The following is a 70,185-nucleotide window of genomic DNA, read 5'->3' on the forward strand; positions in this document are numbered from 1 at the left end:
AACCAGGCATAACGCGCTTTGTGCGGTCAACTGTTCTGCTAGAGCACCCACCGAAGAAAACGGGCCGAAACTGGATATATATAGGCCAGGGTCACGTACGACTCGTTAGCCAGCGAAGAAAAAACAAGAGATGGCGCCATTCGTGCGGCGTGTTGTCAAGTTTTGCAAAAAGAACACTGAATACAAACTGATCTAGATCTCATAGGTGATCCCGACCTTGAGCAGCTGGTCCTTGGGGATGGAGAGCGCTTTGTGGCTCTCGCTGAGGTTCTTCCTCAAGAAGGTGTACACGTAGTTGACCACGATCCTCTTCAACACCGACGACCCCGGCGCCGCCGCCACCTCCGCCTCGCCCATCAGGTACACCACCCCACGCTCCACCTCCGCATCGATGAACCGCTTCTCCTCCTCCGCAACCGCCGCCTGCGCTACCCGCCGAGCATCATCGTTGTCGTTGTTGTTGTTATCGCCGCCATCGTCGGTGTGCTGGCAAGAGAAGGCCGCCTCATCATGGACGAACAATTTGAGGCCCTCGATGAGGAACGCCGAGAACTCCTTGGTGCCCTCGATCTGATCGGTGTAACCGTACCGCGCCACGCAGCGGAACATGCGGTGCTCGGCGGGACCGACCCTACGGAAGATGAAGCGCTCGGGCAGCGCCACCCGCGGGATGGGGAGGTTCTTGATGGACATGAAAACGAAGACGGCATGCACCGATGGGATCTTGTCGACCAGGCACGGGAACACAGGAGGGATGCCCTGGACGAGCTCCGAGTAGAGCAGGCCGACGCCGGGCACCCGCCGCACGTTGCGGCAGGCCAAGAGCGCCGTGAGCTCGGCCGCCGGCACCACACGGTCGAGCTCGTACCAGTAGCGCTTGACATAGACGTAGTGCCAGGTGGCCATGAGCGCCATGAGCACCAGGGAAAAGCAGAAGGGCAGGTACCCTCCCTCGACGAACTTGGAGAGGATGGACGAGAGGTAGAGGAACTCGGCGAGCCCGAAGATGACGTAGAAGGCCACGACGAAGGCGATGTTCTTCTTCCAGATGAGCAGCATCACCACCGTCATGAGGTGCGTCGTGATGGAGAAGACCGTCACCACGCATATCCCGTAGGCGTTGCCGATGTTGGTGGTGGTCTGGAAGGCGAGGGTGACCACAATGCTGGCGGCGCCGATGAGGAAGTTCACCTCCGGGATGTACACCTGCCCCGAGTACTTGTTGGACGTGTGCACCACCTTCACCCTTGGGAAGCAGCCCAAGGAGAGCGCCTTGGACAGGATGGCGAACGCGCCAGACAGCATGGCCTGGCTCGCGATGATGGCCGCCATGATGGCCACGATGAACGTCGGCCAAAACATCGCCGCTGAAAATTAGTTACAAAAATTGTTCTTTTCAGTTTCAGTTCGACTTCGATCTTGTTGCAGCTGTAAAGAAAGGTTGTACTGCCTACCTGGGATAGATTTGTAGAACGTGTCGCCGACATCTTGCGGGAATTTGCGAAGGTAGGATGCCTGACCCATGTAGCACAGTGCGACCGAGGGGAAGAGGATGAAGGTGAAGCTCAGCTGCAACAGGCCGGAAAATCAAGAAAAAATCAGTCGTGCTCTGTATGTGAGCGTCTGCGTTTGTATTGTGTTTTTATTTTATTTAGAAAATAGTAACTGCTAGTACGGAACCGAACCTGAATGGCCCTTATGTTGAAATGGCCAAGGTCAGCAAACATGGCCTCCGTGCCTGTGATGCAGAGGACGACGCCTCCAAGCGACACCCACGCCTCCTTGCCGTTCCTCCCGAAGTAGTCCACGATGTACTTTGGGTTGAAGGCCCTGAGGACGGTGACGTCGTGGGCGGCGAGGTTGTACACCCCGATGCCGGCGATGAAGATGAACCACACCGAGATGATGGGCGCGAAGGAGTAGCCGACCTTGTCCGTCCCGAAGCGCTGCACCGAGAAGAGCAGGAAGAGGATGGCCACCGAAATCCACACCACCTCCGCTGTTTTCACAACAAACTTGATTCATTGCAGAACAAAATGACACGCTAAATTCTCTCGACAATGAGACAACATACGTACATTGGGTCAAGTTGGGCGCCTTCTCCCTGATCCCGCTCACCGCCGAGAGCACTGCAAAACATATCCATCAACATCAGATTAGCATTGAAATCAACAATAAATTTAATCATCCTCAATGTATATGTGTACCGGAGATTGCGGGCGTGAGGGTGCCGTCGCCCATGACCATGGAGGTGCCGAGGATGGTGATGGTGAAGAGCGCGATCTTGGCGGCCTTGCTGGACTCGAGCCTCTGCTTCACCCACTGCGCCCTCCTCATCTGCGAGTTGGGCTCCTCGATGCTGTAGTTGGACACGGACGCGTCCTCGGCCTGTTGGTTTGGGATCAAGCGTATCTTGGCGTACCGGGAGATCAGCGAGTAGAGCGCGAACGTGCCTCCTAAAATGCCACGCGGTCATGTCAGATGTCACGCCGGCGGCCGGCCCATGAGCAGACGAACACAAGATATACAGAAGGGTGTCGACTCACCGTCGCCGTTGTCGTTGGCGTAGAGGACGATAAAGACGTACTTCAGCATGGGCAGGAGGACGAGGGTGTAGATAATGAGGGAGAGGACGCCGAGGAGGTCGTCCGGGTGCCGGATGCCGTCCGGGAAGGTGCTCGAGTACACGTAGAGCGGCGACGTCCCCACGTCGCCGTACACCACGCCGATGCTCTGGAACGCCAGCTGCAGCGTCTGCCACCAGCCCGCCTGCATGCGCGCGTCGCCCACATACGTACAGTCAGTCACAGACAGCAGCCGGCCATTAACATCGGCCGTGCGAGCACAAGTAAAGTTATGTTAAGGTGCTGACCCCGGAGCCGTGGTGCTTGTCGTCGGAGACCTTCTCGGCGTCCCCGTAGAGCGAGTCACGGGGCACTCTCGTTTCCGCGCCCGCCGCGCCCTCAGCTTCAACGGACATAATGTCGTCTTGGATTCACAGGTTTTAGACGGATTTACTGATCTTGGATCTCGTCAAAACTATACATAATCGGAAGGGCGGTTTCAGATGAACAACAACGACCACGGGCATGACCGATGAACTCGTAGAAAATCGAGAGACAAGGACGAATAGTAAGGAGATAGTCATATATACCGGGCAAGTAAGGATCTGAAGCAGGCGCGGCGGCGACTCAGATCTTCCTCACGCCGGGCGGCCGGCGAGCAGCAAACGGCGACTCCTTTGCCTGCCGCGCCTCTGCCGGCTTATATACACGCGGCCAAACGCCATGGACTCGACGGCCGACCCTGCGAAAGGCTTGGTCTGAACACGTACGTTGGCAGTGGGGAGAAGAAGCAGAACCAGGCAAGCCCTGCCTCAGCTGCCCGCGTCTGCACGGCTCCAGCGCGCTAGCTCGTCGTTAACGCACACAAAGTTTTCCGGCCGTTTGGCGGGCTTGCCGTGTTGGGCGTTCTCGCGTCCGTTGCTTTCTGTTTTTTCCGTTCCCGCGTTGGTTTTTTCTGTTTTGGACTCGGGAGTTTTGGACGCGGTGGTGGAACTCATCTTGAGCCAGCAGGGAAGGAGCCGGACATGCCCACGGGATCGGGAAGATACCATGCGACTCTTTCTTCGACGGCTCTTACCACGTACGTACGTACGCACGATCATCTTGGCAGCAGTTTTTTTTAACCATCCTGGCGGTAGGTTTGTTTATACAAGGAGCAATTTTAACATGGTCCACTTTTTTTACCTTCTTTTTTCATATGGAAGGTAAAAAGGTAAAAGTTACTTAGACCCACTACTTCGTGAGATTATTGGCTTAGATTTATCATATGTACTCTTACTTCTCATGTGAAAAAAGAAGTAGGAGGGACCATGTTAAAACTGCGCAGGAACTCGTGTTGAGTTTCACTAGGTGAATACTCCTTTCGTTTCAAAAGAACTGTATATAACACGACACTGCTATACACACGACGAAGGCACAGCCGATGCCTGCATTATTATTACGTGGAAGCAGCAACAGTGAGCGTCGACGCAGGAGAACTGTTTGGGAGGAAGCATCGTCCGCAGATCGTGCACAAACTATCGTTTGTGAAGCAATTTCGTATATAACACACTACCAATAATGATCATGTATTGAAGCGGCATGCACGAGATGGCCAATGTCCTCTCTCCGAGGTTGCATAAGACATGAACCACATTTTCTTCTCTTGTATCTCCACTCTTTTTCTTGGAGCTGCGTCAGCAAAGTCTGGGACAATGGTTGATGCCCAGCAGATTTCTCGGACACATATTCTGCAGTTGACGCCTGTTCTGGTCAGAACAGGGGGTTGATGTGTTTCTCCTTTGGGACGCTCGCTTGGACCCTTTGGGGCATTAGAAATAAGCCTGTCATTGAGGATGTTCACCAAGCTCGGGCGACTAACGCTATTTATAAACTATGTGGTTTCATGCAGCTACGAAAAGCTTTGTTAGACTTTGTAACGTAGCCCAACTGTGTAATCTGTATATTTTGTAACCTTATAAATATATGTGATAGGCCACCCTAGAGGGTTGAGCCAGTTCCCACAAATTCTATGTTTAACATGGTATCAGCCTAAACCCTAGGTCCTACTCCACCTTAGCCGCCGCCGCCGCCGTGCCCCCAACCCTAGGGCCACCGTCGCCGCAGCTGCCATGACCGCTTCTGCCTCCGGTTCCGCCAGCTCCGGGGCCCTCCCCGCCACGCTGGCCGCCCTTCTCAATCTCCCCGCCCACGCCGGTGCGTCGCCGAGGCCCCAATTCTTCGGCACGACCACCGTTGGCTCGATGTTCTCGGCTCCGATCCCGCCATCTCCCGCGAGGTCAACGGTGGCGGCCTCCACCGCCGCGATGATGACGCCACTCGCGGCCCTCGCTGGTTCGTCCACGACACTCGCCCTCCTGCCGGCGGCCTCGGGGACCTCCGATGATCCGTTCGCGGATGTGGCACCCGCAGCTCCTGCGGCGTCCGCTCTTGCTACCACCGACGCCGTCATGTTCTCCGGGCCTTTTCACTTCGACAACCTGATCACCACTCGTCTCACGATGAACAACTATCTGTTTTGGCGTGCCAAGGTTCTACCGCTGCTCCGCAGCCGCTCCCTCCTTGGCTATGTCGATGGCTCCCTGCCGTGTCCGCCGCAGGTCATCCCCACTATCCACGGCCCAGCCATCAACCCGGCGCACCGTGTGTGGGTGCAGCAAGATCAAGCGATCCTCTCCGCCATCCAGGGCTCCCTAGGAGACGGAGTCGTTGGCCTTTGCCTCTTTGCTGCCTCCTCCTTGGATGCGTGGACGACTCTGGAACATGCGTTTGCCCAGACCTCCACCGCCCACTCAATGGCTCTTCGCAGCAAGCTCGATGACATCAAGAAACTGGACTCATCTGCCACAACAGACTTCAACAAAATCAAGGTCTTGGCGGACACACTGACCTCTATTGGTTGACCGCTGAGTGATGAGGAGTTCGCCGGCTACGTTATCAAGGGTCTCGATGCCGAGTACGACAACCTTGCCGAGCCCGTCCACAACGCCAAGCCGCCGCTTCCTCCGCATGAGCTCTTCTCCCGTCTGCTCTTCACCGAGAAACGCATCGAAGCTCGCCGGTCCGTCACCACCATCGCCGACCAGCCAGCGGCCTTTTGGGCATCGCGTGGCCAACGCCCACCTGCGCCCTCTTCTCCCGCCCGGACTGCCACCCCCCTGCGCCAACCTCGGGTGGGGGCCCCGTGCGGTGCCAGCTTTGCGGCCGTGAGAGGCACCTCGCCTCCAAGTGCCACAAACGATTTCAGCGGAGCTTCCTCGGCATCGGTAATGATGGCAAAGGCAATGAGCGCCAATTTGCCATGGCAGATTTGGGCCCTCCTGCTGCCCATGTTGCCGCCAAGGGAAAGGACACACGCGTCGACCAAGGTTTTACGCCGTCATACCCGATTGATCCCACATGGTATATGGACACCGGCGCCACGAATCATATGACGAACGAGCTCCCCAAGTTGTCCACTCACCAGCCGTACTACGGTCACGACAAGGTTCACACCGCCAACGGAGGTATGCCCATCTCTCACGTTGGTCAAGCATCTCTCTTCACTAGTCATCCATCTAGGCAGCTTCATCTTCGTAATATTTTACGGGTCCCCTCGGTGACTCTTAATTTGTTATCTGTTCCAAAACTCACTCTTGATAACAATGTCCTATGTGAATTTCGCCCGTTTGATCTTTTTGTCAAGGACCGAGCCACCCGGGAAATTCTGCTTAGCGGCCGCCTGAGCCATGGCTTATACCGCTTGGAGGATCCACCCGCCCCGCGCGTCTTCAGCGGTGTTCGTGTGTCGCCGTCCCAGTGGCACTCTCTCATTGGTCACCCCGCCACTCCCATAGTCCGTCATATACTTCACCGTCATGAGCTGCCTATCGAGTCTAGCAATAAGGAGATGTCCGTGTGTGATGCCTGTCAACAAGGCAAGAGTCATCAGTTACCTTTTGTTTCCTCGACTCGGGAAGTCATGAGTCCTCTTGAGCTCGTGTTTTCCGATGTGTGGGGTCCCGCACAAACATCTGTCAGTGGTCACAACTACTATTTTAGCTTTATTGATGCCTATAGTCGCTTTACCTGGCTTTATCTTCTTAAGCGCAAATCCGATGTGTTTGATATATTCATTCAGTTTCAAGTGCATGTTGAATGTCTTCTCAAGCATAAAATTATTCATGTTCAGTCCGATTGGGGGGGGCGAATATCGCAACCTCAACACTTTATTTAATAAGCTTGGGATCTCTCATCATTTATCATGTCCTCACACACATCAGCAGAATGGCGCTGTTGAGCGCAAACATCGACATGTAGTTGAGACCGGACTCACACTCCTGGCTCACGCCTCCGTACCGTTTCGCTTTTTGAGTGATGCCTTTGCTACCGCGTGTTTTCTTATTAACAGACTACCTACGCGTGTTCTGAATATGAAAACTCCTATTGAGCTTCTTTTACATAAAACTCCTGACTATACCTTCTTTAAGGTGTTCGGGTGTGCCTGTTGGCCTCATCTTCGTCCATATAATCATAGAAAGCTTGAATTTCGGTCGAAAAAATGTGTGTTCCTTGGTTATAGTTCTCTCCATAAAGGCTACAAGTGCCTTCATGTGCCAACAAATCGTGTCTACATATCCCGTGATGTTGTCTTTGATGAGAACGTCTTCCCCTTCTCCGCCATGCCGCAGCAACCCAACACACCTCCATCTATGCATTCATCTCCTATTATGCTTGGCCAATTTGAAGATGTTGCATATTCGCCTGTGTTGTTACCTAATCATGGTGCAGGAATTAGACGCGGTGCTCGCTTGGAACTACTCCCTGATGCATCTCCTGAGACGCACGTCGATCGGCCGATGCACGTGCATGCACCGCCTCCCGCCTTCGACCCTGCCTCTGGAACCACGCCCGCCCATGCAACTGGGCCGGCGCCTGCGATGGCCTCCGCACCTGGGCCGGTGTCCGTCACGGCTGCCTCTGCGCGGCCCGCGTCACCGATGGCCTCACCCGAGAGGCTCGAGCGGTCCTCGTCACCGTCTCCATGCCTGGCTTCGCCTCCGTCATCACCTACGTCACCCGCCCGTACATCTTTGCCGCGCCTCTCACCTGGGTCGGGTGAGACTCTCGTCGCCTCGCCTAGGCCCCCGTCGCCTGATCCTCCTTCACCGACGCCTCAAGGATCGGTGCCGCCTGCTCCTGTCATTGTTGCACCGCAACGTCCGCATACTCGCAGCCGCAGCGGTATTGTTCTTCCCAAACAGCGTCATGATGGAACTGTCACATACCTGGCTGCTTGTCTTGCTCATGTTGTTGCAGATCCCACCGCTGAACCACGCAGTTATGAGGCTGCTATGAGTATTCCTCACTGGAGGGCTGCTATGGAGGAAGAGTACCACGCTCTTATGCATAATGAGACCTGGACACTGGTTCCCCCTCCACCTCGCGTCAACATCATTGATTCGAAGTGGGTTTTCAAAGTCAAGAGGCATGCAGATGGATCTATTGAGGGCTACAAGGCGCGTCTTGTGGCCAAGGGGTTTAAACAGCGTCAGGGTCTAGACTATGAGGACACATTCAGCCCCGTTGTTAAACCTACTACTATTCGGCTTCTCCAGTCTCTTGCAGTCTCTCGTGGTTGGTCTCTTCGACAGCTCAATGTGCAGAATGCTTTTCTTCATGGGCTGCTTGAAGAGGAGGTTTACATGCGGCAGCCACCAGAGTTTGTTGATCACGCTCAGCCTCATCATCTCTGTCGTCTGACGAAGGCTCTCTATGGACTGAAGCAGGCACCCTGTGCCTGGCATGCTCGCCTTGCTTCGGCCCTTCGTACCCATGGCTTCGTTCCGTTGACAGCTGATAGCTCGCTGTTCTTATTTCAGCGCCCCAGTGTGACTGTGTATTTGCTTGTGTACGTGGATGATATCATTCTGGTCAGCTCCTCTGCAACGGCTGCTGACTCTCTTGTGACTGCACTTGGCAGAGATTTCGCGGTTAAGGATTTGGGACGGCTCCACTTCTTCCTAGGTATTGAAGTTGCACATCAGTCTCGCGGCAGCTTAGCTCTCACCCAGAAGAAGTACTCTCTTGACCTCTTGCGCCACGCTGGTATGCTCAAGTGTAAGCCATCCCCCACACCAATGTCCTCCACTGACAAGCTCTCGGCTACTGCTGGTACGATTCTGTCTCCTGCGGATGCAACGGAGTATCGGAGTATTGTTGGTGGCTTGCAATATCTGACGATCACACGCCCTGATCTTTCCTTTGCGGTTAACAGGGTATGCTAGTATCTTCATTCACCTACTGATGTGCACTGGTCTGCTGTGAAGCGCATTCTTCGTTATGTGCGTCTCACTGTTTCCTATGGTCTTCATCTGCGATCCAGTTCCTCTGCCGTTCTATCTGCATTTTCAGATGCTGATTGGGCTGGGTGTCCGGATGACAGGCGATCCACGGGGGGATATGCTGTATTTTTGGGTCCTAATTTGATCGCCTGGAGTGCACGCAAGCAAGCCACTGTTTCTCGCAGCAGCACAGAAGCCGAGTACAAAGCAGTTGCCAATGCGACTGCTGAGCTTATCTGGATCGAGTCTTTACTTCGAGAGCTGGGAATCTCCCAGTCACATTCTCCAGTTCTTTGGTGTGACAACATTGGTGCTACGTTTCTTTCGACAAACCCGGTGTTCCATGCACGAACCAAGCACATTGAAATTGACTATCATTTTGTGAGGGAACGTGTTGCACAGAAGCTACTACAGATCAAGTTTATCTCCTCGAAGGATCAACTTGCCGACATCTTCACCAAGCCTCTACCTTCTCCCATGTTCGAGGTCTGTAGGCGCAATCTCGACCTCCTAGATACATCAGGAGTGAGTTGAGATTGAGGGAGGGTGTTAGACTTTGTAACGTAGCCCAACTGTGTAATCTGTATATTTTGTAACCTTATAAATATATGTGATAGGCCACCCCTAGAGGGTTGAGCCAGTTCCCACAAATCCTATGTTTAACAAGCTTTGAGCAAAAGGTGTGAGTCGCCAGCCATCGACACACTCACAAGGAACTTCAAGGTGTTGGCTTCACAGCTTCTTATTGCTACCCATCCACCTTGAGACTTATCTTTTAAGTGTGCTTCTTGTGTTGTTGCCCCCCAACTTTTAACCTTGCTTGTTTTCCTTTTCGGTCGACCTAGGTGGTTGTGTTTTGTTGTGTTGTGTTCAAATGATGCATCATTGTTGTGGCTTTATCTATAAAGCGGGCCGAAAGTCTTTTTTTGGCAAAATAACACACTGCCCTGAAAAAACAGCACACTGATTGTCTATCTAACGAAAATGTGTAATGCACATGTGGCAGATCAACTTAGAAAATGACTATTTCTAGCATTTTTTAAACTAAAAAAATAATGGCAAATAAAAGATCTCATACATGAGCAAGCACGCGCTGCCCCGATCTTCGATATCAATGGGTTGTTGACATGTCTTCCTTTGGCACTTAGGTCTCCATGAACTGTGTTGGTATATATAACGCAATGATAACAACAGTGTGAGGCATAATGTACACATCGACATGAAAATCATTGGTGGCCGTGGATCTTGGCAACAAAGATCTCCATTCTTGGCAACAAAAATCTTGCCTTTGGATCTATGGTAGAAGGTGTATCCAATTGTTTCTTTAGTGTATTTTATGAAGACGCACTTCTCCGATTTGGGTTCGAACTTATCAGGTTGAACCCTTTTGACATAAGTGTCACAACCCCAAACTTTAAGAAACGACAGCTTAGGTTTCTTGCCAAACCACAGTTCATACGGTGTCGTCTCAACGGATTTAGACGGTGCCATATTTTTGCGAATGCAGTTGTCTCTAATGCATAACCCAAAAACGATAGTGATAAATCAGTAAGAGACATCATAGATCGCACCATATCTAATAAAGTACGGTTAAGACATTCGGACACACCATTACGCTGTGGTGTTCCAGGTGGCGTGAGTTGTGAAACTATTCCACATTATTTTAAATGAAGGTCAAACTCGTAACTCAAATATTCGCCTCCACGATCAGATCATAGAAACTTTATTTTCTTATTACGATGATTCTCCACTTCACTATGAAATTCTTTGAACTTTTCAAATGTTTCATACTTGTGTTTCATTAAATAGATATACTCATATCTGCTCAAATCATCTATGAAGATCAGAAAATAACGATGCCCGCCGCGTGCCTCAACACTCATTGGACCGCATACATTGGTATGTATTATTTCCAATAAGTCATTGGCTCGCTCCATTGTTCCGGAGAACGGAGTTTTAGTCATCTTTCCCAGGGCGCATGGTTCGCAAGTATCAAGTGATTCCAAAAGCCCATCTGCATGGAGTTTCTTCATGCGCTTTACACCAATATGACCTAAACGGCAGTGCCACAAATATGTTGCACTATCATTATCAACATCTTTTGGAATCAATATTATGAATATGTGTATCACTACAATCGAGATTCAACAAAAATAGACCACTCTTCAAGGGTGCATGACCATAAAAGATATTACTCATATAAATAGAACAACCATTATTCTATGATTTAAATGAATAACTGTCTAGCACTAAACAAGATCCAGATATAATGTTAATGCTCAACATTGGCACCAAATAACAATTATTCAGGTTTAAAACTAATCCCGAAGATAGATGTAGAGGTAGCGTGCCGACGGCGATCACATCGACCTTGGAACCATTCCCAACACACATTCCGTAGCTCCTGTTTTGAGTTACAAGTATGAGCAACCGAACCTGTATAAAATACCCAGGCGCTACTACGAGCATTAGTAAGGTACACATCAATAAATTGTATATCAAATATACCTTTGTTCACTTTGCTATCCTTCTTTCCCGCCAAATACTTGGGGCAGTTCCGCTTCCAGTGACCAGTCCCTTTGAAGTAGAAGCACTCAGTTTAAGGCTTGGGTCCAGCTTTGGGCTTCTTCCCGGGAGTGGCAACTTGCTTGCCATTCTTCTTGAAGTTCCCCTTCTTTCCCTTGCCTTTTTTTTAAACTAGTGGTCTTGTTAACCGTCAACACTTGATGCTCCTTCTTGATTTCTACCTCCGCAGCCTTGAGCAATGCGAAGAGCTCGGGTATTGTCTTCTCCATCCCTTGCATATTATAGTTCATCACGAAGCCTTTGTAGCTTGGTGGCAGTGATTGAAGAACTATGTCAATAACACTATCATCTGGAAGATTAACTCCCAGCTGAGTCAAGTGATTATGATACCCAGACATTTTGAGTATGTGTTCACTGACAGAACTGTTCTCCTTCATCTTGTAGCTATAGAACTTGTTGGAGACTTCATATCTCTCAACTCGGGCATTTTCTTAAAATATTAACTTCAACTCCTGGAACATCTCATATGCTCCATGACATTCAAAACGTCTTTGAAGTCCCGATTCTAAGCCGTAAAGCATGGCACACTAAACTATTGAGTGTTCATTAGATCGAGCTTGCCAGACGATCAAAACATCATCATTTGCTCCTGCAGCAGGCCTTTCACCTAGCGGTGCATCAAGAACATAATTCTTCTATGCAACAATGAGGATAATCCTCAAGTTACGGACTCAGTCCGTATAGTTGCTACCATCATCTTTCAACTTAGCTTTCTCTAGAAACGCATTAAAATTCAGGAGAACGGTAGCACGGGCCATTGATCTACAACATAGATATGCAAATACTATCAGAACTAAGTTCATGATAAATTAAGTTTAATTAATCAAATTACTTAAGAACTTCCACTTAAATAGACATCCCTCAAGTCATCTAAGTGATACGTGATCCAAATCAACTAACCCATGTCCGGTCATCACGTGAGATGGGGTAGTCATCAATGGTGAACATCTCTATGTTGATCATATCTACTATATGATTCACGTTCGACCTTTCGGTGTCCAGTGTTCCGAGGCCATGTCTGTACATGTTAGGCTCTTCAAGTTTAACCCAAGTATTCCGCATGTGCAAAACTGTCTTACACCCGTTGTATGTGAACATAGAGTCTATAACACCCAATCATCACGTGGTGTCTCAACACGACGAACTGTAGCAACAGTGCATACTCAGGGAGAACACTTTTACCTTAAAATGTAGTGAAGGGATCATCTTATAATGCTACTGCCGTACTAAGCAAAATAAGATACATAAAAGATAAACATCACATGCAATCAAAATATGTGACATGATATGGCCATCATCATCTCGTGCTTTTGATCTCCATCTCCAAAGCATCGTCATGATCTCCATCGTCACTGGCTCGACACCTCGATCTCCATCGTTGCGTCGTGGTCGTCTCGCGAACTATTGCTTCTACAACTATCGCTAATGCATAGTGATAAAGTAAAGCAATTACATGGCGTTTGCATTTCGTACAATAAAGAGACAACCATAAGGCTCCTGCCGGTTGCCGATAACTTACGAAACATGATCATCTTATACAATAACGTATATCACATAATGTCTTGACCATATCACATCACAACATACCCTGCAAAAACAGGTTAGACGTCCTCTACTTTGTTGTTGCAAGTTTTACGTGGCTGCTACAGGCTTCTAGCAAGAACCGTTCTTACCTACGCACAAAACCACAATGGTGTTTCATCAAGTTTGCTGTTTTAACCTTCTTTAAGGACCGGCCGTAGTCAAATTCGATTCAACTAAAGTAGGAGAAACAGACACCCGCCAGGCACCTTTATGCAAAACTAGATACATGTCTGTCGGTGGAACCGGTCTCATGTGCGTGGACACATAAGGTTGGTCCGGGCCGCTTCATCCCACAATACCGTCGAATCAAAACAAGACGTTGGTGGTTAGCAGTATGACTATCACCGCCCACAACTCTTTGTGTTCTACTCGTGCATATCATCTACGCATATACCTGGCTCATGATGCCACTGTTGGGAAACGTTGCATGGAAAACAAAAACAAAATTCTACGCACATGCAGTGATCTATCCATGGAGATGCATAGCAAAGAGGGGGAGAGTGTGTCTACGTACCCTCGTAGACCATAAGCGGAAGCATTTCACAACGCGGTTGATGTAGTCGAACTTCTTCTCACGTCAACCGATCAAGTACCGAACATACGTCACCTCCGCGTTCTGCACACGTTCAGCTCGGTGACGTCCCTCGCCTTCTTGATCTAGCAAGTCGTCGAGGTACTAGATGAGTTCCGTCAGCACGACGACGTGGTGATGGTGATGGTGAAGTGATCCTCGCAGGGCTTCGCCTAAGCACTCTGAAAATATGACCGGTGGTGTAAACGGTGGAGGGGGGCGCCGCACACGGCTAACAATTGATCTGGTGTGTGCTAGGGCCCCCCCCCACATATATATATATATATATATATATATATATATATATATATATATATATATATATATATATATATATATATATATATATAGGTGGGAGGGAGAGGGGAGGCCAGGAGGCGCCCAAGTAGGCCAAATCCTACTTGGGGTCTCCCATGGCCGGCGCCCCCTGCCATATTTGCTGGAGGGGGAAGGAAAGAGGAGGGAGGAGGGAAGGAAGGGGGAGGCCGAATCCCCCCTTTCCTTTCCCTACCCCTCTTTCCTTCTCCTCCCCATTCGCCCATATGGGGGGCGCACCAGCCCCTTGTGGCTGGTGCGTTTCCCCTCTTGGCCAATAAGGCCCATATCTTTTGCGGGGTGCCTAGAACCCCTTCTGGTGATCCGATATGTATTCGGTACCCTCTGGAACACTTCCGGTGTCCGAATACCATCGTCCTATATATAATATTACCTCTCGACCATTTCGAGACTCCTCGTCATGTCCGTGATCTCATCCGGGTCTCCGAACAACATTTGGTCATCAAATCACATACCTCATATAATATTATATCGTCATCGAACGTTAAGCGTGCGGACCCTACGGGTTCGAGAACTATGTAGACATGACCGAGAGACCTTGATACGTCTCCAACGTATCTATAATTTTTTATTGTTCCACGCTGTTATATTATCATTCTTGGATGTTTTATAATCACTAGTCATTTTATATCATTTCTTGGTACTAACCTATTGACATAGTGCCAAGTGCCAGTTGCTGTTTTTTGCATGTTTTTTACATTACAGGAAATCAATACCAAACGAAGTCCAAACGCAGCGAAACTTATATGGATTTTTTTTGACCAGAAGACATCCAGTGGGCCGAAGAAGCACCTGGGGGCTGCTCCGAGGGGAGCACAACCCACCAGGGCGTGCCTGGAGGCCCAGGCGCGCCCTGGTGTGTTGTGCCCACCTCCGGTGCCCCCCGGACCGCCTCTTTACTCTATAAATACCCCAATATTCCAGAAACCCTAGGGGAGTCGACGAAAATCAATTCCAGCTGCCGCAAGGTCCACAACCACCAGATCCAATATAGACACCATCACGGAGGGATTCATCATGTCCATTGGTGCCTCTCCTATGATGCGTGAGTAGTTCTTTGTAGACCTACGGGTCCGTAGTTAGTAGCTAGATGGTTTCCTCTCTCTCATTTGATTCTCAATACAATGGTCTCTTGGAGATCCATACGATGTAATTCTTTTTGCGGTGTGTTTGTTGGGATCGGATGAACTTTGAGTTTATGATCAGACAATGTTGGGGATACCGCTTATTGGGAATTTATCGGCCGACCCATGATAAGGGTTAAATCGGCAAGTATATCGGCATATCGGCCAATTTATCGCCATATCGGCTGATTTATCGGAAAATTTATCTTAGCGGTCAGACAACAGTAAGTGATAAATCGATCGATTTATCGGAATATCGGAAGATATCTTGAACAATGTGATCAGATCTATCTTTTTATCCACGAAAGTTATTTGAGTCTTCTTTGATCTCTTATATGTATGATTGCGTATAGCCTCGTATTTCTTCTCCGACATTTAGGTTTTGTTTGGCCAACTTGATCTATTTATCTTGCAATGGGAAGAGATGTTTTGTGATGGGTTCGATCTTACGGTGCTTGATCCCAGTGACAGATGGGGAACCGACATGTATGTATCGTTGCTATTAAGGATAACAAGATGAGGTCTATTTCTACATAAATAGATCTTGTCTACATCATGTCATCGTTCTTATTGCATTACTCCATTCTTTCATGAACTTGATACACTAGATGCATGCTGGATAGCGGTCGATGTGTGGAGTAATAGTAGTAGATGCAGGCATGAGTCGGTCTACTAATCTTGGACGTGATGCCTATATAATGATAATTGCCTGGATATCGTCATGATTATTTGAAGTTCTATCAATTTCCCAACAGTAATTTGTTTACCCACCGTTTGCTATTTTTCTCGAGAGAAGCCACTAGTGAAATCTACGGCCCCCGGGTCTCTACTTTAATATATTTGCCTTTGCGATCTATTTTATTTGTTTTTATTTTCAGATCTATTAAACCAAAAATACAAAAATATCTTGCTGCACTTTATTTTATTTGGCGTTCGATCTATCAAATTAATATAACTCTCTCACGTCCGATTGCCCATTTCTGGCGTCGTTGCCCGAAAGGGATTGACAACCCCTTTATCACGTCGGGTTGCGAGTATTTGTTATTTGTGTGCAGGTGTTGTTTACGTAGTGTTGCTTGGTTCTCCAACTGGTTCGATAACCTTGGTCTCATCATTGAGGGAAATATCTACCATCGCTGTGTTGCATCATCCCTTCCTCTTTGTGGAAATACCGATGTAGCCTAGCAGACATCAAAAGGAATTTCTGGCGCCGTTGCCGGGGAGACGTCATCAACATCTACCAGGTTCCTAATCACAAATCCTATCTCCTGGCAATTTACATTATTTGCCATTTTCCTCTCGTTTTTCTCTCCCCACTTCACAAAAAGTTGTTGTTTAATTCGCCCTCTTTTTTCGTTCGCCGTTTTCTTGCTTTCTTGTCCAGATGGCTAGCGTGTCTACTCCTCCTTTGTCACCAGATTTTGAAGTTCTATACTTCAAGCAAAGACAAGGAGAAAATCTGAAAGATGCTTGGTATAGGCTTATGGAATTCTATCATATTTGCAATTTAAAGGGGGATGCTAAGATCTTGCTTCGTAATTTTTACATAGGATTGGCTTTGCATCATAGACAACTCCTAGATTTTGCCGCTAAAGCGAATTTTTTCGAGCTTGATGCTAATGCTGCCTATGAAATTTTAGAAGGAATTCTAGGGGTTCCACCTCAAAATAAGGGGTTTTATTTCACCCCAGAGGGAGTTCAAATGTTGGACAAACTTGGTGATTTGCATAAACATATGGTTGAATTACAAAATATAGCGAACCCCTCAAACATCTCAATGGAAGTATCAATCGCATGAATACATTGATTACTCTCTGCAACAAGCGATTGGATATTTTGGATCCAAAGATGGTTCTTTTCCTGAGAATTTAGGGAAGCGTAAAGAGCCTCCCGGGTTTGAGAAAACCCTTACAAAAGTAGCCAAAACTACGGATGAAAAACTTAGATACTTGCTTTATGCCTAGCTTGGGGCGTCAAACAATAACGCTTATTGGGAGGCAACCCAATGAATAAAATTTATTTTTGTCATTTTTTTCTGTTCTTGAGTGTTTGCACAATTATGTTACTGTTATGATTGTGTTTTTTGTTTTAATTAGTGTTTGTGCCAAGCAAAGCCTTTAGGATCTTCTTGGGTGATAGTCATTTGATCTTGCTGAAAAACAGAAACTTTCGCGCTCACAAAAATAATTTTCATTTTTAACAGAAGCGTGATAAAATACCAATTCTTTTTGCAAAAGATTAATATACAAATTTCTCATGTCGTACAAATTGTTCAGAATTTCTGGAGTTTCAGAAGTATTCGAAATATCCATATTGCTACAGACTGTTCTGTTTTTGACAGATTCTGTTTTCTTTGCGTTGCGTGCTTGTTTTGATGAATCTATGGTTTTCTTTCAAGAGTTCTTGCCATAGAAAAGTTTGAATACAGTAGATATAATTCAAGAATAAAATATGAATGGGTTGCAACAGTACTTATAGTAGTGATTTGTTTTCTTATACTAACGGATCTCACGAAGATTTTGTTGAGTTTTGTGTGATTGAAGTTTTCAAGTTTTGGGTGATGTTACGATGGATGAAGGAATAAGGAGTAAGAAGAGCCTAAGCTTGGGGATGCCCATGGCATCCCAAGCTATTATCCAAAAAGAAGGAAGCAACTAAGCTTGGGGATGCCCCGAGTGGCATCCCCTCTTTCTTCTAACGACTATCAGTATTCTACTCGAAGCTATTTTTTTTATTCATCACATACTATGAGTTTTGCTTGGAGCGTCTTGTATGATATGAGTTTTGCTTGTTTTGCTTTTTATTTTAAGTCTTGATTCCTTGCTGGACACACCTTTTTGAGAGAGCCAAAATTATGCCATGACTTGTTAGAATTGCTCTCTATGCTTCACTTAAATTTTTATGAGCTATGGAATTGCTCTAGTGCTTCACTTATATATTTTTGAGCACGGTGTGCTTTAATATTCTTGAAGAAATGATCTCTTGCTTCACTTAGATTTATTTGAGAGTTAGTAAAATTTTCAAGAAATTCTCTCTTGCTTCACTTAAATTAATTTGAGAGAAAGAAATATTATGCTCATGATCTTCACTTATATTTGTTTGAGCTTATCAAAAGGAACACGTGAAAATTAGTTCCAAAGTGATAGATATTTTAGAAGGATATAATAAAAACTTTCATGAAGATCATTGGACAAAATAAACTTGATTCCTACTAATAGTTTTGAGATATGATGATTTGATATGTGAGTCGTGTTGATGAGTAATTATGCTTTAGTAGGAATACTGGTGTTAAGGTTTGTGATTCCCTATGCAAGCACGAAAGTCAATAGTTATGCAATGAAATTACATCCTACTTGTGGTGCATTATTCGGTGTTAATTATGCTCAATGCTCGCTTATGAGCTTATTCGTTTTTTGGTTGGTCGCTTCTCAATCTTTTGCTAGCCTTCATTTTGCACTAAGTATATGATCAATACTTGTGCATCCAAAATCCTTTAAACCAGTTTTGCCACATGAGTCCACTATACCTACCTATATGCGGTATTCTTTTGCCGTTCTAAGCAAATTTGTATGTGTCATCTCTAATTTTCAAAATAAATTTCTATTTTGTGTGCTCGTACCGCTCACGAGGCGGTGAATGTTGGCCAATATTTTCCATGCTAGATGTGTTATTCTCACGATGAGTGTTTATTCACTTGTCATTGCACGAGAGTAAGGCAAAGCTATTAGGGATGCCCAGTCCTGAAATGAAAAATGAATTTACTTTATGTTGTCAAATAATAAATTCCTTAAAAATTGTTGGTATCGAGGGCACCCGTGGATACGGTTAGCCATGGAAAGTGAAAGTATGGTTGAAAAAGGAATGAACTTTATTTTCTGTTTGGGAACTGCCTATGATATATCTAGCATGGAAAGTGTTGGGAGCTCTAAGTCGTTTTCGTTGGTGGGAAAAGTATGCCTCTCAAAATGTTTTTATCTCTCAATTTTTGCTTTGAGCTCGGCACCTCTACAAATCCCTACTTCCCTCCGTGAAGGGTCTTTCTTTTACTTTATGCAATTTTTATTTTCAATTTGAGTCTCCATCTTCTCTTATAAAGCACCAACTAGGGGGCACTATGATCGTACTTACGCATTGGGTGTAGTTAATATGCGAGTGATCAATGATTGAGCATGCTGGCTAGGGATAACTTATTTTAGCGTTGATATTTTGAAAGACATGGTTGCTTGTTGGTATGCTTGAGTATTTAAGTCCTCATGTCAAAACTAGACTATTGCTTTCAACAATATAAAAGTCTAAATATCCATGCTACAAAGAAAAGAATATGAGATGACATATTAGGCAGCATTCCACATCAAAAATTCTGTTTTCATCATTTACCTACTCGAGGACGAGCAGGAATTAAGCTTGGGATGCTGATACGTCTCCAACGTATCTATATAATTTTTTATTGTTCCATGCTGTTATATTATCATTCTTGGATGTTTTATAATCATTTTATATATATTTTTCGTACTAACCTATTGACATAGTGCCAAGTGCCAGTTGCTATTTTTTGCATGTTTTTTACATCGCAGGAAATCAATATCAAACGGAGTCCAAACGCAGCGAAACTTTTTGTGGATTTTTTTGGACCAGAAGACATCCAGTGGGACAAAGAAGCACCTGGGGCTGCTCCAAGGGGAGCACAACCCACCAGGGCGCACTTGGAGGCCTAGGCGCACCCTGGTGGGTTGTGCCCACCTCGGGTGCCCCCTAAACTGCCTCTTTACTCTATAAATACCCTAATATTCCAGAAACCCTAGGGAGTCGACAAAAATCAATTCCAGGCGCTGCAAGTTCCAGAACCACCAGATCCAATCTAGACACCGTCATGGAGGGGTTCATCATGTCCATTGGTGCCTCTCCGATGATGCGTGAGTAGTTTTTTGTAGACATCCAGGTCCATAGTTAGTAGCTAGATGGCTTCCTCTCTCTCGTTTGATTCTCAATACAATGGTCTCTTGGAGATCTATATTATGTAATTCTTTTTGCGATGTGTTTGTTGGGATCGGATGAACTTTGAGTTTATGATCAGATCTATTTTTTTATCCATTAAAGTTATTTGAGTCTTCTTGATCTCTTATACGCATGATTGCTTATAGCCTCGTATTTTTTCTCCGATATTTGAGTTTTGTTTGGTCAACTTGATCTATTTATCTTGCAATGGGAAGAGGTGCTTTGTGATGGGTTTGATCTTACGGTGCTTGATCCCAGTGACAGAAGGGGAACCGACACGTATGTATCGCTATTAAGGATAAAAAGATGAGGTCTATTTCTACATAAATAGATCTTGTCTACATCATGTCATCGTTCTTATTGCATTACTCCGTTTTTTTATGAACTTAATACACTAGATGCATGATGGATAGCGGTCGATATATGGAGTAATAGTAGTAGATGTAGGCAGGAGTCGGTCTACTAATCTTGGACGTGATGCCTATATAATGATCATTGCCTGGATATCGTCATGATTATTTCAAGTTCTATCAATTGCCCAACAGTAATTTGTTGACCCACCGTTTGCTATATTTCTTGACAGAAGCCACTAGTGAAATCCACGGCCCCCGGGTCTCTTCTTTAATATATTTTCCTTTGCGATCTATTTTATTTGATTTTATTTTCAGATCTATTAAACCAAAAATACAAAAATATCTTCCTGCACTTTATTTTATTTGGCGTTCGATCTACCAAATTATTACAACTCTCTCACGTTCGTTTGCCAATTTCTGGCGTCGTTACCCGAAAGGGATTGATGCCCTCTTTATCATGTCCGGTGGCGAGTATTTGTTAGTTGTGTGCAGGTGATGTTTACGTAGTGTTGCTTGGTTCTCCTACTGGTTCGATAACCTTGCTCTCATCACCGAGGGAAATACCTACCGTCGATGTGCTGCATCATCCCGTCCTCTTTGGGGAAATACCGACGTAGTCTTAGCAGACATCACACCTCCGACCAATAACCAATAGCGGAACCTGGATGCCTATATTGGCTTCTACATATTTTACGAAGATCTTTATCGGTCGAACTGTTATGATAACATACGTAATTCCCTTTGTCCATCGGTATGTTACTTGCCCGAGATTCGATCATCGGTATCTTCATACCTAGTTCAATCTCGTTACCGGCAAGTCTCTTTACTCGTTCCGTAATACATCACGTCGTGACTAACTCCTTGCAAGCTTATGATGTGTATTAGCGAGAGGGCCCAGGGATACCTCTACGACAATCGGAGTGACAAATCCTAATCTCGATCTATGCCAACTCAACAAATACCTTGGGAGATACTTGTAGAGCATCTTTATAATCACTCAGTTACGTTGTGACGTTTGATAGCACACAAGGCACTCCTCCGGTATCCGGGAGTTGCATAATTTCATAGTCGAAGGAATATGTATTTGACATGAAGAAAGCAATAGCAATAAAACTGAACGATAATAATGCTAAGCTAACGGATGGGTCTTGTCCATCACATGATTCTCGTAGATCTGGTTTGAACCGTCATGGTTCATGGTAACTTTTATCCCAAGCTAACTGATATTCAATTTTCACTACGCATGACTGAATTATTTCTTGCTAGCCAAGGGTTGCAACATGAATTTGTCAGTCCAGGAGGCTAGGGTATCTTCTTGATTGCCTTACCAAGGTGTGGTACATACATACTTGGCTGGCAAGAAGCACCAGTACGCCCACCCTGCATCGTGACGAGGCACATCAACATACCTTTGTAGCCATACTGTTTCATATCGGACATTATATTGTGCGATTGTCTACCCGATAACTCACGTGCGCGATCAATTTGCACCATACGATGCATAGCATGCAGTTTGTGATCCCTTGTAACCCATGCATAATCATTGCATGCCAAAGCCTATGGAGGGCACGTTTGCTCCCTAGTCCAGTCCTACCATATAGTCCCTTCGTTCCAAATTACGAAGTGTTAGGTTTTGTTAGGAAGCCTTTGACAAACAGTTGCACTATTATGATGTAAATTTTGTGATACAAATATTACCACAAATTATTTGAAATATACGAATCTAATAACATCAACTTCATGTCACCTAAAATACATACTAATAGTTGTACCAAATCAGTAGACGGTTGGTAATTTGGAACGGAGGGTGTACATATATAGGGTTTGACTCTGTCAAGCCACCCCGTCCATTCGTCCACCTCAGCTTCATCTCCAATTAATCATCTATCCTTTTCACCGCCCATACTATCATTCATGGATATATATAAAATGCTAGACATACTTAACATGTTACGTAAACCTACGTTTGTTTCCTTTCTCAACTAATCATCTCCCCCCTGAATTTCACGGGGTGGGCCTGACCCTATTTTTCTAAGTTAAATAAGAATTTTTATGTAGGTGTAGCAAAACTCATCATGGATAGTACAAATGTAAACTTTACGACCATCTCCGCCGAGCACCGATCCAGACAAGGACGTCCGTACGCGGGCACCAGGCCGGCTCCTCTTGGGCGATCAAAACAAGAAGCTGTGCGTGTTTCTGTGAGTGGGATGCTGTTGTTTGACGTCCAGATCAGCGCCGGCGCGCTAGCTCGCTCTATATGTATCCTTCCGATCAAGTGATCAACCACCATTGCAGCAGCAGAAGCTCGTAGCTCGCAAGATCACGTGCATCTGTGCCGATCGACAAAAATGGCGTCCTCGCGCCGCGCCCTGCCCGTGGCGACCCTGGCCCTCCGGGTCCTCGCACTGCTCCTCCTCGCGGCCTCCATCATCATCATCGCCACCGCTGAACTCCAGGACAGCATCTTCGAGCCTCAAGGCATCATCACGTTCAAAGATTTATACGCATACCAGTAAGAAAGATCCATGAGACTAAGTTTCACTTCTTTACTGGCCGGCGATGGAATCTCATTATCTGTTCGACTGTCAGGTACGTCCTGGCCGTGGGTGTCATCGGGTGCGCCTACAACCTGGTGGCGGCTTTGTTCGTGGCGATCAACGTCGCCGGGAGGAGGAAGATGGTCGGCGGCGGCGAGGCCGGCACCGTGCTCCTCATCTGCGCCGACGTCGTAAGTATCATCAACTCCAAGAAGTCCCATGTACGCACTGACTAGTGATTTGATTTCTCATTTGATTTTTGATGTTGAATTGAAGGTGTGCGCCGTGCTGGTCGCCACGGGAGGGGCGGTGGGCTTGGGTCTGACGGTCGAGGTCCAGCGGCGGCTCCGTGTTATCTTGGATTCCGTCTCCAAGACATTCTTCATCAGGGTTGACATCTCCTGCGGCGCGCTGTTGCTCGCATCCCTATGCATCGTGTTCATCGTCATGCTCTCCTCTTTCTCACTCACCAAGTAGCTAGCATCGGCCTGTCTGCTTTAGAAATTTGTTTAAATTTCTGGTGTTGCCAAGATTGAGGGTTTCAGTTCTTATCTGGTGGCCTACGGATGGGGTGTGGTCTAGCATGATCCCTGGCTGGGATGTACCTGGCCGTCGTGCCTGCAGTCTGTAAGTAGACTTTGGTCGAACTTGTTTGGCGTAGCTTTTGGTTCTAGTTGGTTGGCTGTAGCGGTAAAAGACCAGTTGATTTTGTTATATGAAAAATTGAAAATCGAAGAGGGTGGCCTCTATTTTCATTAGAAAAACCAAGTAGCTAGTGATATAGTTTTAGACTTCTTTTTTTTGCTGGCCATTGTTTTCGATGACGTAAAAAAGGGCCCTTTATCGTTTGTATTTTTGAAAGTTGTGTGATTTTTTTGTATGGAAAGATGTGTGAAACCGCTCACCCCTCACCACCCCCCCCCCCCCCCCCCCCCCCGGGAAAATTCCCACCCGAAATCTGCCTCCACGCCTTGGGCTATGGAATCTTGACGATTAAGTGTTACACCGATATTGTATATGAGGGCATATGTGTCAAATGTAGGGTGAATAAGCGATACAAAGACCTTGTTGAATCACTTTAACCGAGTGGCAGGGACGAGGCACATGATGTACCTACGTTCGAATCCTCAAGATGGTAAAAGCCCTTTGTCCTGCCTTTTAATGTGCATTCTTTCAAAAGATTACAAATGTTTGGTGGAAACTAATTTAGGGGAGATCTAAACTAGCACTGACATTATATATGGCTTGCTACAAGGGAGCTCCTTGACATAGACCAATATGACTCGCGTATCACAGGGTTTTTGCTCCAGCGCAAGTTCACTTGCACTCCTTTGAGTTGTCGTGGCCTCAGAGACATGAGCAATTTAGCATGCTTCCTCTTACCTCCTCTTTTCAGATGGTGGTAAGAAGGTAAGAGTTACTTGAAGCACTACTTATTGAAATCAACGGGTTAGATTTATTATACTCTTACCTCTCATGTCAAAAGAGGAGGTAAGAGGGAGCATGTTAAAATTAGCCCAGAGAAATCATATATGGTCCATATATCTTGACGTCAAGGCTTGATGATCTTCCATTTTCGACTTATAGACGACTCCAATTTAAGAAAAAAGATCCTTTGTCAGGTTTAAGCTCTGAATTATTTATAGTTTTTTTTTCTTATTCGGTAAAAGTCCTTGCCTTACAAGTTAGGGTACAAGTGTCGTAGAAGCTTCCTTCACATTCCCAATCACATACATGTATCTTATCATATTTTGTATGGATAAGATATGGCAAACTTTAGCATGGTTCCTTTTACCTTCCCTTTTCACATGAGAGGTAAGAGTACATAATAGATATGAGCCATTACTTTGATTAAGTAGTGGTCTGATAAACTCTAACCTTCTTACCTCCCATGTGAAAAGAGGAGGTAAGCGGGAGCATGTTAAAATTACTCATAAGATATTTATATGTGTACATATTCTAGCATATTTTTTAGTAGGAAGGGGTTGGTGGAGGGAGCCCCATGCATCTTTTCGGGAGCATAGTTCCACTCCTGACTAGTGCAGATCCTTAGCTATAAGCAAAGAAAAGAAGCTCCAGTGTGTAACTTCTTTGAGAGTACAATGATACTTCAAAAAATTAGGTCAACCATATAGATTTATTGCATAATGATTATGGGATACAAGCAATAGTTGGCGTGGAGGTGAGCCAAACATGGCGCCACTCTTTAGTATAACTTTATTAAGTAGTGATACAGTTTACATAGCATGGGGGCTCTAGCTCTGGTTCAAAATTTTGTCAAAAATTGTTGACCTCTAAAAGCCCAGCTCATGCATTTGGGCCCAGAATAACCAAGGCTAACATTAATACATCTTCATCTATTTGCAAGCTCACAAATAGGCAAGCAATTTCCCTAAAAATTAGGCAGGCATTAGCCGCAAATGCTATCTATCCCTCACTCCAACAGATACATAGTCCCCACATACAACGAGTGTCGTGCGGGCGGGCCCAATAAGCGCAAGTGGTTTTACTCTATCTTTTTGCGGCATCCTTGTACAAGAGTAGGTTGGTCGTATTTCTTCTCAGGTTGTTTTCTTCTACTTTCTCCGTCCCAAAATAGGTGGCATGTAAATTAAGTCAAAAGGTCAATGTTTTCTAACGTTGACCAAGTATATATACAAAAGTATGAACATAAACAATACCAAATCAATATCAATATCATCACCATAAGTTATATTTTCATAATATATTCATTCATTATTATAGTTGTTGATATCCTCTTCTATATATTTGATCAAAATAAGAAGTCATTTATTTTTTTACTGCCTTTATACGCCGAAAATACGAAGCTGAACATGCTTCCAGGAGCACCCACATGAATAGTAAATTCAGAAAACAATATTGGAAAAAATTAAAAAATCCTGAGATTTTAGGATATGAAAGTTACTCGACCATTCTACTCCCGTGTGAAGTTTCGTGATGTATTGGCATCCATGGTATTCTTTGTGAAGAAAATACAATAGGTTCCATACTATTCATCAAACAGTATTTGTAATATAGTTTTGATTTTCTCATTTTTTCCCAGATAACCACGGATGTGATTTCTTCTTGAAACTTCATACGTGAGTATACCGGTTGACTATCTATATTACAATAGAGTTTCAGATTTTTTTTTTACCTTTTCTAGTTTTTTTAATTTACTATTCATAAAGGGTGCACATGGAACCATGTTCAGCAAATCCGCGTCCCTTTATACGCCATCTACTTGGGGACAAAGGGAGTATTTTTCTTCTTTTTTCCTTTAATGTTTTTTATTTTTCATTTTCTACTTCTTTATTCATTTTTAGGCATGTTCTTTTTATGGTTTCATTGTTTCATCTTTTGTTATTCCCTTTTTTCTTTTTTAATAAATATAAATATGCGAGGAATAAAAAATCTAATTTTTATAGGTAAATATTTTCAAAAAATGGAGGACTTTTTTCAAATAGTGTTGAACAATTTCCATATATGTAAAATATTTTTTATTACTTGGGAAATTTCTGCATACATGAAGAATAATTTTTAAATACATAATGAGGGCATAAATACATTTAACATGTATTAAATAAAATTTAAAATTATTTTATAATATAAGGTACAATTTTTGGACGCTAAAGGGATAATGGACTGCCCACCTAAAAACGCCGCAGCGACCTGCGCACTCAATAAATAGGTGGCGACTATATCTTGCATATAGCGAGTTGTATCGTACGCTCGACTGAAGGAAATTCACGTCGCGTTTTAGCTGGGCCAGCCCACTTCTCCTTGCTCACTTCCGGATCGATTCGCTCACTCGCTGTTCTGGTTTTGGTCTAGTTCTTTTTGTTTTTTCTTCTATTTTTTCTTTTGCATTTTCATTTGTATCTTTGGTTTTCTTTGTATCTTCTCATTTTTTTTGTTTTCTCTCATTTTTTGTCCCATCATCGTTTCTTTGGTTTTTTATTTTCTTGTTTTCTCTTTCCTGGTCCCCACTAATTTTTTGCTTTTCTCTATTTCTCCGTTTTCTTGATTTTCCTTGTTTTTACTTTTTTGGTACTTATTTGTTTTCTTTGTGTCCTTTGTACATTTTTTATGCATCAGAAACATTTTTATATACATGAATAACATTTTGTTAAAACTTATATTTTTTCATCTCTACTTTTTCCATACAAATTGTAGATTTTTATATACATCGGGAATATTTTTCTGTACATGTTTAACATTTTAGAAATGCAAAATAAATGTTTTCTAACATATATTTTTATTTACTTTTTGCATAAACAATGTTCATTTTTTGTATACATCAACATTTTATATAGCAAGGGAAAGAGTAACTTGCAAGGAAGTAAGAGTTCAAGGTTTTGAAAATGCAAATACATGGGACACTGCGATATGTTTCACGTTGTTCGGATAGTTGGTGATATCTACTTCACGTTGATGGACTTTTGAAAAACAAATGGTTTCAAGATCACAAGGATCTCGATTGCATCACCAACTAAGTGACTGATGAAACGCAATCAGGCTATTACATAATGGCTTGCACCAAGAAGACTCACTAACGGGTAGGTCTCTGCATTTAGAACGCGATCTCTAAGCTTTGTATGAACTCTTGGTTCCATCACAACTTGATAACTGAAGCCTATGAAGTGACTCATAATTGTCTAGGTGGCACACACCCTCCAAGTATAACAACAAAATCCAAGTCACTCGGTGGTACTCCTCAAAACATCTTCCATCAAAGCTCTTCTCAAGAACTAATCAAATTTCTCTCTCACGCACACAAAGGTTATGAATGGTCTAAGAAGGGAGGAACACCAGGTAGGAGTTCAAGAATAAGGGTGGAGCTTGTGCTTCAAAGTAGAGAGGTAGTGTTCATGGAATCGCCAAAACAATCTTGCTTTATCTTCTCTTCTTGCTTGCAGCTCTCTTCTTCAAGGCTTAAACATGCAGTAGTTGGAATGGAGTGGAATGAGTTCAAGTTCTTGCCACACCAAGGGGTATCCAAGTCTATATATAGAGCTCGGCATAAATCTGAATATTGCCTTAAAAAATTAACTCCTCAAGAAGAACCGGAGAATAATCTCGGAATAGCGAACACTCTCAAAATTTGAATGGTCGTAGAAAATCATGTAAGCCTCAGAGAAAACATAGTACTGGGAGTACTAGGAAGGAAACTGACGAAGGTTCTTGACACAAAGTTGGATCTTTTCTTCGTTCTTGGAACTAGCTTGGAAGTACCATGCAAATCTGACTGTTTATCAGCAGGAATTTTGGAGGATTATAATCTTTAGGAATTTTCCTATGTTGGTCGTTTGATGCCCAGGGTTGAATTCTATAGGATTTTTTTCTAAATAATTATTCTTAGTATTGTATCCTATAAGAAAAAATATCCTATAGGAATTTTTCCTAATGAATCCGTGTACTGCATTTCATATAGGGAATCAAACATCCACTCCAACTTCTTTTAACAATTCCTTTGTTTTTCCCTGTCACCAAACACTCTTTGCTAATCCTATACGATATAAGTGGGCATGTCACTCCATTCATGTATCTTTTTCCTGTTCCTGCATTTAAAAATTTCTACGAAACGAAGAGAACCTCAAATTAGAAGAGAAGAGGTGACACAATTAAGCACTAATGCAGCCTACCAAACAACATATATGTTCTATACAACATTTCTCGTGCACCCATATCATGTAGTCCACCAAACACACATCTCAGCTCATCCTTGCACAGGATCAACCAGGCCGGGCTCACCCAGGAATTCCCATGTGATGCAGGCTAGAGCCATCCAGACAACCAAACATGTCCATAGTATATGACACTACAACAGGAGCATTTCCCTGGCTGTACATGATCTGAACTCAACCATCTCACAGTAGCCTGGAAAATGAGTGAGTGTAGTTGTTGAGGTGAGCAATTGGCAATAGAGCAGAGGACACAAGCATATATAGCCAAATCACTTTGGATAAAGAGGCATTAAGTCTCAGGTACGAACCAAATTCTAGGACTTGATCACAAAATTAACAGATGAATAACCAATGCAGTCATGAACCTTCCGTAGAGTAAACATGACTTATCCTTATAAAGGATGCACCTCCCATATAGTCTTCTTCAGGTAGCCTCCAAGCTATGTTATTGGGATAATATTGACTGCCATACTAAAGAGAACAAAGATGAGAGAGAGAGAGAGAGAGAGAGAGAGAGAGAGAGAGAGAGAGATGATGATGATGATGATGATGCGTTAGAGATGTGAATGGGGGGCATACAGAAACAAATCCTTAGTTGAAAAGAGAAATGACGCAAAAATAACCCAATGCTAGTAATTTTTGGGAGGAAAATATTCCACTAAACCATGATCGAGTATAATCAGAGCCATTTGCCATGTACATCATTGTATTGAAGGGCAGCTTGTGTTGTCCGATGAAGAACATTTTTTGGATAGACGTTGATATTAATGTCAAGACGATCCCTTCTAAGTGCACTCCACCTCTGCAATAACATCATGAAAAGAACTATCAAATATTAAGGATGCACATAAGAAAAGGAAGAAAAAAACAAAAGACATCACACTGGAATGTCATGTTGAGGCAAATAACGAGATCCTGCAACAGGTAAAGACATCTACTACCACAACATAATCACTCCAAAGAAGGTTACCTAAAAGTGACACTTTTAGAAAGGGTGTGAAATACAATGACCGTCGTCGTCGGATCCAGTCGTTGAAGACCATCAAGCTTATCACGCTGCAGAGCAAGCCCGAGCAAAACAAACTCCAAGCAAAGCCTTCAACCAGGAAAATGACATGTCAACACAATGTTGCCAGGTATAACGAAATATGGTCAGACCTAGGATTTTCACCCCGTAGTTCAAAACCTGGTACTCTAAGAGCACCATTAAACTGAATTGATGTTGTATTACCACGTCCACCTTCCAAGACGGAACCTCCAAACATCCTAGACTTTATAGCATTGAACATGAGATAGTAAGGTCTGATTGTTCATGTGTCTAGCCAAGGTATCTTCAAAACAACATGGCACTCCTTCGAACATAGCCGATGATGTGCGTAGACCTAACATGAACGGTAGCCATGCTTGCATAAGTTGGCTAACAAGAAGAGAAAAGAGTTGTCCGCCACTATCTGATAGGATGCCCACCGCCACACAAGTAGACCACCCACGGGGCTGCCACACACGAGGCCACTGGTGGTGCACACAAGAAGGCAGGCATGTCCGCCATCACCAACATCCCCATGATCATGTATCTTACGCCTTGGTTCTTTCGGGCCAGAGGATGTTTGTTAGCCACAACGATCGAGGTCGTCGAGGAGGGGGGAGAGGGAGGACGAACCGTTGTAGCATGATGCATCTCCGCACCGTCAATGTTGAGCCTCCCTGCTGCCACTGATGATGTGCCTCGTGATAACGCCCCGCCGTACAGATTGCAGTAGAGCCCGCCGCCACTATAAGCCGCATGGGCTTTGTGTAGGAGGGTGGGGGTGTTTTTACAGTAAGAATCTCGAGCCGGGATGAAAAATACATTACTAATCTGCTCTGTAGATTCACTAGTTGGCCTAGAGTTAATTTGTATGTTCTCAACAAGTACAGACGAGTGCTATTTCAAGCTTCATGGAAACATGCACAAATCACATCGTGTCAAAGCATATCCAATTGCTATTTCAAGCATATGGTAACTGACATTAGAAAACAAAGTATTTTTGTGTTTCTGGGGTTTTTTATTTTTTGGCACAAAGGATTAGCACAGAAATGATGAAAGATAATTGTCTCAATAAGATCTGTTTATTAACCTAAGCACCACACTTAAGTCAACAAACTAGGTCTAGAAGTCATATTCACTCCTAGATTAAGATGAAGTGGGTGTGAGACAAGATATAAAACACGAGTGTGCAACTCCTAGGCGCCTAACTAAAAATAGAGATCCTCACTTAAGGCGAGAAACTCGCTACTAAGCAACTTTTATTTGAGCGAGGTTTGAATTGGAAAAGTTTATCGGGCACTCGTTGATGAATTTATTCATGGTGAAGCAACCAAGTGGCTTGTGCGGGTCTTTATACGGTTGGCACCATACCGTACATGTCAACACATAAGGCCCAAACCCCTGCGAAAATAACTGAAAAAAGCATCGATTCGGTATACGACAGGGTTCATATACCAACCAAGAAAACAAAATGTAATTGCTAAAGAGAATTATTGGTCAGGGAGCTTCGAAGGTAAATAATAAAAATTAGGAAGCAAATAATCGGTGAAAAAAACACCTTGGTGACCTTAGACGTGGAAAATGAATCAATTGGAGGGTTTTCCTGCCTGGTACAAGCGGCGGTACGACCCAGTGTGGTCATACTAGATGCCATCGTTCATTCTGGTAGTCGACGCTGAGCGTCGTCCTTTGTTACCAGCGCCGATACGAGCACAAACACTCGTACCAGACGCTGTCTTTGAATCTGGAGGTTTCCATTTGTCAGGGTTGACTTCAGGTACGAGCACGGGTACGATCATGACCACACACCATCGATCGCTCTGTGCAGATGCTCTTGCATGACCGACAGTGCTACGACCGTAGGTATGAGCGCGAGCAATCATACCGTCGACTATCTTTCGTTCTGGACCTTCTGTTGCTCGCGGCCACGAGCGCGGGTATGACCGGGGCAGTCCTATCCTACGAAATTTGTAGCCGAAGCTCATATGGCAATTGGACCTACAATGCTCACAAGGTAAAGGGAACTTAAACATACCTTGAGCACAAAAATCCAGTGCCTCCAATTTATCACCCACTTCAATGCGTTTAAAAGAATAACGGTGTTGAGCATAGGTTTTTTTTTCTCTCTCTTTAATTTGTTTCCCTGCAGATACAGTGGTTCCTATAGAAGACATCTCAAAGAAATATATGTTTTTGGTACTTTTGGTTAACTAGCAACAACATAAATAAACTACATGCGAGGGGTAAATAATAACCAATCGATATGCTCCTCGGGAACGGCATCAGAAAGTGCTTGATGTCATGCGAGTGCATAGGGTTGTTGTATCACTTTCCGGATAAGTGAATGTCGATCCTACAGGGAGTGAATAGGATGGCACCATAAACCCCACAACTGCGTTGTCGCTTTTACGTAGTTCATACGCACTCAAACCGGAGTTTGGAAATAGCCTACTATGGTCGGTTGCTAGGTAGATGACTAAAAAGAGTGTTTAACTAAACTACAAGGAAGAAATTAGAGAGAACTAAACTAAGTGAAACGCTGCTTGAGTAGTAAACGTTCTCGAGGGATCCAGAGTCATCACCACAAGTATGATGAAGTTTGGCATTCACGTCATTACGACATAAGGTTCGGCTGTATGACGTGGCGAGCTAAGTTGAAATTAACCCCAAATTTCACTTTAGCCAATGGTTCTATGTGCCATTCATGTGTGCAAGCAAACCCAACCTCACAAGCTTGAAATATGCAGTGAGCATTAGGCCCATCCAACAATTTTAGAAAAATCTTTAAGGCCCCATGTGGATGTTATGACTTGGCGTGGGGAGTTTAGTACCAGCCCACTAGTGGATGAAGAGTTTAGCCCTTTAGAAGCAATCCGCTTCTACATGCCATTGGAGCATGAGAAGAGGGATGGTTCCCGTGCGCTCCTCCTCTGCCTCGCATCACGCGCGCATCGTGTTTTCTGAATGAGCCGAGCGTAAACCTATGTCATGTGTACCCTTATTTTTGCTGGTCAGAAACGGAGAGTCCATAACAGACGCGCCAGAAATCTGAGACGTCGGATCGTGGGATATTACCGACTCGGACATGGGTCCATCCCACATCTCCCTACTGGACCGTGCCTTTACAGTGGAGGCGTTGGCAACCATAGCTGCCACCCAAGATCAGATCATATCTGTTCTGCGTCCACGCGCACTGCCCATCGTCATTCCTCTCCCTGTTGTTGCCGCCAGCAATCCTATCCCATCCGTCGCATGTATGGCAAGCAGGCCTCCAGAACCCTGCTTCTTGAGATCTTGTACGGGGGAGAGCGATTAGGTTTTAGGAGAGCGTCTCTTACGCAATTTCTCACCGATGTTCGTCTATGTCCTCGTCGCCTTCGTCATCGCCATGTCCGCCTAAGTCAAGAGGAACGCTGCTGCTGTCACTTAGAAGAAGGCAGCTGAGGAGGCTGCCGCCACAACCGTCGTCACCGCCGCAGCTGCGAACCGGCCAACAAGAGGGTATAACTCGTTTATCCCGCTCCTGTTTATTTCCATGTTAACCGTACTAGCGTTATATGTACTCCCTCCGTTCCAAATTACTCGTCGTAGAAATGGATGTACGTAGAACTAAAATACATCTAGATACATCCATACCTGCGACAAGTAATTCGGAACGGAGGGAGTAGATGTGTATGCTATTTGTAATATATGTTCAATACAGTCAATGACATTTTCATGACTTATTCATGGATTAAATTAATCAAAAAATTATTAATATACTCAACACTCTCTTTCTCCCTCAAAATAGACTCATACAAATTCGTTCTCCAGCCAACTGATAAATAGCAAATGCCAATGCAAAAAATAAACTAACGAGCTTAGGTTGATTTTATGGATATTTCGTAAAAAAAACAATGGTAGCTAGGAAGAAGAAATGGCCCCTAGAATATATATATTCTTACTGCAAGACCTGGGCGCCGGCATGTGCCATTAGAAGCTTCTGTAGAAATCTTTGTGTTGCTTTGACGTGAAGTGGCCGGCAGCATCTTCCATCACAAAGTTAACCAAAGGATAAGCGTTTACTACATCACGACACAGATGATAATTGCTGTCATCTTCAAAGTTGATACTGCAGAATTCAGCCAAGAAGTCTTGTTACTCACAGTGGAAAATGCTGTTGACTGTTAGTTGCGTTTGGATAATTGACTCATATGGTCCAAGACAGCCGTGACGCTGTGAAAGCTGCCACTATGAATGAAAGGTTGAAAGAGATAGCATGTGCAAGACATTAATAAGTATACAATTAATCTGACTGCAAAATTCAGCATAGCTTTGGGGGTCAAAATTGGCGTCGAGGATTTATCACATTCAAAGCTCTCGAGTTTGACTTGACAGAATAACTGGCTCAGTAACATAATATAATACTCCCTCCGTTCCAAATTACTTATCGCGGTTTTAGTTCAAATTTGAACTAAAACCACGACAAGTAATTTGGAATGGAGGGAGTAGTTCCTAGGTTAGTTTTTTTTAACACAGTACATAGGCAGATGCTCATACATACGCACATACACTCATCCTTATGAACGCACACACGCACACTCTATCGCTATGAGCACCTCCGAGAGATTGAGCCGGCATATCCTCTTGAGATTGATGAAGTCGTCGCATATGCCTTCGTAGTTGACATGAACGTCTCCTCCCACTCAATGCAGATTGCCGGATAGGTAGGTCAGGTTAGGAGTTTTTTTTTTACTCCAGACCCTAGTTTAATTGTAAACTCTATGCGCGTTTTTGGCCTGGTCACGTGTCACTTAAACAACCTTGGAGCGCTGAAACAATCTCCCTACTGTTTCTTGAAACTTGTCTCTTCTAAGCTTCCCAATATATAGTTAGTTGGAGTACCAAAAATGTTGTTATTTCCGGATATGAAGAACGTATGAGCCACGGCCATTTGCAACAAAATTGTTCACTACGTCCCAAAAATCATGTACGTAGAAAGTTCTCTAATTGGCGCATCTTGGCCGGCCTGCCTGCTGGCCGCATGAATTGGTTGGTGGATGGTGTAGACTGTAGACCTGCTCCTGGCCACTGGATAGTCGCACACGAAATGCACCACTATTCCACCGGAGTTAGTTTGACTGAGTGGAATAGCGGGAGACCGATTGCGAAATAAATTATCTCGAGCGGAGGCTCCCATGCATGGACCATGGTGATCTACGATTCTTCCACAGATTCAGCCGGTCTTCACCAGCTGAACTTTCGTTGGTCAAAATTAGGACGAGAGGAGAAAATCCAAAGCCGGACCAGGAAAGTTCAAAGCTTCGGCCGGGCGGGACTCCGATCTGATTCTGATCGCATATAAAAGACCCGTCCCTCCGCTACCATTCTTCCATTGTACCCAACGCAACACACCTCAGGCTTCCTTCTTCCAGCAATGGCGGCTTTGACCGGGGCAGCGCTCCTCCTCGCCAGCCTCCTTGCTCTCGCAGCCATCACCAGCGGCAACACCGAAGGTGACATCCTCTACTCGCAAAGGCAGGCGTGGAAGGACCCCAACAACGTGCTGCAGAGCTGGGATCCGACGCTTGTCAACCCCTGCACTTGGTACCATGTCACCTGCAACAACGTTAACTCCGTCATCCGAGTGTATGCCGCTTCTCTTTTCTCCTCCCTGCTCTGAATTCTGAAAGTCCAAATTAGTTTCATTGTAGGAAGTTACTGCTCTGCTTGTCTGCAGTATGCACGATTATTTTAAACGTTCAGAAGACCTTTTTACTTGGACCTTTTCTACTCTCTCCGCAGAATATATAATTAAGAGGAGTCATAATTGTGTGTTCTTCCTCGCTGTGCAGGGACTTGGGGAATGCAGGCCTCTCAGGCGCCCTGGTTCCTGGACTGGGACGAATGGTGAACCTTCAGTACCTGTAAGTACTACTGCAGCTTGCTGCAGAGTGCAGCCCTGTCAAGTTACACTCAAAATTTCCTGCATAACGATCGATCTTCTCATCTTCATAGGGAGCTGTTTGGGAACAACATCAGTGGACCGATTCCAGCAACCCTCGGCAACCTGACACGCCTGGTCAGCCTTGATCTCTATGACAACCGTCTCACCGGCGCGATACCAGCCTCGCTCGGGAACATCGAGACGCTGCGTTTCCTGTAAGAATCTTCCTGCAGCGCTTTCAGATGACGTCATGCTAAAATGTCTGTTGTCTCCAATTGTTGAAAACAATTTCTTGGTGTCTATCTGCAGGAGGCTGCATGGGAACAAGCTTGCAGGTGGAATACCGGCGTCGTTGGGCCGTCTGAAGAAGCTTCAGGCCTTGGAGCTCCAGGAAAACATGCTGAGCGGCACGGTGCCGCGGGAGGTTCTCTCCCTTGTTCTTGTCGGGGACTTGACTGAGCTGTGAGTACTGAGTAGTGCGGTTTGTTTCACACCAGAAATTGCAGCCGCATTCTTCCTTCCTTCGGCCAGTGACTTCCACTTACAACATTTTTTATCTTCATGCAGTAACGTTGCAAAGAACAGTCTGGCCGGCACTGTCAAATCTTCTAAACCAAGAGGTAGGGATGCATATATTTGTGATCTGCAGCTCTTGACGGATTAAGTTCTGCAGTTCTTTTTTTTTCTGTGTGTGTACAATACATGTATAGGTTTGGCGCTTTAATTTGTGCTAACAAGAATTTTCCAATTGACAACATTTGCAGTAGCTACTGTCATCCAGGACACGCTCAAGACTACACGTCTACACGCTGAGCAGCACTGACAACCTGAACTTTTGTAAGAATAAACTGAATGTTTTTTCCTTCTGAAACTGCTGGGAGAGGCTGTAGCCTTCTATCCCGTTAAGTGTCCGGAATTTAACTCCATTTCTAGAGAGAAAAAGGGGAAAGGCGTAAGGTAGTTGAATGCACTGTAATCAGTGTGACTTCGTAATAATGAATCTTTCTCTGCACCTTTAGTGCATATGCAGTGTTATCGGTTTGGCATATTCATATCTACCGTATGTCGTCGATCGTTGTTTTCATCGCTTTCGGGTTTTATTTTTATTTTTTTCTACCGCCTAGGTATAGCTTCATTCTTGAATGACTTTGCTATTTGCCGGCATGATACTTTGTGTGCGTGTGTTTCATGTTGGTTGTGTGTATCATAGTTATGCAGAGGCCGGATGTGTACTCACTATAATTGTACCGCTTGATGCTAGATTTGGAGTCAATAAAAAACACCCTTTATCGAAAAAATATCTCAGGAGAGGGAGAGTATAGAAACCCTTGACACAGATGGCTCGGTAACTCCATTCCATGCGGTTTCCCTTCCTGTGTGCGAAAAGGGAGCATGTGATGGCCATTAGTGTTTTTGATGGCTCGAAAATTGTCTCTGAACCTGCTTATTCCAAATGATTATGACTTAGAGCCATCTGAAATAACCACTATTATCAATGGTTTTTGTTTGAAGACGTCTAGAATAATTATCATTGTATCGAAAGAGTGAGTCACAACTATGGCATGTAACAATGATAATTAGGCGCAGCCACGGGCCAAGCATTGGCTTTTGTTTGAAGACGTCTACAATAATTATCGAGTAAATAGCATAAAACTATCACTTTTCGTGCTAGGGTTCCAAAAAACCACCACTTTTTTGTCCGTGACTGATACCTACCACTTTTCTCGTGGGCTGTCTCAAAAAACCCAAATCGCGCGTTGCTAGCGTTTTAAACCGTTTTCTGACGGTCCGGGCCCGCCTGTCAGGCCACGTCAGCGCCGCGCATGACGGAGAGGCCGGTAACGGCCGTTACTCGGACCGACCGGTGCGGTCGGACCGCACCCGCTCGTGCGCTCATTAAGTGGTCTCCCTCCCTCTCACTGTGCTCCCCTGCCCGCACTCATTCCTCTGCTCTCACTCTCACTCTCTCGCTCCTCTCCTCTCTGCTCTTCGACGCCGGCGGCGACTTGCGCTGTGGAAGCTCCACCGCCGCCATGCCTTCCTGGAATGACGGGGATACAAGCTCAGAGGATGAGTGCGACATCACAAGCATGGACATGGCTCTTTGGGTAAGTTTTTCGATCTGCTGAGCTAGGGTTAGGGTTCATCTAGGAGCTAGATTAGGTTAGTGTTCATCTTGGTGAGCTAGGGTAAGCTTTGGTTACTGTTATTTAGTAGGCAGGGTTATGGTTGCTGTTTGAGCTATGTTTATGTATGCTTGAAAAGTAGGGTTTGGGTTAGGGTTCTTGCTGGATTTGGGAATTAATTTGTGATCTATGTCTGGTTCTGTGAGCTAAGGTGATTTTGTTGATGTGTTCATGCAGGAGACCCCTGACACCACCGTGGAGCCTCTTTTCTGTGGCCAGCTGGAGCTTTCTGAACCCACCTGCATGATGCACCACATGAGGCCAATTAAGTGTGTGGCCTTTGAAGGAACCTTAACTGGAAGGCGTTTCTATGGTTGTCCAGTGCAGCAGGAATAGTACCTTAATTGGAATCATTTTCTTCTGAACCCACACATGTATTTACAAGGATGACAAGTTGCTGTTCTGAACCCACACAGTATTATGTTAACAAGTTGCTCTTCTGAACCTACACTGTATTATTTAGGATGAACTGCAATATGCCTTGTATTAAGGTATTGATGGATATGGTTACTATCAAAAATGCTTATGTATAGGAAGCATATATCTGTGAATGTACTTGTACAAGCAGGTTGGGTTTCAGTTATAGTTTGAGTTATATTAAACAACATATTCAGTTTACTTAAGCCTCACCTTTAGTTTCTTAGTCTGTTATGATTTGTTGTTATGAATTTGAGTGCACTTAGTGATGTATATTTCAATTTCCAAATGCAGAGTGAAGGTGTTAACTGTGGTGTTACTGAGTGGGTTGACAAGCCCTGGCATCCAATTCTTCAGAATTGCTTGTCCAGGCTGTGGGACATGTACCATGAACAGAATTGTGGCAGGGTAGTTGATAAGCAGAAGTATGAGAAGCATTTGGCCAAGCTTAAGACTGAAAATGGCAAGCTGTGCATTGAGTACACAAAGCTTGTCCAAGATGTATCCAAGATGTTCGATTGGCAGGATGGTAGGGTAGGCCACATGAATAACCAGAAGGCAGTTGAGGAGGAAGAATTTGAGAAGAAGAAGAAAGACGTAGAAGAGAGGGCTAGGTTGGAGGTTCAGATGGAGAAGCTCAAACTTGCCAAGGAACAGAGGTGCATTTTACAGAGTCAAGCTGACATTATCAAGAAAACCAGGAAGGCAAAGAAGGAGGTTGAACAGGAGAGAGATTTGCTTAAGATAGAGAAGGCCAAGCTTGAGCATGTGGTGAATGAGCTGCTGAGTGATGGGCATGCAAGCAAGGAGAAACTTGAGAAAATCAAGGCCATCCTTGATTCATGAAGTGTGTTCTGCAGATGGTGAAGTACATCCAAGGCCTTTATAAGTATGTGGCCTAACAATCTGATGTGAAGATATGGGGTGTACATTTTGGGGAATGTGAAGCTAATCTAGTCTATGTCTATGCCAATGTTAAGAACTGTAGTTATGCTGCTAGAACCTTTAATGCTAAGTTATGAACTATGTTGTAATGACTGTTCTGCCTGTATTTGAACCTCTTCTGCTATGTTATGGAGTCAGTGATAAGCACTGCTGGAGTATGCTATGTGTTTTTTATGTTTAAAAGGTAGTTATGTTTATTAGTGCTTTGTACCTGGGCTTTGTGGCCCAGTTATATTTACAAACCTAGGCCTACTCCACCCACCCTCCACTGCTCATAAATAGCCTACTCCACCCACCCTCCTCCCTCCAGAACACAGCCGCCACACCCCACCTCTAGAAACCCTAGATGGATCCAGAGCTTGGGGAGGTGACAGATGAGGAAGAGGAGGCAGTGCAGGCAGTGGATGTGAGGAGGCAAAGGGCTCGCCCTGCAGTGCATGCAGTGGAGTGGGAGCTGGAGTTCAAGAGGAGGCTGGCAGAGAAGATCTTGGAGAAGTGCAACTCAGATGAGTTCACTGTTCTTGTCCCTGGCGGCAGGTGCAAGAGCTCAGGGAAGATCATCAGGTGGGCTAGGAGACAGGCAGTACTCGCTCCTCACCCTTCTACCAGAGCAAAGTGGTGTCATTTCTTCGATCGTTACGATTGAGAGTTGTTGCTAGTAGTTTTTTTAAGTATGAATGAGAGTCTGAGCTATGTATCCCTTCCATTTCTGTACAACTCTTTGTATGAAAGAATGTTTGGATGGTGGAATCTATGAATGTTTGAATAAATGAATCAATGTTTGCATCAGTGTTGTCTGAATCTACCCAGAAGTCACAAACACTCAGGTTTCATAATGCAACCACTTAGGTTTCAGCAAGCAAATACATAGGTTTCATAAATGCAAACACTCAGGTTCCAGGAAGCAAATACATAGGTTTCATAATGCTAACACTCAAGTTTCAGCAAGCAAATACATAGGTTTAAGAATGCAAACACTTAGGTTTCAGCACTCATACAACAAGACAACTTTCTCAAATGTTGGAATCTTTAGTAGTTACCACTAGCTGTGAAATATGCCTTCCACTTTCCAGTTGGCTTCCTAACCCTCTTGGACCCAATCTCCATCTCAGAGTTGGCAGCTTGCCTTGGAGCATTGAAAACTGTGTACCCTCTGCTAGCTGTTGATGCTCTGGTGTTCTTTGCTGGAGAAGCAATGGATGACCTTGTGTTCTTGGCCGGTGAAGATGTGCTAGCCCCTGTCTTCTTGGTTGCTTTGGTCTTCTTGGCAGGTGCTGATGTGGCAGGTGCTGGAGTAGCAGAAGCAGCTCCCTTGTTCCTCTTTGTTGGTCCTGGAGTAGTTGTGGCTGTTGCAGGCCTCTTCCTAGCTATGGCTGGTGCTGATGGTGCTGATGGTGGTGGGGGGGTGGGGGTGCAACCACACCTGTAGAAGCTCTGGTAGATGAAGAGTAGTCTGACCTATTCTCCTGCACATTTAACAAAGCAAATTATAATTAAACCACCTAGCCTATGAAACAGAAGTTTCTTTATCAATAAGTATACCTGGTGATTATTCTTTCTCATCTGCAGTTTGGGTTTCAGTGGAATACCACATGTGGTATATCTGTGACCTTGCATATTGCAATTGCTACAGGTCACTGTCCCAATTCTTGATGTATCCTTCTTGACAGGCACCTCAAAATGTCCTTTCCTCCTAGTTGTCTGCTTTTTACCCTTCTTTTCTTTGAATACTGGAGGAGATATGTCATCCCCCATGGTGTGTGGCCAACAATCAGGGCCTGGAACAGGGTATATAATATGCTTGTAGGTTTCACAGTAGAGGGGCTTCTTGAAGAACTCATGGACAAAATCCTCGGGGTGTAGCTTCACCTTCTGCATTGCTGCTATAGCATGACTACATGGAACAGCTGTGATATCCCACCTCCTGCAGTCACAAGTCCAGTTGTTTAGGTTTACACAGTAGGTCTTTTCTGAACTACTTGTAACTTGCCAAATGCCTGGTCCAGCCATATATGCATCACAATATTTTGCCCACTTCTTAGCCTCCTCCAATATCTCAGAGTAAGTGGGTGTGATATCCCACCTACATGTCTCTGTCTTCTCCCTAATCTTATGAAACTTGATCATGAGTTTTGTCCTAATTCCTTCAAGCATTGTCCTTATGGGCTTGTTCCTAACATCCAGAATAATCCTATTGAAAACTTCACTAAGATTGTTTACAACAAGGTTTGTCTTGCATATAGTATCCATTCTATGCCTGGCCCAAGTATGGACTGGTATGTTGGACAACCACTTCCATGCCTCCTCACTCTCTTTCTTCAATGCTTGCATGCCCAGATCATGCCCATGCTTAGTGAAAGAATATGCAGCCTGGTCTAGATGTTTTTTCAATTCATCCCCTCTAAACCCAGCTGATTGGAAGTTGGCATATATGTGTCTTAAACAAAATCTTTGAGGGGAATCAGGAAATACATCCTCTATTGCATTGAGCAGACCCTGTTCATTGATTTTGTATTAATAACTAGTGAAGTAAGTAGAGAAAGGAAAAGCAGTACATAGTGCAAGGAAAAGCAGTACATAGTGAAAGGAAAAGCAGTTAAATCATGAAGAGTAGTTGTACCTTTTGCCTGTCTGACATAATTGTGTAGGGCCCAAACTTGTTGCCGCTACCAATTACTGTCCTTAACTGTGTAAGAAACCAAGTCCAACTATCTGTCTCCTCCTTGTCAACAACACCAAATGCAATAGGGAAGATGTTGTTGTTGCCATCCCTCCCTGTTGCTGCCAGGATTTGCTGCCCAGTGCTTAGTTTGATGAAGCATCCATCAAGACCTGCATTTTAAGCCATTAGTAAGCAGCAACATGTAATGCAATCCCTATTTAAGCACTATACAGACTAGATTTACCTATGAAAGGCCTGCAACCATTTAGGAACCCCTCCTTACAAGCAAACAGACAATAAAACATGTAATGAAACCTTGGGGTAGGTGCTAGGTGGAGTTCAAATTCCTTTGTTGTCACAACACACCTACTACCAGGGTTTGTGTCCAAAACACACTGCAGATAGTCTCTTAACCTGTAGTATTGTGTCTTGTGATCCCCTTGCACAACATCAACTGCTTTCCTCCTTGCCCTGTAGGCCAAACTTTTTGGAACATGTACTCCAAATTTCTTTTTTGTATAACTTAGTATAGTCTCAACACCTGCACCAGGATTGGATCTTACAGTATCCTCAACAGCCTTTGCAACCCACTTCATGGTAACCTTTGTGTTCTCTCCACTTGCTCCACAGGTGTGATCAAGATTCATCTTCTTGATGCTAAAGGTTGACTCATGGGCAATCTTAGAAGCAGTAATATAGAACTCACAACCATGCTTTCTATCTGAGCACCAGGCTATGATCCTACTTGGATCATTCCTATGGTACTCAAAGTTCCTAAGTGTCCTAACATGGTAGTTTCTCAATGCTTCTCTGAACTCTACCACATTCAGAAAGCACAAATGAATCCTAAATTGTTCATGTGCATCAGGCCTAGAGGAATCATACCATATTCTCTCCTTCTTCTTCTTCAATTGTCTCTTCCTGCCACAAGGCAACCTAGGTGCATCATCTTCTTCATCAGAAATGCCTTCATCACCTGGAAAGCAGAACTCATCAGCTTCTGGCACGAAATCTTCAAACTTTATGTGATCTGGCTCACTGTGTGACCTGCTTGTTGGGCCTTGTTTCCTCACAGGTATCTTCTGTGCCACAGTTTTCACATGATCTGAAGCTTCTTCTTCATCATCTTCTTCAGAATCATTTGGCTCCTGCCAAAAATTCTGAGGGTTCAGAAGCACCCCCAAAATAATGCTCAGCCATCTCTTCCTCTTCCCTGTAGTGCTGACTTGTTCCTTCACCACCTTCATCTTCTCCCCTAGCCCAAGACTTGTATGAAATTTTCTTCCCTCTGTAATCACCCCTGAAAAACTCAAAATCTGAAGAGGATTTGTCCAACTCATCTTCATCTTGATCTTCTGCTTCAATGCCTTCAATTTCCACTGCCTCTTTTCCCTTGTTGAAATTACAGCTCTGTTGTGTGTTAAAATATGGATCAACGGGCACAAGTGGGGGCTGTGAAGAATTTGAGACAGGGAAAAGGACACCTTCTTGAGAAACACTATAAACAATGGGATCACCAACTTGACTAATTGGAATCTGCTCTTCAAGCAAGGTGTGGTCCATGTTTGCATCTGCTGGATTTGGGTCACTAGCCTCTCTCACTGTTATGTTCAATATTTTCTTCTCAGCAAACAAATCTAGCATCTCCTCCACCTTCTCATCACTGTCCAAAACCTCAATCCCCTCCAGCCCCTTACCCTCATCCTTAACATATGACAGATAGGCATCCAACCCATAGCCCTCAAGTTCAATAAGTGCTAACAATAACAGGTAATTCATTTCTGATAAGGAAAACTTCCTTTCCATGTTGTCTCTACCCTGAAAATGCAGCCTCAATTCCCATACTTCATCATCCAAACTATGCAAAAAAAGAAACAACACATTCAGATTTCTTCAGATTTTCAAGTTAAAAAGTATGCAACAGTTTCACTTGCACAACATATCATCCAAACCTAAACCCTAATTCACATATTGCTTACAATGTATACATAATAATATACCAAAGAAACTAATTCATTAACAATCTAAGAAACAAATCCTTACCCTAGTTCATAAATAAACTAAGAAAAATAATTAAAACAATTCATAACTTACTCCACGCCACCAAGTGAGGAGGCCCACTGGTGCCCGCCTTCTGGATCCGCGTGGATGCATTTGGCCACTGCCCTGGCCGCGCGGAACGCCGGCGAGATCTGGACCTCCTGCGTCGGTGGCCCAGACGAGCGCTGGGTCGGGAAACTTGCGCTGCCTAGCCACTTGTTGACCTCGGAGTGAGCACCGCCCTCGCCGCTGGCTGTCGCCCCAGGCTCGCCGTCGTCCTTCTTCTTCGCCGCCGCCATCGTCGGGAGAGACAGAGAGCACGGGGGAAAGGAGGAGCGAGAGAGAGATGCTGCCGACAGCGAGCGAGCGGGTGCGGTCCGACCGCACCGGTCGGTCCGAGTAACGGCCGTTACCGGCCTCTCCGTCACGCGCGGCGCTGACGTGGCCTGACAGGCGGGCCCGGACCGTCAGATAACGGTTTAAAACGCTAGCAACGGGCGATTTGGGTTTTTTGAGACAGCCGACGAGAAAAGTGGTAGGTATCAGTCACGGACAAAAAAGTGATGGTTTTTTGGAACCCTAGCACGAAAAGTGGTAGTTTTATGCTATTTATTCATAATTATCATTGTATCGAGAGTGTGAGACACAACTCCGGCATGTAACAATGATAATTAGGCACGACCATGGGCCGAGCATTGGTGACCAGTCAGTACTCGGAAGTACTAGGAAGGAAACTCACGAAGGTTCATGGAACTAGCTCGGAAGTACCACGCAAAAAATTGGTTTCTCAGCGGTATCGCAGTAGATGGAGCAGTCCTAAAAATAGAAACTATGTAAAAATGACAAAGTCAGAGCTCAAATGTACTGGGTGGAATTGCTCGGAGGTACTCACATAAAATGTGACTATGTGGAAGGAAACTTAAAGATGTATGTGCCATATGACAAGTTATGCTTTGAATTTTGGTTGTCATTTGTTTGTTAAGAGTTTTCGGGACCTGGCATTTTGTGGGATAATTAGGAAAATGACATTATTGCCGAGATCAAAATGTATAAGCTAAATTTAGAGTCAGGCATAACATGGAAATCTGTTTTCTCCATCCTTCATTTTTTTTAGGGAGATGATATGTATAGGAACAGAATTGATTGGCGAGCTGGGCAAGCCTTGCACATGAGCCTGACAAGTGCAAGGAGGCTGAACAGTGTAGTCAAATTACAGACAAAAATGATGAAGAATTTGGAGGATCCTATTTTCGTGTCACCATACTACCCTATGTCTGGCTGTAAGATTAAGGAATCATGAACTAATGGATACTTCTATTTGCATGCGACAAACCTGTATAGCATAACAAGGTAAGATTGTTTTACCTAAATGTATGCTTGCAAGGATTTCAGCACTCGTGGAGTAGTGTGTGCTAATGCATGCATATAACTTCTCTTATCCATCTTCTAGTAAGCCAATCAAACACCCGCCCCCAAGTGGTTCTTGGATCTCCTTCATATGCTCCGATGCAACCACCAGTGACACGAATTGCATATGTATGAAGGTTTTTTTTTTTCTCGAATACGCATGAGTGTGCATATCATATATAAAAGAAGAAAGGCAAAGAAAGCCTCCACGACAAGTTACATGTACATGTCCGTGCGGCTTTTAGCTCGCACCCACTCCACTTACAAGCAAGTACCCTACTCCTCCCTCATAGCCCACCTATACAATCTACCTAGGAAACCCTCCAACTCCCTCTTGATTAGCCCTGCCGTAGCCCACACCTTGGCCTCCGTATTCACCTTGTCGATGAGCCTCTCGATCGACAAAGAATCGCCGTCGAAGACAATGGCATTGTGATGCTTCCATAACTCCCACATTACAAGTAGCAACACTGTACGCAAGTCCTTGATGCAAGTAGCATTATCCGCACTTCTACTACATAGCTAGTCCCCCAATGTGTCCTCCTGGCTCGGCGCCCAGTCAGTCCTTCCAAGTGCCTCTCCAACCACCGTCCATGCCATCCTGGCGAACATGCACGTGAGCAAAATGTGATTTATCGTTTCCTCTTCCTGATCACAGAACAGGCACGCGTCTTGGTGCGGTAAACCCCTCCTAGCTAATCGGTCCGAGGTCCAACACGGATTCTTAAGGGCCAACCACGCAAAAAAGCGACATTCCAACGGTGCCCGAGATTTCCACGTCAGCTTCGATGTTGGCACCTCCTCACGTCCCCAAAACCTGCTCGCATACGCCGATCTCACGGTGAACTGGCCATGTGTTTCCCAGGACCAAGATACCACGTCCTGCTCCTCCACACACGGCTCCCACGCTTCCACCCTCCTCCACAACTCCAGGAACTGCCGCAACGTAACCTCATCGATGTCCGGCCCGATAGCATGTGCCCACTCTCCACTAGCTGCGACCTGACCCACCATGGTTCCTCTTCTGATCCTTGCCGGAATCCTCTTGTACAAGTCCGGGGCCAGCTCCTGCACCCTCATGCCATCCAGCCACCTGTCCTCCCAGAACAAGGTTGTCCTCCCGTCCCTAGCCTCGGCTCTAGTTGTAGCCCGGAAGAATTGCATGGACTCCTTGGGCACTTTTATAGTGAATTCGCTCCACGGTCTGGAAGTATCAACTCCGTTTCAACCACGGCCACCTCGCTTGCATGGCAACGTTCAACCAGTGTAGGTTAGGGATCCCCAGTCCTCCTGCCCACTTCGGTGCACACACCGACTCCCAGCCTACCGCACAATTGCCACCATTTGCCTCGGCCTTCTTGCACCACAGAAAACCCCTGCACACTTTGTTCATGGCCGCAATTGTCTTCATTGGTAAGTCCAGTGCCATCATCGCATGTATTGGTATAGCACACAACACTGACTGTACAACTGTCAACCTCCCGCTCTTTGGCATTAGCGCGGCCCTCCATTTTGGTAAACGATTTGCCAGTTGTCCACCAAGTATTGTAGCTGTCCTGCCGTTTGTTTTCTTAGGGAGAGTGGTAAGCCGAGGTCCTCGCTAAAGGCTCTGAACACAACCATCTCCCACTAGCTTGTCAAATGACTGTGAGTGTAGTCACTGGTGTGAGAAGGGTCAATGAAACAGAGCATACAGTTACATTGCCAAATCTCTTTAGAGATAGGGAAATTAAGGCTCAGATACGATATAGATTCGGGGATGTGGTCACAATTAACAAATGAATAACCAATGCATTCACCCACCTTCCCTAGACTACACTTGGCCTATCCTTATAAAGGATGCACCGCCTCTGCAGCCTTCTTATAGCCCCTAGCTATGTATCAGGATAATACTGACTCTACCGAACCAACAAGCAAACGCGCACACACACAGTGTACGCGTGCACACTCGCACACTCTGTGTGTGTGTGTGTGTGTGTGTGTGAGAGAGAGAGAGAGAGAGAGAGAGAGAGAGAGAGAGAGAGAGAGAGAGAGAGAGAGAGAGAGTTTTGATGGATTGGAAGGATGCAACACGGTAGGAATGGGAGGCATGCGGCAGAAAATCATTTGTGGCGAACTGAAGGCATGCAAAAACAGCTCAATGCCGCTGAGTACAAGAGAGTCGTCCAGCAATCACAACCCTTTGCCATGCACATGCATCAACTGGTGTACGTTTTCATTTTGTCCCAAGAAGACTCAAGTGCAGAATGATGCTATGAATACACATCTATCACACACTCTTGGGCTAAACTATGTACTACGATGCAGTCATTGCAAAAGGGTACAAAAATAAAACGTGTGCCAGAAAACAAAACATATACAACTGAAACATTTTTTATACACGTTTTTACCTGTTTTCTTTTTTTAATACATGTCTAGTTTTCTCATACATATTGTACATTTTTCATATATAGCAGAAGATTTTTTATACACGTATATCATTTTTAAAATATATGACTAGCATTTTTCTAAATACATGTATTGATTTTCGGAAACACTAAAGCCCACACGTGTGGCCTTCAACTCGCCCACACGCCTGGATCGTCGTCCAGTGCAGTTTGCACGAATCTTGACACGAAAAGGTGGATTTGGTGTGCCACGTAGGACGGGGCTGGTGTGTGGGCGTTGGAGAGTTTGCCCACACGCCCCGCACCATGCAGTTTGCCAGCTGCGTGTGTGGGCGAACTAGTTTGTGCCCACACAGCCACCACCTAGTCCATGCGCGTGTGGGCGAACTGCTTTTCGCCCACACGACGACTCCTACGTTGTGGATGGCAACTGCAGTTACGCGAACGTGGCAACTAGGTAAACACACATGGCAACTATAATTCGTTGCTAGACGGCAACTGCAGTTACGCGTACGTGGCAACCAGATAAACACACATGGCAACTATGATTAACCATACATGGCAACTATGGTTGGACCACACGTGACAACTAGGTAAACACACATGGCAACTACTGTTTGACCATATGTGGCAAGTAGTTAATCACATACGGCAACTACCATAAATTAGACATGGCAACTATAGTTAACCAAAACAGATAGAGTTGCCATGTTTTTGCAACTACACTTGCCATCCCGGATAACTACATCTGCCATCCCGGATAGCAACTAAATCGTCATCCCACGGGTACCTAACGTAGCTGCGCCAGGACGTGTGGGCATTCTTGCTTCGTGCCACACGCGCGAGGTGGAGATGAGTAGTACTTGTTGGCCGTGTGGCACGAAGTAGCTGCGCCCACACGTGTGGGCAATTCTAATGTCCGCCCACACACAGCCCGTGTGGGCTGCCACGTGCTCAAGCCACACACGGTGTGTGGGCGGATGCCTTCCTTGATTTTTACTTTTTTCTTACTCATTGTACATCTTTTGTTTACATAATGAACATTTGTCTTGCTTCTTTAACATTTTTCAAATATAGATTTTGCCATCTAATTTTTTCATACATATTATACACATGAAATATTTTTTATATACATTTAACATTTTCAAATACATGACAAACATTTTTTTGTATAAATCTTTTGTTGTCTACATTTTCTTTATATGTGTTTAAAATTTTTCAAATACATGATTAACATGATTTTCAAAACAAATGATTTTTAAAAAGAATCGAATATGTGTTAAATATTTTTCAAATACACGTCATAACATTTTCAATGATACGACCATTTTTATAAACTACACGAGCATTTTTTACATTGTATAAACATTTTTTCACGAACACATTTTTTAAACACATCAACATTTTTTTCAAAGCTATCAACATTTTTTATAATCACTCTAACAAATTATTACACCAAGTTAACATTTTTCAAATTTATGGTTATTCTAAAATTTTAAGTTGGTTTAAGTGTTTGGAGTATATGTGTTTTGGAATATATTTTTGAAAATATGATCAAAAGAAGAAAAAAAATGAACACGTGAAAAAAAATAGAGAAGAAAACAAACTAACATATAGCGAAATCACTAAACAGAGGGTATCCCCTCTAAAGGACACTCCCCATCTCTTCTCGTGGTAACAAATGGCACATTGTATGTGGGACACATGTCACAACCTGGAGTTTGTGCATTTTTCGTAGATTCGCTTTCTTAAAATGTTTTTATCTCTTGAACCATATGCACCAGCCGTTTACACTGTTGTTTATCATACCACATCATCACTTACAGTGCCAAACGGTGTGAGTTTTCCCACACCACATCATCACTTACGGCAACTCCAACGTACGACCCCAAATAGTCCGGCCGCGTCGGTTTTGGTGGTAACGGACAGAAAACGCGGCCCAACGCGCGGGACCAATTAGTCATATTTCGTTTTAAAGAGTGATCAATCCAGCATTTAGTGCTTCTGGACCCTGATACCGGTCGTTGCACTAGTAAAAAAGAGGATTTTACCCCGGTTGGTAAGGGCCTTTTGTCCCGGTTTTTGAACCGGGACTAAAGGGTCGTTACTAAAGCCCTAACCCTTTAGTCCCGGTTCTTACACGGACCGGGACAGAAGGTCCTCCACGTGGCCGCTGCTGCCAGCCCAGGCAGGGGGGCCTTTGGTCCCGGTTGGTGCCACCAACCGGGACCAATAGGCATCCACGCGTCAGCATTTCAGGGGCTGGGGGTTTTTTTGAAAGGGGGGGGGGGGGTTGGGGGGTTTTGGGGGGTTAATTTAGGTGTTTCATATATTGTGTTAGCTAGCTAATTAATAGAGAGAAGTGTCCTCTCTTATCTCCGTGCTTGGTCGACGCTACGTACTATATACGTATGGAGAGGACTAGACACGCTAGCTAGTAAGCAAATGAAGGAAACAGAAGATCGTCATGAACATATGCATACAGAGAGAAGTGATATCGACCACCTCTCCTTCTCCGAGAGATTGGTCGAACAACAAGTTCTCGTATATCTATCTGACACTACCGGCTACATATATACAATAATTATCTCTTACAATATAATCTCCTAATTAAATTGTAAGAACACAGGGTCCACATAGTATTCTCCGTTTTCAGCGATCACGTGGTCAAGGAAGAATGCCGCCAATTCCTCTTGAATTGCTCGCATACGATCTTCTGCTAGGAGTTCATCCCGCATCCGAAACATCTAATTTGAAGAAGGGGGTCAATACATATATATATATGAATAAATGAAACTCGACACAAATGATGGTAATAAAATAAAATTGTGAATATTATTGCTTAAGCACTTCATATTGTTCGTCAGTGCGGATAGACTCGCAAACGTAGTATCCACAGAAATCATTTCCTTGTTCCTGCCACAACCACTTTACAAGAAATAGAGGTCAATCTAACTGATAAGCAAGCATGCTAAATGGTATTGATGAAACTAGCGCTTGAATCACTAGGAGATGTGCGGAACATGTTACTATAGTACTTACTTTCGGGTGTCTAAATTGCAGCTTCTTCGGCAGTCCCGGAGCTTTTGTGGTGAATTTTCTCCAAACCCTGCCAGACAAAGAAAACAATTACTTGATATCAGGAAATGAACAAAGTTGCTGATATGGTGGATAATGATCGATTTAACTTTTTTCTCGAGCATTTGAGTCATGTCCACATAGTTCTGAAGATCTTTTCGTTTCGAGTCTAAGACGGTTACTACGAGAAGTGCATCGCTGCACGCAGTGGCATCTACACGCACCGCATCAACGGCGCGCGTGCCGTCGCGATTGGAAGCAGCCGAGCAGTTAGAGTATAGGCAACTGTTGGAGAGTGATATGTGGCGTATATCCGTATTCAAAAGGACGACACCTGACAACAAGATCTGACACGCCGAGTACGCGCGCAGGCGAGCGGACGAAAAACGCATGGTGCACTGTATAACGTAAACTCTTTTCATCACAGATGCATTTAATGACCATGCAACCAGACCGATTACTCTCACACGTCGCAGTTCAGTACTGATGGCTGGCAACGTCTTCCACCACGCAAAGCATCTCACTATCCTGATCCATCGCCGCTATGCTGAGATGTCCCAGAGCTCCTCTTCTGCTCGTCGTCTCCGGGCAACTCCACCACCGTTGCCATTGATCTTGTGCCCAAGGTGCCCCGGGGCCAGGACAAAATGGTTTTCTGTATTTGTTCATCATTCAGTTCGAAAATAAGTTCATAAATAAAAGATACAATCACAATGCCCTGAATCACCTTTAAGCACACTAAAAAATGCGCCTTCGTCTCAGCCAAAAAGATGCAGGAGGTACATGCGCTTCCAGCCAACGCGTATAGTGGTGTTTGCCGCTGTCGCGGCACCAGGGCGGAAGGACTAAATCCCGCTGCACGAGTCCACGGTGGGTGCCCCGTTGCCGGCGCCTACCGACGCCACACCTCAGCTCCCAGAACTGAACGTCGTACAGGACGCGCCGGAGAACTCGAGATCAGGCAAGGCACCGGCCTGGCCCCGAAGAGCCCGGCCCTGATCCAACGGACGCATCTCCGGTGAGTCCACGCCTACGACCGAATCGGCCACGACTGGACCGGCGGCGCCCAAAACGTACGCCACCTCGCGCACCACTGAATCGGTTGTCGCCCCTGTCGATCTGCAGTACCAGCGCGCGGAGCAAGCTCGTAAGCCCTAGAGTCAACGAAGAACAAGGATAGAAGCAGAATCAAACTGGCCAACGCCGGCGTCGTCGCACCGGGGATCGCCATGATAAGATCCAGACGAACCTCGAGTGCCCAATTTGTTGCCGGCTCAGTGTGGTCAATGCCCCCAATCAGAAAAGGGATTTGGTGTGTGAGACCGAAGCAGGACAGGGGCCTAACCTGGGTCCACGCCACCCAGACAACTTTAGAGAAGACAGTATTGGGCCCATGGAATAAAAAACTAGACGTACCACACTGCACGTCTGCACACTCTGCACGACAGATCCCTTTTCGCAGATGTGCACCCCACAAGACTAGCGTGGACAAAAGTATTCGCATGTATGGACCGCTGTATGTCCACTTTCCTCATTTCAACGAACTTTAGCGCACAAATCACCTCGCCTGGACGACCGGTCAGATAGTTGCGATCAGCTGCCGCTGCGTGCAGAACGTCCGCTCTTCGGTTACTACTCCCTTCTCAAGCTTAATCTCTAGGAGAATATAGTAAAAGCTGCGCATGCCTGCATAAGTCTTCAATTACATTACCATAACCTGGACTAATAAGGGAAACCGAATATGCACAAGACAGTAAACCTTACTTGAAATTGTAAGGAAAGAGTATTATATCTTTGTTTTGATTTAATACCAACGATCGTAGCAAGTTGGCCTCGGCTTCTTTGGCATGTTTTTCAACCGTATATGCATCTATGAGATTTGTGTTAATGAACCCAATATCACCGATTTGTCTTTTCTTCAATTCGGCGATCTTCAATCTGCATAATATAGTGAGGATAATTATAAATACATGCAATTAAAGAGCTGACCTATATAGAGATACTTAATGACAGAAGTAGTACTACTTACAGACAGTAGCAAGTGATCGTTGATTTATCGAGGGCCTTTTGATTGAAAAACTGGAAGAACTCCTCAAATTGAACATTCAGCAGTTCAATTTCGACGAGGTCATGCTCCGGTTTAACTCTCAGCGTCAAAGTATTCATCACATCAGACTCTCTGCAGGTTTTCATGTACCAATCTTGTAATCTTCGCATCATCGTTGTTAGAGATCTTTCATCTTTGACGAGAGGCTTCCCGTAATGGTATTTGTGTTCGTCCACCTCCATGATTTCATAATGTACATCGTCGGGCAGGTAATCTCCAAGATTGCTATAACCGGCCACCATCCTCGGATCATTAGCGACGATGTCTTTAGACACCTTGAGCGGGGGGGCACGATTGGTTCGCTTGTTCACCGAGCTGGGCAATTTTTTCCCAGCTCGTCGTTCTTTTAACCTTTGATCACTGACAGTACTTCCCGACCGCTCCGCTTCGACAAATGTCTTTGCAATAATGCGCTCATAGTTGCCTTTCGGCGGAGACTTTGGTGGTTTTGTCAGGGCATCCAGAGTGCGCTTCGCTTTCACCGGATCTACCTTCTCCTCCGAAGGTGAATGTTTCTTTGCTTTCACCCCTTCAAAGAAGTTCTTCACTTCGGCTCGCACGATCTTCGCGTTCTCCTCCTCGGTCCTCTCGTATGGTAACTTCTCTGGAGTCTTCAGAGAAGGACCGAATCTATATTGCCTCCCGCCTCTGGCAGCTATACTGCTAGACGCCAGCAGAGCAGACGGAGCGGCTGCGGCTGTCTTCTTTCCTTGCTTACGAGGCAGAGGAGAAGGACTACGACGCGCCGGAGCAGCCAGAGCGGCGGCGGGTCTCTTCCGCCCTTGCTGACGAGGCGGAGAAGGAGGAGGCTGGCTGCTCTGGCACGCCGGCGCAGGCGGAGAAGGAGGCGGAGTGCCGCCACGCGCCGGAGAAGGAGGCTGAGTGCCCTGATCACTCGCCGGAGGAGGAGGCGGAGTGCCGCCACGCGCCGGAGAAGGAGGCTGAGTGCCTTGATCACTCGCCGGAGGAGGAGGCGGCGGCGGAGTGCCCTTACTCGCCGGAGGCGTCCAGTTCGGAAGGTTAATGAGCTCCTTCCGCCATAGGCACGGAGTCTTCAGAGCTAAACCCAGCCGAGTCTCCCCTTCATCGGTAGGGTGGTCAAGCTGGAGGTCCTCAAATCCCTCCGTTATTTCATCCACCATCACCCTAGCATATCCTTCTGGAATCGGCCGGCAGTGGTAGGTTGCGTCGGGTTCAGGAGGTAAAACAGAGCCAACAGCCGCCTTGACTTTGAAGTTCTGCCATTCCGCCATAAGGTGGCAATATTGAGACTCCGTGATAGCATTCACGGGGTAGCTAGCAGGAGCCGTCAAGACATGCTCCGGCTGAAGCAGCTCGGGGGAAGCCACGCTGCTTCTCCACTGAGATGGCGGGGTAGCTTCGGGGGTAGTTTCAGCGTGTCGATTGCCGTCTCGTTCCTCCAGCGTTTGAACCCTTTCGTGCAGCTTCTGAATTTGGGTCTGCTCCATTTTTTTCCTCCTCTCCTGGCTTTTGTAACCGCCTGCGTCCGGAAAACCAGCCTTCCACGGAACGGAGCCTGGCGTGCCTCGTGTCCGTCCAGGGTGCTCAAGATTCCCGAGGGCCATTGTGAGCTCGTCGTTCTCTCTGTCTAGAACGAACGTCCCTTTCTGCGCTGCATCGATATATTGCTGAATCTTCTTGACTGGTATTCTCAAAAGCTCGTTCGTCCAAACGCACCTCCCTGATACAGGGTCCAAGGTTCCGCCAGCCCCGAAGAACCAAGTCCGGCAACGGACTGTCCAGTTCATTATCTGTGGTTTGATCCCTTTTTCAAGCAGATCATTCTCAGCCTTGGCCCACTTAGGCCGGGCTTTGAGGTAGCCACTTGACCCCGTGCGATGGTGAAGCTTCTTCTTCGCAGCATTCATCTTGTTTGTCGCTGACATCTTCTTACTCTTTTTCGATGTCTTGTGAGCCACAAATGCGGGCCAGTGATCTCTGATCTTCTCATACCGGCCGATGAATTCTGGTGTCTCTTCTTTGTCGACAAACGTTTTCAGCTCATTCTTCCACCTCTTGAATAGGTCTGCCATCTTCTTAAGAGCATGAGACTTGATTAATTGCTCTTTAACTGTCTTCTCCGGATCCTCCTCTGGCGGTAGGGTGAAATTTTCCTTCAGCTCAGTCCAAAGATCATCTTTCTGCATATCATTGACATAAGACACCTCAGGGTCTTCCTTCTTAGGCTTATACCATTGGTGGATGCTGATCGGGATCTTGTCCCTAACTAGAACCCCGCACTGAGTAGCAAATGCATCCTTTGTCCGGATGGGTTCAATCGGTTGGCCGTCGCGCGCGATTGCTGTGATCTCAAACCTTTCATCCGAGCGCAACTTTCTCTTCGGGCCTCGTCTCTTTACCGAAGTTGTGCTCGATCCGGAGGGCTAGAAAAAAGAAGAAAAACGAGTGTTAATTAATATGTGTACATACCAAAACAATGAATGCATCAATTAGCTAGTCAGCACAGGCTTAACTAATATATTTACCTGGCCGGACTCTGTTCGGTCACCGGAGCCGTCACCACGGGCTCCTTCTTGCACCAGCATTGGGTCACCGGAGCCATCATAATCATGTCTTTCCTCCTCCACTCTTCGATCACCGTAGCCTGCTTCTTCACCCTGTTCTTCCAGACCATCATTGTCGTTAAGATACGACAAGATATCACCTCCGGCTAAGATTATGTCCCCCAACACCTCTTCTGCTTGCTCGTCTCGTCCGTGCTCCATTGTTTCTGCAAATATTACAACATGGCAATTATTACACAAACATGACAGCAGGTGGATATATTAGTGCAAACGTAGACCTAGCTTATTCCGGGTTTGGGGTGGCCTCGGCAACGCTTCAAGGGTAGGGGCGCGGCGGGAGGGGGTAGGAGACTGACATCGTTTTTTTCTAGGGTTTGGGTGTCCTCGAGAGTTTTGGTCGAGCGAGAGGGCCAGGGGGTGCTCCCGTGGTATAAGTTATCACGGTCGAGAGGGGGTATAAATATCGACCGTCCATCATGTCAAAGTTATCTGGGAGGGAGTTATATATATCGACAACGACGACATACATACATGGGAAAATAATGTTATCGGGGAGGGGGTATATCGACCCCCCCCCCACGTGTTGAAGTTATCTGGAGGGGGTTATATCGACAACGACGACATACGTACATGGGAAAATAATATTATCGGGGAGGGGGTATATCGACCCCCCCTCCCTCGTGTTGAAGTTATCGGGAGAGGGGTATATCGACGACGACAGACCCGATAAAACATAAGAAAACGAAGAAGAAATAAAAAGAGGAGAAGAAGAAAGGAATAGAGGAGAAGATCGAAGAAAAAACAGAAGAAAAAAAAGAGGAGAAGAAGAAAGGAATAGAGAAGAGAAGAAGAAAAAATAGATAGAATTTTTTCTATTTTTTCTTCTTCTCTTCTATTCCTTTCTTCTTCTCCTCTTCTTTTTCTTCTTTTTTTCTCTTCTTATTTATTTCTCCTCTTCTTCCTCTCCTCTTCTTCTCCTTTCTTCCTCTTCTTATTTTCCTTTTTCCTCTCATTCATAAAAAAATGTTCAAATAGAAAATTTCGAAAAAAGTAAAGGTTTTGCCTAATGCATTGTTCATATGAATATACAAACATTTGCATATTCTACAATAATTAATATCACCAAAAAAATCTATGAACAGAAAAAAATCCTAACTTTTCTAAAAATCTATCTTTTGCATATATACATGAACATATATATACACAGAGAACATATATACATACATATATACATTTTTATAAAAATGCAAAAAAAGATCTAAAAATGGACATATAAACAGATATACACACATACATATACATATAATCAGGAAAAAACATCATATATATGTGTAGAAAAAAATCGGGAGGAAGGGGGCAGTGCCGGCCCTGACCAAGGCGACGGCGGCGCGTCGGGGCAGGGCAGAGGCGACGGTGGCGTGGTCGGGGCAGGGGCAGAGGCGACGGCGGCGTGGTCGGGGCAGGGCGAGGCAGAGGCGACGGCGGCGTGGTCGGGGCAGCTGGGGCGACGACGACGTGGTCGGGGCAGGGCGCGCGGCGTGGTCGGGGCGGGCCGCCGGCGGCGTGCTCGGGGAAGGGGCGGCTGCGCGTCGACGAGGCAGCAGAGGGCGGCGACGGCGTCGACAGGGCGAGCTTGGGCAGCCTGGCGGCGTTGTCGGGGCGGGGCAACTGCAGAGATGAATCTGAAAAACGCTAAGTGTTTTTTTATATACTCAGAGCATTGGTCCCGGTTCGTGGCACCAACCGGGACCAATGCCCCCCTTTAGTCTCGGTTGGTGCCACCAACCGGGACCAAAGGCCTCTTTTCAGCAGCCCAAAGGGCGGGAAGCGGCGGCGTTTGGTCCCAGTTGGTGGCACCAACCGGGACTAAAGGGGGGTCATTGGTCCCGGTTGGTGCCACGAACCGGGACCAAAGGGTGGCATCCTCTGTTTGATGGCCCATGGAGATGCTTCCTTCTGGCCTAGCGCGGTTACGGATATTTTTTTTAGGACTCCCATGAACCTCTCAAAAGAACATATTGTGTAGAAATACGGGCCCCAGAATGACAATCCTGTCGAGTAGATGAACTAAGACATGCGTCATAATATTGAAGAAGGATGGTGGGAACACCAGCTCGAAACTGACAAGATATTGCGCCATATCACTCCTTAGCCTTGGTATGATTTCTGGATCGATCACCTTCTGAGAGATTGCATTGAGGAATGCACATAGCTTCACAATGGCAAATCGGACGTTTTCCGATAGAAGCCCCCTCAATGCAACCGGAAGCAGTTGCGTAATAATCACGTGGCAGTCATGAGACTTTAGGTTCTGAAACTTTTTCTCTGGCATATTTATTATTCCCTTTATATTCGACGAGAAGCCAGTCGGGACCTTCATACTGAGCAGGCATTCAAAGAAGATTTCTTTCTCTTCTTTCGTAAGAGCGTAGCTGGCAGGACCTTCATACTGCTTCGGAGGCATGCCGTCTTTTTCGTGCAAACGTTGCGGGTCCTCCCGTGCCTCGGGTGTATCTTTTGTCTTCCCATACACGCCCAAGAAGCCTAGCAGGTTCACGCAAAGGTTCTTCGTCACGTGCATCACGTCGATTGAAGAGCGGACCTCTAGCTCTTTCCAGTAGGGTAGGTCCCAAAATATAGATTTCTTCTTCCACATGGGTGCGTGTCCCTCAGCGTCATTCGGAACAGCTAGTCCGCCGGGACCCTTTCCAAAGATTACGTGTAAATCATTGACCATAGCAAGTACGTGATCACCGGTACGCATGGCGGGCTTCTTCCGGTGATCTGCCTCGCCTTTGAAATGCTTGCCTTTCTTTTGACATTGATGGTTGGTCGGAAGAAATCGACGATGGCCCAGGTACACATTCTTCCTGCATTTGTCCAGGTATATACTTTCAGTGTCATCTAAACAGTGCGTGCATGCGTGGTATCCCTTGTTTGTCTGTCCTGAAAGGTTACTGAGAGCGGGCCAATCGTTGATGGTTACAAACAACAACGCGTGCAGGTTAAATTCCTCCTGTTTGTGCTCATCCCATGTACGTACACCGTTTCCATTCCACAGCTGTAAAAGTTCTTCAACTAATGGCCTTAGGTACACATCAATGTCGTTGCCGGGTTGCTTAGGGCCTTGGATGAGAACTGGCATCATAATGAACTTCCGCTTCATGCACATCCAAGGAGGAAGGTTATACATACATAGAGTCACGGGCCAGGTGCTGTGATTGCTGCTCTGCTCCCCGAAAGGATTAATACCATCCGCGCTTAAACCAAACCATACGTTCCTTGGGTCAGCTGCAAACTCAGCCCAGTACTTTCTCTCGATTTTTCTCCACTGCGACCCGTCAGCGGGTGCTCTCAACTTCCCGTCTTTCTTACGGTCCTCACTGTGCCATCGCATCAACTTGGCATGCTCTTCGTTTCTGAACAGACGTTTCAACCATGGTATTATAGGAGCATACCACATCACCTTCGCAGGAACCCTCTTCCTGAGGGGCTCGCCGTCAACATCACCAGGGTCATCTCGTCTGATCTTATACCGCAATGCACCGCATACCGGGCATGCGTTCAGATCCTTGTACGCACCGCGGTAGAGGATGCAATCATTAGGGCATGCATGTATCTTCTGCACCTCCAATCCTAGAGGGCATACGACCTTCTTTGCTGCGTATGTACTGTCGGGCAATTCGTTATCCTTTGGAAGCTTCTTCTTCAATATTTTCAATAGCTTCTCAAATCCTTTGTCAGGCACAGCATTCTCTGCCTTCCACTGCAGCAATTCCAGTACGGTACCGAGCTTTGCGTTGCCATCTTCGCAATTGGGGTACAACCCTTTTTTGTGATCCTCTAACATGCGATCGAACTTCAGCTTCTCCTTTTGACTTTCGCATTGCGTCCTTGCATCGACAATGACCCGGCGGAGATCATCATCATCGGGCACTGGTTCCTCTTGATCTTCAGCAGCTTCCCCCCTTGCAGCATCATTGGGCACATCGTCTGGTTCCTCTTCATCTTTAGCAGCTTCCCCTGTTGCAGCATCACCGTATTCAGGGGGCACATAGTTGGCATCGTCCTCTTCTTCTTCGTCGTCTTCCATCATAACCCCTATTTCTCCGTGCCTCGTCCAAACATTATAGTGTGGCATGATACCCTTGTAAAGCAGGTGGGTGTGAAGGATTTTCCGGTCAGAGTAAGACTTCGTATTCCCACATGTAGGGCATGGACAACACATAAAACCATTCTGCTTGTTTGCCTCAGCCACTTCGAGAAAATCATGCACGCCCTTAATGTACTCGGAGGTGTGTCTGTCACCGTACATCCATTGTCGGTTCATCTGCGTGCATTACATATAATTAAGTGTGTCAAAAACCATTACAGAACATCATGAATAGATAATTAAGTGACCAAATTAATAGAAGTTCATCATCACATTAAAACCAAAGTACATACATAGTTCTCATCTAACAACATATATATAGCTCTCCAGAGCATCTAATTAATTAAACCATACATTGAAACTATGTAAAACATTTCAATGCGAAAACAAATGCGATCATAATCGCAACCAAGGTAACAATTGATCCAACGGCATAATGATACCAAGCCTTGGTATGGATGGCATATTTTCTAATCTTTCTAATATTCAAGCGCATTGCATCCATCTTGATCTTGTGATCATCGACGACATCCGCAACATGCAACTCCAATATCATCTTCTCCTCCTCAATTTTTCTCATTTTTTCCTTCAAATAATTTTTTTCTTCTTCAACTAAATTTAACCTCTCGACAATAGGGTCGGTTGGAATTTCCGGTTCAACCACCTCCTAGATAAATAAAATCTATGTCACGTTGGTCGGCATATTTGTCATAAACAATAAATGAACAAAATAGTTATAAAAAGATAATATATACCACATCCGAATCATAGACAGGACGAGGGCCGACGGGGGCGGATACCAAAACCATCGCACTATGTAATAAGAAGGAATAATAAAAGTAACAAAATTAGACAAGTATCTATCTAAAGTAAGAATTTTTTTCAGAAAGAAGATAAGAACAAGAGGCTCACCACGGTGGTGCTGGCGACGAGATCGGCGCGGGCGATCGACGGCGGTGAAGACGGGGACGGACGTGACGGACCGCTAAACCTAGAAAAATCTCGGGGAAAATGGAGCTCGGAGGTCGAGTTTCGAGAGGAGAAAGATTAACTAGTGTGGCTCAGACATTTCATCGAACACCTCATGTGCATAGGAGGTGAGCTAGAGCACCCAAATGCCCTCCCCTCGCCGGCCAGAAAAAACAGAGCACTGTGGAGTGCTCTGCTGTGGCGATGGGGTATATATAGGCAACCCATTGGTCCCGGTTCGTGGCACCAACCGGGACTAAAGGCCTTTGGTCCCGGTTCGTGGCACCAACCGAGACTAAAGGCCTTTGGTCCCGGTTGGTGCCACGAACCGGGACTAATGCCCCCTTTAGTCCCGGTTGGTGGCACCAACCGGGACCAAAGGCCTTGTGCTGCCCCGCGTCAAAAGTTTAGTCCCACCTCGCTAGTTGAGAGAGCTCGAGAGTGGTTTATAAGCGCTGCTGCGCCCACCCTCTCGAGCTCCTCTCAACTGCAGGCTTTCGGGCCTAACCGTTCTCTTTGCCCGTGGGGCCTACTGGGCCTTCTGCGGGCCTGAATCCTGGCCCATGGATGGGTTTCAAGTCGTATTCAGGCCGTGGTGGCCCAGTAGGTGGCATTATTTTTTCCCCTGTTTTTTGTTTCTCTTTTGCTTTATTTATTTTGTTTTGTTTCTACTTACAACAAAAACTTATTTATTTTATTCCATTCTGTTTCTAATTACTTATGTATTTTATTTTTTATTTTATTTTTATTTATTTTACTGCTGCTATTTTTATTTATTTTACTGCTGCTATTTTTATTTATTTTATTAAGGTTTATTTATTTTATTTACTATAGTTTATTTTATTTTATTAAGGTTTATTTATTTTATTAAGGTTTATTTATTTTATTTACTATAAAAAATGAACATAGATGCGCCTAAAGAGAAAATTCAACTTAAATTCCCAATAATTTCTATGAAATTCAAAGAAATTTACTCTGAATTTAGGTCAAATTCCCTGTATAAGGGCATCTATTTTCACTTTGAGAGGAGCTCAACAAGGCAGAGAGGGACGGGCTTATAAACCTGTGTGAGCGCCCTTCAGTTGGCGAGGTGGGACTAAACTCTGACCGCTACTAGGACCAACCCTTTAGTCCCGGTTTGTGGTATGAACCGGGACTAAAGGGTGAACCTCTGGTCCCGGTTCAAGCCACCAACCGGGACCAATGATGGTGGGCCAGGAGCGAGGCCCATTGGTCCCGGTTTGTCCTACCAACCGGGACTAAAGGGGCCGGACGAACCGGGACCAATGCCCCCACGAGGCCCGGCAGGCCCCTGGCCGCACGAACTGGGACCAATGCTCACATTAGTCCCGGTTCGTGACTGAACCGGGACTAATGTGAATATTGCCCTGTGACCAAAACCCAGTTTTCTACTAGTGTTGGAGATTTAAAAAATTACTGGATTTGTTTCTGGCAAACTTTTAACGCTTTGGTGGCTTTTCTCACTGATCGCAATTGAGGAGTTCAGCTTTAGGGGGTCCCCTAAAGCACCTGAAAGTATTACTGGCCTTGTACAACTTAATGTGCTTTAGGGGGTCCAAATTGGCGTCGAGAATTAATCGCATTCAAAGCTCTAGAGTTGACTTGCGTGTACCTCTATTATTAGTAGCAAAACTGTCCCTTCCTGCATCTGAATTTTCAAATATAGCAGAAGTACCGAAATGTTGTCATTTTCTGAGCTCAAGAAGAATATGTGCCGTAGCCGTTTGCAACAAAGTTTCTTCACTGTGTCCCAAAATCCAAGGCCTTCCAGCAGAAGAAAGCTGTCCATTTGCATTTGGCAGAATACGAATAATATGAGAACATGAACCGTGGCCGTTTGCCACAAAATAGCATCACTATATATGTGCCTACGTCCCAAAATCCACATCCCTCCAGCAGAAAGTTCTTCATTTGACACATCTTCGGCGGCATGAATCTGGTGGTGTATGATACAGCTGCCTCGTGGCCACTAAATAGTCGCAGGAGACTATACCACCAACTTGGTGAGTGCAACGAGCATTGCAGCTGAGGAATCAAATTAGTTGCCTGAGTGGAAGGGCGGGAGGTTTCGACTCTGAAAGAAAATTGTCTCGACCGGAAGTTTCCACGGTGTATTCTGCACTCTGCACACTCTGTAGGCCAAATCATTCAGAATTTCAGCTGGTCTGGTCTTCACAGGCTGAGCTTTCCTTGGTCAAAATTGCAAATGCTATACAAGAGTTACTACTTGCACGTTTTGCCCTTCACAACAGCACAAGATAAAGGTCGACAGAGGAGAAAATCCAAAGCTAGGCCAGGAAAGTTCAAAGCTTGGGGAACCCACTAGAACCGCATATAAGGACCCGCATGCTCTCCTCTAGGCTGTAGCATTTCAGTGCACCTCAGGCTCAGGCCTCCTTCAAGCAATGGCAACTCAGAGTGGGGCAGCACTCCTCCTCGCCGGCCTCCTTGCTCTTGCAACCATCGCCAGCAGCAATACTGAAGGTACTAGTACATGCTAATTAGTTTCCGATTCTCGAGTGAGTTCATTGCTGCTCAAAGGGTTTTTTGCTGCTGATTTACATACGATTTTTTGGTATGCGAAGGCGACATCCTTTACATGCAAAGGCAGGCGTGGAGGGACCCCAACAATGTGCTGCGGAGCTGGGATCCGACCCTTTTCAACCCCTGCACTTGGCTCCATGTCACCTGCAACAGCGACAACTCCGTCACCCGAGTGTATGTTTTTCTTTTCTCCTCCTTGCTTTGAAAGAATAGGATCAGTCCATGGCAATGGCATGGATGGAAGTTGTTACCACTCTTGTATGCAGGATGCACAGTTGTTTTCAACTTTCAGAAACTTTTAACTTGCACAAAAACTGCACTCCTCTTGCTCAATCTCTGCAGATTGATTGAATCAGACTGCTTGTATTCTTCCTCACTGTGCAGGGATTTGGTGGATGCAGGCATCTCAGGCACCCTGATCCCTGAGTTGGGAGGACTGAAGAACCTTCAGTACCTGTAAGTACTTTTGCGACTTGCTGCATAGTGCAAACTTGTCAAATTGCACCTGAAATTTCCTGCAGAATGATCTTCCCATCTTCACAGGGAGCTTTTTACGAACAACATTAGTGGATCCATACCAACAACCCTCGGCAACCTGACAAGCCTGGTCACCCTTGATCTCTACGACAACCTTCTCACAGGCGCGATACCAGCCTCGCTTGCCAACATCAGGACGCTGCGTTTTCTGTATGAGTCTTGCTGCAGCAATTTTCAGTTGAAGAGATGCTAAAATGCCTATTTGTCTCCAACTACTTAAAACAACCTGTTGGTGTCTGCAGGAGGCTGTATCGGAATAAACTGTCAGGAGGTATACCCGCACGGCTGGGCCGTCTAATGAAGCTTGTCAAGTTGAATCTTGAGGATAATATGCTGACTGGCACGGTGCCGCTGGAGGTCCTCTCTCTTCTTCTCGTAGGGGACTTGGCTGAACTGTGAGTAGTACATACATACAGTTCATTCCACACACCACACTCCATTTACTTTCTTTCTTCCTTCCTTCACGAGTGACTTACGCTCACACAACTTTTTATCTTTACACAGAAATGTTGCGAACAACAATCTTGCCGGCACTGGCCAATCATCTGAACCAAGAAGTAGGGATGTTTTTTATTTTATAGTACTATTTTTTGCCTGTACTCACGAGAATTTTCCTATTGGCATTATTTGCAGTGGCTGTGGTCATCCAGGACGCGCTCAAGACTACAGGCTGAGCACTACTGGTAACCTGAACTGTAAGAATAAACAGAATGATTTTTCCTAAGGCTGCTGGCAGTAACTGTAGGTCTCTAGCTGCATCATGAGCTTTTGCAGACCTTCGTTCATTTAAGAGTCCGGGGAAAGTTGTGGTTGAATGTATTGTAATCAGTAGCGACTTCGAAATAATGAATCCTTTTGTGCACCTTGAAGTTGAGATGTGTGTGAGTGTGTCTCATTTTTTTTCTGATAAAAGGCATTTTTATTAACTTAAAATGTAGCATCAAGCGGATACAAAACATGATGAGCAATACCCGGCCTCTGCATAACTAAGAAGCACACGGCCAAAAACTAAAAACTAACAGACGATAAAAAAGTTGACATATTGGCAACAGTAGAGTCATATAGGACCGACACTATGCTACGTCAAATGAGGTGGTGGATCGATCCGGAGATTATTTTCCACACATGTTGGATAAAAACCTCCCTGGTCACCCGCTCCAACCACATACATACCACCTTGAACAGTGATTGGTACTACGTTTGGTGTAGCGTAGACCACATATGAATCCAGTACGTACAACGAAAAATAACCTATAAAGGAAAGGAATATTTGCCCTCAAAAATCAAATCATTTCTACATAACCAAAGCGCACATAATAAGGCATACGCTCACACCCTTATTAGCGTTCTGAACCTATTTGCAATTCCGTCCAAGCAATGACCAAAAATATTGCCAACACTCGTGGGCAAAATCAAATTGGACGCTACTTGAATGACTAATCATGTATGCAAAAATTTACATTGAAAAAAGAGGTGTTTGATTGTCTCATCATAAGTAAAAAAACTACACTTCTTACTTCCATACCAATTGTGACGGTTGATGTTGTCTTTGTTTAGCATAACTCCTCTGACGTGAGTGTGTCTCATGGTATCCAGCTGGGAAACAAGCCTTTGATCGGGACAAGAATCACCCAAAAAATGGGAAAGGTTGTAGCCAGTGCAAGCTCTTCTCAGCTGGATCAAGTAAAATGAGAGGAATAGGGCGGGCACACATGGCAGTTTACAGTCTTTCTTTTGAGGTTGCTTTCGCTGGTGGCTCATTAAATTAGTACTCCCTATTACTCACTAAGACGTTTTTTGACAAATGTTATGATACAGAGATAGTATCACTTACAACAAAGAGAAAAGAAAACATCACCGCAAATCCCGAGTCTCACTAAGGTATGCAAAATTACAACCCTGGGTCACATGTGGCTCGAACACCCCATTCTGGCCTCCCTTGTTGTATGTGTTTGGTGAAATTGGTTGTGTGCATCCTAAACTATGCAGAGGCTGGGAGCGTGCTACTTGTTTTTTTATCTCTTTATTATTTATTTCGAGTTAACGAAACCATCATTTATCAGAAAAAATCAACATTGATGGATTTTATTTGAAGACGTTTACAACAATTAGGTATCAAGACATGACTCGCGCATGTAACGATGACCATCAATATTTCACACCTGGTGTGTCCACAAACCGAGCACACATTTTGTTGATTAGTTATGTCCGTAATGCACAAGAATAAAAAGATCAACCGCTAGAAAAAAAAACAAAAAACACAATCAATGTAAATTATCAAGGGTGAGAGCTAAATCTAGGACAAACCACTTGTTGATCTCTCACGCACTTTTCATTTTTCTATTATTTACACAACCCCACTCCAGAAATTTCTATTAGGATATTTGTTAGACTTGTACAGTGTAAGAAAAATTATCTCGATGATCAAAAGGAGAGAGAGGGAGCAAAAATAGAGAAAAACACACTGTATATCTAAATAATGACACAAAATATACCATAGATAATTTTGATTTTATTGTCATTTTCTTCTTGCTTTGATATATTTCAACAAATTTTAATTCATTAAACGTGGTTCAATATTTTAACGATGAATAGAGTTTAACCGCACTGGGTTTGTATTTGTAACGATAGGATATCTGAAATCTATAATAGGGAAGTTTGAGTTTTTTTACTACATGTAATATGGCAAATTTTAACATGCTCCCTCTTACCCCCTCTTTTTACATGTGAGGTAAGAAGGTAAGAGTTAATCAAGCCACTAATTAATAAGATCAATGCCTCAGATCTATTATATACTTTTACCTCTCATGTGAAAGAGAGGGGGGGTTAAAAGAGCATGTTAAAACTGCTCCGATAATATTGTTAGATACAATTGAAAAAAGAATACTTAAGATTGTAAATTGTATCAGCAAAAATACACAATTAAGATTGTTAACTAAATGATTTATACATAAGTAAAAAGTACTTAGAATTAAAGGGTTCATCGAGAGCGAAAGAGACACTAGTATGCAACTGGGAAGTGATCAATAGCGATGAGAGACAGTTGATAGGGATATGGCTTTCTATTTGGCAGGCACTGCAAAATGATTATTGTTAACTAAATGATGTATGAATATGTAAAAAATGGAATGGTCCACCACGAGCAAAAGACACACTATGAGGCAACTAGCAGGCAATGCATTGGTGACCGGCAAACAATCACTAGGGCAAGGGTTTTCCTTTGGTAGGCACTGCAAAACGATTCGTGGCATTTTGATTTTTCTTTTTATTGTGTTGAAGGACTACGCCAGGAAAACATGACCTATGAGATGGTTTTTGACACCATTGAAGCATGGGCCATGATGAAGCATCTCACGCTAACAAAAGAACACGGATTTTGGGGGAATATCTCAGCAATTGGCTAGAAAAATGTGTCAAAGTAAATGTGAGAAATATGGAACTGCTAGGGAAAGAAACTTGGAGTTCATGCATAGTTCTCTCTGTACGAACCACTAGTAAGATTTTTTCTTTGTACTTCACTAGAAAACCTACTACGACTTTCAATTTGGAAAGGTGCTACCACTACTAGAGAAATGCTTAGCAGTAGCGCTGGTTTTTGGACTAGCAATTCGGAAAGGTTTTACCACTACTAGGTGTCCCGCGCTACTGCTACGGCGCTACAACTAAATGGTAGCCATAGCGTTGGTTTATCCGCGCTACTGCTATACATACTTAGCAGTAGTGTCGTTTCAAGAACGCGCTACTGGTAGTTACTAGCAGTGCCTCTCTACCCGCGCTACTACTATTATTACGTATTTTTTATGTCGTATTCATACACCATTATACAAGTTTCATACAGTGGCAATTTAGAGATTGTTATTACATCATAATGAGTTATTACATCATTGGGTGAAAGAAGCACGGATTTGTTTCAAGTGGATGGATCCAACGTGACCAAGTCATGGCTAATCCATGACTTAATTTGGTTACTTCCAGCAAAAAACGAAGACGATGGTAACAAATTAGTACACTTGTTCCAGCAAAAACAAACATGATCCAATTGGTCACGTTGGATCCATCCACTTGAAACAAATCCACGGTTCTTTCACCCAATGATATAATTTGTTACCATCCTCTTCGTTTTTGCTGGAACTAATCCGCGTACGGGTCCCATGTTTGTTTTTGCTGGAACCAGTGTACTAATTTGTTACCATCGTCTTCGTTTTTTGCTGGAAGTAACCAAATTTTGTTGCCATGTCTTTTTGCTGGAATCATTTTGTACCACTTTTTTGCTACAACGGTTTTGGTTTCTTGCTACTACCGGCACTGTCGTTTGTTACATCCTTCTTTATGAGGTTGTCAAGACCCTGTGACTATGTGTTTTGCTACAACCTTGTACATTTTTTTGCTACTACCAGAGAAGCCCCTAGCTGGACCACAAGTTGTTTTTGCTGCAACCGGCAAACACAAAAGCTACAACCGGTGATTTTGATTTTGCTTCAATGACGACGGGGTGACGGCAGCGATGAGCTATTTTTGCTGGAACCAGCACAATTTTTTGCTACTACCAGCGGGCATTTTTGTTGCCACCAGCAAACCCGAAGGAGAGTACTTTTTCACGAGTTCATCGTTGGGGTGCTGCGACAAGATCAACGGCCGGCGTTACCGGAGCTGCGGGCTTCCTATCGGAGTTGCACCGCTAGTGAGGGAGCTGCAACCACGGGCAAAAGCTGCTACATGCGTGAATCCGGCGATAAAGACACGAGACGGCGAGGGCGTGGCTGGCGACCGGTGGCGAGGGCGGCGATTGGCATCCAGGGCGGCGAGCTGTTGCCGCCAGCGTGGGGTGGGAGCAGCCACGGCTCCCATGCGGCTGGATTTGAGACGCGGTGGGAGGAAGACGACATGCTGTCTGCGGGATCTAAGATGTGGGGGAAGAAGACGACCTGTCACAGGGGATTAGACGATTGGAGTTGATTTAATCGGATGGTGCACAGTGGACCGGCCCAAATTTGGGCCGGCGCAGCGGTGCCTATCAGCGTCATATTTTGAAAAGTGGTGGTCTGGCCCTTTGGTAGAGAGACGGTGCACAGGTTTCTGTCGGCCATGGTGTCAAAACTATATAGATGATGCTTTCAAAATACGACGGTAAAGATATTCACATCCGAAGCTCTCCACTTGATTTGGCGTGAGATGGCTCTGTTAAAAATCAAGAGAAAAACTGGTTCAGGAACGAAAATATAGTTCCTAGTTTAACTTCTACCCTAGACCCTTCACCCTAGTGTAAAAGGAAGTTTTCTCGAATTTGGCCTCGTCTATGCCTGTCACGTGTCACTTAAACAAGTTTGGGGCGCTGAAGCAACGTGTCTATTTTTTTTTTCTTGAAACATGCATCTCTTCCCTGATCTAAACTTCCAAATGTAGTCGTACTGTCGAAGTACCTGGTGCAGTTTTTTTCTGATGTGAAGAACATAATTCTTCACCACGTCCAAACCAAAACCCACGTCCTTCCAGCAGGAAGCTGTCCATTTGGCACATCTTGACCGGCCTGCCTGGCCGAATAGTTGCAGAAAGGTCAGTCCAACATGTGTGTTTTAGCTGAAGAGTCGAGTCAGTTTGCCTGAGTGGAAGAGCGGGAGACCGATTGTGAAATAAATTATCTCGAGCGGAGGGTCCCATGGACCATGGTGTAGCTACTCTGCAGGCCGATGTATATACAATTCTTCCAGCATTTCAGCTGGGCTTTCGTTGGTCAAAATAGCAAATATTATACACGAGTTACTTGCACTTGCACACCTTTCTCCACAAGAGCACAAGATAAAGGTCAACAGAGGAGAAAAGCCTAGGCCGGAGGAAGTTTCAAAGCTTTGGGACGACCCAGAGCACCATTATCCGATCTGATCTGTAACCCAGTAGAACTGCATATATATAAGGACCCGTACACCCTCCTGATCTAGCATACTACACCTCACCGTTCCAGCAATGGAAGCTCAGACCGGAGCAGCACTCCTCCTCGCCTGCCTGCTCGCTCTTGCAACCATTGCCAGCAGCAACACTGAAGGTATATACATACTCCCTCCGTTCGTAAATATATGTCTCTTTATAGATTTCATTTTGGACTACATATGAATGTATATAGACGTATTTTATAGTGCCGATTCACTCATTTTGCTCCATGTGTAGTCCCTTATTGGAATCTTTAAAAAGACTTACATTTAGGAACGGAGAAAGTACATGCTAATTAGCTCACAATTGTCAAGTGACTTCCTTGTTCAAAATATTTGGTGCTGAATCACGTAAATTTGTTGTTACACGAAGGCGACATCCTTTACTCGCAAAGGCAGGTGTGGAAGGACCCCAACAACGTGCTGACGAGCTGGGATCCCACGCTTGTCAACCCCTGCACTTGGTTCCATGTCACCTGCAACAACGTTAACTCCGTCATCCGAGTGTATGCCGCTTCTCTTTTCTCCTTCCTGCTCTGAAGGTCCAAATTAGTTTTATGACAGGAAGTTACCATCATGCAGTATTCACAATTCTTCTCGACATTCAGGAACTTTTAATTTGGACAAAAACTGCATGATTAACTGA

At 45.1% G+C, this 70,185-nt stretch overlaps 6 protein-coding genes and 1 long non-coding RNA gene across 8 annotated transcripts in view; 5 read left to right on the forward strand and 2 right to left on the reverse strand.

Annotated features, from left to right (window-relative positions):
- Window positions 1–7: 7 nt before the first annotated feature.
- On the reverse strand, window positions 8–3,319 carry LOC109732332 (potassium transporter 19-like). The gene is made up of 8 exons (XM_020291514.4): window positions 3,155–3,319; window positions 2,873–3,039; window positions 2,547–2,769; window positions 2,208–2,456; window positions 2,079–2,129; window positions 1,686–1,999; window positions 1,455–1,569; window positions 8–1,367 (listed from the first exon to the last, which is right to left on the reverse strand). The coding sequence occupies exons 2-8, from the start codon at window positions 2,978–2,980 to the stop codon at window positions 193–195; spliced, it is 2,235 nt and encodes a 744-aa protein (XP_020147103.1). The 5' UTR covers window positions 2,981–3,039; window positions 3,155–3,319; the 3' UTR covers window positions 8–192.
- A 19,468-nt stretch (window positions 3,320–22,787) lies between these two features.
- Window positions 22,788–23,453, forward strand: LOC109732337 (CASP-like protein 4D1). Its single transcript, XM_020291517.1, has 3 exons — window positions 22,788–22,951; window positions 23,029–23,197; window positions 23,253–23,453. Exons 1-3 carry the CDS (start codon window positions 22,788–22,790, stop codon window positions 23,451–23,453), a joined length of 534 nt encoding a protein of 177 aa, XP_020147106.1.
- Window positions 23,454–35,054: 11,601 nt separating this feature from the next.
- On the forward strand, window positions 35,055–36,639 carry LOC109732331 (disease resistance protein BAK6). Its single transcript, XM_020291513.3, has 6 exons — window positions 35,055–35,318; window positions 35,525–35,596; window positions 35,688–35,831; window positions 35,926–36,078; window positions 36,184–36,236; window positions 36,381–36,639. The coding sequence occupies exons 1-6, from the start codon at window positions 35,107–35,109 to the stop codon at window positions 36,437–36,439; spliced, it is 693 nt and encodes a 230-aa protein (XP_020147102.1). The 5' UTR covers window positions 35,055–35,106; the 3' UTR covers window positions 36,440–36,639.
- A 197-nt stretch (window positions 36,640–36,836) lies between these two features.
- LOC109732336 (uncharacterized) lies at window positions 36,837–38,246 on the forward strand. The gene is made up of 2 exons (XM_040402878.2): window positions 36,837–37,724; window positions 37,980–38,246. The coding sequence occupies exons 1-2, from the start codon at window positions 37,440–37,442 to the stop codon at window positions 38,136–38,138; spliced, it is 444 nt and encodes a 147-aa protein (XP_040258812.2). The 5' UTR covers window positions 36,837–37,439; the 3' UTR covers window positions 38,139–38,246.
- Window positions 38,247–51,457: 13,211 nt separating this feature from the next.
- On the reverse strand, window positions 51,458–52,257 carry LOC120976246 (uncharacterized). Its single transcript, XR_005771497.2, has 2 exons — window positions 51,988–52,257; window positions 51,458–51,857 (listed from the first exon to the last, which is right to left on the reverse strand). It is a non-coding gene; the product is annotated as an uncharacterized lncRNA (long non-coding RNA).
- A 10,570-nt stretch (window positions 52,258–62,827) lies between these two features.
- Window positions 62,828–64,486, forward strand: LOC109732330 (disease resistance protein BAK6). Its single transcript, XM_020291512.4, has 7 exons — window positions 62,828–63,018; window positions 63,120–63,252; window positions 63,463–63,534; window positions 63,622–63,765; window positions 63,858–64,010; window positions 64,120–64,172; window positions 64,249–64,486. Exons 1-7 carry the CDS (start codon window positions 62,940–62,942, stop codon window positions 64,287–64,289), a joined length of 675 nt encoding a protein of 224 aa, XP_020147101.1. The 5' UTR covers window positions 62,828–62,939; the 3' UTR covers window positions 64,290–64,486.
- A 5,026-nt stretch (window positions 64,487–69,512) lies between these two features.
- The window catches only part of LOC109732329 (disease resistance protein BAK6), a 1,756-nt gene continuing 1,083 nt past the window's right edge, over window positions 69,513–70,185 (forward strand). Inside the window, exons 1-2 of one of the 2 annotated variants that reach the window (XM_040403064.3) lie at window positions 69,513–69,655; window positions 69,913–70,045. In XM_040403064.3, coding sequence (XP_040258998.1) covers window positions 69,577–69,655; window positions 69,913–70,045 — 212 coding nt within the window. In that variant the 5' untranslated portion in view covers window positions 69,513–69,576. The remainder of the gene's footprint in view (window positions 69,656–69,912; window positions 70,046–70,185) is intronic. The other variant, XM_020291511.4, reaches the window with a different exon arrangement.

Source organism: Aegilops tauschii, chromosome 3 (genome assembly GCF_002575655.3).
Source record: "Aegilops tauschii subsp. strangulata cultivar AL8/78 chromosome 3, Aet v6.0, whole genome shotgun sequence".
Classification (NCBI taxonomy): domain Eukaryota; kingdom Viridiplantae; phylum Streptophyta; class Magnoliopsida; order Poales; family Poaceae; genus Aegilops; species Aegilops tauschii.

Coding starts and splice junctions, on each gene's coding strand:
- LOC109732330 (XM_020291512.4), top strand. CDS start 62,940: ATGGCAACTCAGAGTGGGGCAGCACTCCTCCTCGCCGGCCTCCTTGCT. Junction 63,019..63,119: donor CGCCAGCAGCAATACTGAAG/GTACTAGTACAT, acceptor TGGTATGCGAAG/GCGACATCCTTTACATGCAA. Junction 63,535..63,621: donor CTGAAGAACCTTCAGTACCT/GTAAGTACTTTT, acceptor CCATCTTCACAG/GGAGCTTTTTACGAACAACA.
- LOC109732331 (XM_020291513.3), top strand. CDS start 35,107: ATGGCGGCTTTGACCGGGGCAGCGCTCCTCCTCGCCAGCCTCCTTGCT. Junction 35,597..35,687: donor ATGGTGAACCTTCAGTACCT/GTAAGTACTACT, acceptor TCATCTTCATAG/GGAGCTGTTTGGGAACAACA. Junction 36,079..36,183: donor GTCGGGGACTTGACTGAGCT/GTGAGTACTGAG, acceptor ATCTTCATGCAG/TAACGTTGCAAAGAACAGTC.
- LOC109732332 (XM_020291514.4), bottom strand. CDS start 2,980: ATGTCCGTTGAAGCTGAGGGCGCGGCGGGCGCGGAAACGAGAGTGCCC. Junction 2,770..2,872: donor ACAAGCACCACGGCTCCGGG/GTCAGCACCTTA, acceptor GCGCGCATGCAG/GCGGGCTGGTGGCAGACGCT. Junction 1,570..1,685: donor TCAACATAAGGGCCATTCAG/GTTCGGTTCCGT, acceptor GGCCTGTTGCAG/CTGAGCTTCACCTTCATCCT.
- LOC109732336 (XM_040402878.2), top strand. CDS start 37,440: ATGACGGAGAGGCCGGTAACGGCCGTTACTCGGACCGACCGGTGCGGT. Junction 37,725..37,979: donor GCATGGACATGGCTCTTTGG/GTAAGTTTTTCG, acceptor GTGTTCATGCAG/GAGACCCCTGACACCACCGT.
- LOC109732337 (XM_020291517.1), top strand. CDS start 22,788: ATGGCGTCCTCGCGCCGCGCCCTGCCCGTGGCGACCCTGGCCCTCCGG. Junction 22,952..23,028: donor AAAGATTTATACGCATACCA/GTAAGAAAGATC, acceptor TTCGACTGTCAG/GTACGTCCTGGCCGTGGGTG. Junction 23,198..23,252: donor TCAACTCCAAGAAGTCCCAT/GTACGCACTGAC, acceptor GTTGAATTGAAG/GTGTGCGCCGTGCTGGTCGC.